General features: G+C 38.8%; 6 protein-coding genes and 2 long non-coding RNA genes across 9 annotated transcripts; 3 read left to right on the top strand and 5 right to left on the bottom strand.

Moving 5' to 3' along the window:
- The first annotated feature begins 6,295 nt into the window (after positions 1 to 6,295).
- LOC106374988 lies at positions 6,296 to 9,890 on the top strand. The gene has a single exon (XM_013814896.3). It carries the CDS (start codon positions 7,998 to 8,000, stop codon positions 9,402 to 9,404), a length of 1,407 nt encoding a protein of 468 aa, XP_013670350.1. The 5' UTR covers positions 6,296 to 7,997; the 3' UTR covers positions 9,405 to 9,890.
- Positions 9,891 to 14,629: 4,739 nt separating this feature from the next.
- Positions 14,630 to 16,648, top strand: LOC111215873. Its single transcript, XM_022720078.1, has 3 exons — positions 14,630 to 14,906; positions 15,026 to 15,931; positions 16,011 to 16,648. Exons 1-3 carry the CDS (start codon positions 14,630 to 14,632, stop codon positions 16,646 to 16,648), a joined length of 1,821 nt encoding a protein of 606 aa, XP_022575799.1.
- Positions 16,649 to 34,493: 17,845 nt separating this feature from the next.
- LOC125607127 lies at positions 34,494 to 43,548 on the bottom strand. The gene is made up of 3 exons (XM_048776891.1): positions 36,940 to 43,548; positions 36,497 to 36,859; positions 34,494 to 36,344 (listed from the first exon to the last, which is right to left on the bottom strand). Exon 1 carries the CDS (start codon positions 43,097 to 43,099, stop codon positions 41,774 to 41,776), a length of 1,326 nt encoding a protein of 441 aa, XP_048632848.1. The 5' UTR covers positions 43,100 to 43,548; the 3' UTR covers positions 34,494 to 36,344; positions 36,497 to 36,859; positions 36,940 to 41,773.
- LOC106429528 (B3 domain-containing protein REM10-like) lies at positions 36,087 to 37,002 on the bottom strand. The gene is made up of 3 exons (XM_013870281.3): positions 36,940 to 37,002; positions 36,497 to 36,859; positions 36,087 to 36,344 (listed from the first exon to the last, which is right to left on the bottom strand). Exons 1-3 carry the CDS (start codon positions 37,000 to 37,002, stop codon positions 36,087 to 36,089), a joined length of 684 nt encoding a protein of 227 aa, XP_013725735.1.
- Positions 40,124 to 41,486, bottom strand: LOC106436125. Its single transcript, XM_048777171.1, has 2 exons — positions 40,614 to 41,486; positions 40,124 to 40,489 (listed from the first exon to the last, which is right to left on the bottom strand). The coding sequence occupies exons 1-2, from the start codon at positions 41,484 to 41,486 to the stop codon at positions 40,124 to 40,126; spliced, it is 1,239 nt and encodes a 412-aa protein (XP_048633128.1).
- Positions 43,549 to 44,480: 932 nt separating the features above from the next.
- On the top strand, positions 44,481 to 47,042 carry LOC106429522 (ankyrin repeat domain-containing protein 13C). 2 transcript variants are annotated; one of them, XM_013870278.3, is made up of 2 exons: positions 44,481 to 46,230; positions 46,354 to 46,621. In XM_013870278.3, exons 1-2 carry the CDS (start codon positions 44,809 to 44,811, stop codon positions 46,393 to 46,395), a joined length of 1,464 nt encoding a protein of 487 aa, XP_013725732.1. In that variant the 5' UTR covers positions 44,481 to 44,808; the 3' UTR covers positions 46,396 to 46,621. The 2 variants fall into 2 exon arrangements, with proteins under 2 accessions (XP_013725732.1, XP_013725731.1); XM_013870277.3 differs by having other exon boundaries at positions 44,501 to 46,230; positions 46,539 to 47,042.
- A 6,832-nt stretch (positions 47,043 to 53,874) lies between these two features.
- On the bottom strand, positions 53,875 to 59,586 carry LOC106429551. Its single transcript, XR_001285816.3, has 3 exons — positions 59,213 to 59,586; positions 54,822 to 54,878; positions 53,875 to 54,587 (listed from the first exon to the last, which is right to left on the bottom strand). It is a non-coding gene; the product is annotated as an uncharacterized LOC106429551 (long non-coding RNA).
- Positions 59,587 to 68,751: 9,165 nt separating this feature from the next.
- LOC106429543 lies at positions 68,752 to 70,858 on the bottom strand. The gene is made up of 6 exons (XR_001285811.3): positions 70,493 to 70,858; positions 70,057 to 70,271; positions 69,841 to 69,973; positions 69,462 to 69,756; positions 69,163 to 69,388; positions 68,752 to 69,089 (listed from the first exon to the last, which is right to left on the bottom strand). It is a non-coding gene; the product is annotated as an uncharacterized LOC106429543 (long non-coding RNA).
- Between the last annotated feature and the right edge of the window lie 528 nt (positions 70,859 to 71,386).

Genomic DNA, 71,386 nt, shown 5'->3' with positions numbered 1-71,386 from the left:
GAAGTTACACGATATATATGTGTACATTCTAACTTCCTCTTTCCTTTATAATAAAGTAACTAGATTTTGATCTGCACTTGGAAAGCGCGGGTTTTTTGGATTGTATTATAATATAAAGTTTTAGAATATCAAAAAATATAATTTTTAACAGTTATATAATTTACGAATTAGTTTAGTTGAGATTTTATATGTATACTTTTACGTAAGTTTCTTTTAGGCATGAAAATTATATCCGGAACAAAAAAACAAACCGAACCAACCTGAAAATATAGGTTTAGTTCATGTCCAGAGAAGATAACCTATTCGGTTTTTCTTGAACCGCATGCCTTTGTTTGAGTCCGGGTCCTACCCTAGACTCGATCAAATATATGTTGTGTTTATTAGGTATATTTGGATATTTCGACATGAATATTTTTTTAAGTTTTTGGTTTACTATTATTGTTTTTGATTTCATGTAAATTTTCAAATTAAAAAAATTGGGTATTTTTCAGTTCATCGTGTCAAATTTTGAATATGATTTTGAATTTTTAGGTATTTGAAATTTTTGGGTATTTGTTTGGAGTTTCGAGTATTTTTCAGATTTTTTAGATATTTTGAATATGTTTCCGGTATTATGGATATTTTTTTAAGTTTTTGGTTTATGATTATCGTTTTTGATTTCATGTAAATTTTCAAATTAAAAAAAAATTGGGTATTTTTCAGTTCATCGTATCAGATTTTGAATTTTTAGGTATTTGAATTTTTTGAGTATTTGTTTGGAGTTTCGAATATTTTTTAGATTTTTTAGACATTTTGATTTTTTTAGGATCCTAAATACCCAAACATATGTGGACCCATTACGTCCATATCAGGTCCAACAACCTTTTGATATTGATTTTTAACGTTATTGTACAAAAACATGGTTGATGAAATATTTTTCTCAGTAAAGGTATCATAAGTAATAATATTAGGATCTGTTAAAAATATTTAAAATATTGTATGGTTAGAATGATTAATGGTATTACCAAAAAAAAAAATAGTTGTACATGATTCCAACAACTTTTTTATATTAGATTTTTAAGATTATTTCTCTTTTAATAGTATTAGATATAAAAGTATAATATCTAAACCAATAATTTTCAAAATCGTGAATAATCAATACTGATATCGTGAAGTCGGGTTAACTTTAACAGAACCAATGAATTTCTACATTTTTCTGAAGGTAACATGAATATTCAGAAAATTCATTTTTAAATATAAAATATCTTTCAAACTATAGACGGTTGAAAGTTTAGTATATGATATGAGATTTAGTGGAAAAGTTTATATATGATATGATTACTTTATTATAAAGGAAAGAGGAAGTTAGAATGTACACATATATATCGGTTGAACCCGATGTGTTTATTAGGTGTATTTAGATATTTCGAATATGTTTCCAGCATTATGGATATTTTTTTTAGGTTTTTAGTTTACGATTATAGTTTTTGATTTCAGGTAAATTTTCAAATTAAAAAAAAATTGAGTATTTAGATAAAATTTTGGGTAGTTTCAGTTGAGTGATAGATTTTGAATAAGATTTTAAAGGTATTTGAATTTTTTTGGATATTTGTGTTGGAGTTTCAAGTACTTTTCGTGTTTCAGATATTTTTCAGATTTTTTAGATATTTCGAATTTTCTTAGGATCTTAAATACCCAAACAGATGTGGACCCATTATGTCCATATCGGGTGTAACAACCTTTTGATATAGATTTTTAATGTTATTGTAAAAAAACATGGTTGATGAAATATTTTTAGAAAACACATTTTTAAATATGAAAATATCTATCAAACTATATACAGTTGAAAATTTAGTATATAATATGAGATTTTAGTAGAAAAGTTTATAGATGATATGATTACGTTATTATAAAGGAAAGAAGAAGTTAGAATGTACACATATATGTCGTGTAACTTCTCTTGCTTTAAATCATATACTATGATAAAAGTGATAATATAAAACATTAGTTTCAATGCTTTTATGATTAAAAGTAAAAATGGTAAATATAGTAATGATTAAGATTTAGGAGTGATATTTGAATAAATAAAGAAATTGAATAAATTATTGTTAGAGAAACATATGGTAATATATTGTTAATTTAAGTTTAAGGTAAGACCAAAACATAATGAATTAAATGAAAGGGTTTAAACAATTTTCATAGGTAGATTTTTTGAAGACTTCTTCACTTGTTCGAAATTACGCTAGGCGTTAGTCGGGCGGTGATCTCGGGCCTAGCGAGTTATAAAAAAATCGGGATTAATCGAGGTATACGCGGGGCCTAGTTTTCATATATTTTTAATATTACATATACAGATAAGTAGTTATACATGTGAAAGTATGACGTGAAAACAACTTAGTGTAGTGGTCTATGATATGTTTGTTGTTTCTACTGGTGATGGGATCGATCCTTTGGGGTTGCAGCCTTTTTGTCTCTTTTTTTTTCATTAATCAAGCATAATTACGTATATACCCTCGTCTTCTTCCTTTAAAATTAGAATTCCTGCAAACCCTAAACCGCCGCTCTTCAGTTTTCTTCACTCTTTCAATCAAATTTCTTGTTTTAACTGGCGTTTATATCAAAATATGATGGATAGTTAACATAACAATTGATTTTAATCACTAAAAGAAAGAAATTTTGATTTTTTTTTCGTCAGCTCCGAGTTTTCGAGCGCACAGGGTTTAATCGCGACGGAGAGTAACCGCCAAGCGCCTCCACGCCGAGAACTCGGCCGTCTAGTCCGCGTTTTCGAACAGGGCTTTTAATAGTATTGATTCGTACTTCTCTCTTTCTTTTGCATTTACCTTTTATTTATTATCTTTAATTTTAATTATGAGAGACTCACACAATTTAACTAGTGTGCATGCTCTTGGGCTATCGGGATAAACTTAGAATTTCATTTGCTATGAGCTAAACATCACATATTTGGTGTACTTCGGTCATCACTGCTGTTTGATCGGAAAACGGTGATAAAAGATGTGGGTTTAACAAAGACGTTTTATTATGGTCGGAAGAGACGTTCAGTCGGTTACAAGAGAAGTAAAGAGAAAGCAACAGAAGAGAAGCCGGCAACTCGATGAGCTACCGGAAAAGTTTAAATAACGGCAAGATGAAGCAAAGGTGAAAACCCTAATCTAGCCGCCAAGTGTTAGTCAGATTATTTCGGATCCCTTTCTCGTTCCTCTTCCTTCTCCTTATATAGTCCCCTTATGTGTCGTTCTTGACCTAGCTTAAGTCGTCTTCGTGGGCCTTCCTTATTGGGCTGAGAGGCCCACATTCATTCGAGCGGTCGCCGAGCTGGGCACCTCTTAGTCGACGTCGCTCGACTCGAGATACTGTAGAAGCGAGCCGAGAGATCAACCTTTTAAGCCGACTATCCAAGCCATCACTCTCTTTGGTCCGGGCCAGGCCTTTTATTCCTTGGGCCTTGTGGGATGATTAAATCCATCCCCTACAGTAAGTCCCCCCGGTCCATCAGTGAGCGAAGAGTCGCCTAGCTCATGATGGATTCTGGAACTCGAAGGTTCAAAGGAATAGAAGTCTTGTCGGGAGATTGAAGTGATGGGTCGATGGATCGCGGGAAAGGCTGCGGTAATGCCTTCTCTCGGAGTTGTTGAGTCGCAGGCTCCCAGATTTTGATCGGCGAATCTTGGTTAATTTATCGGTTTAGCCGATCTTAGGATAACCGTCGGTTAATTAAAATGAGAAGCCGGAAAGTCGCGGGAGTCGTTGGGGTCTTTGGGGGAAATTCGAGGCCCATTTAGGCCCATTTAGGCTTAATCATGATACCTCGAATCTTTCCCCCTTTTACCCCTCATGAGTGCATCGAGAAGTCGAAACGCCGCGAGGGTCCGCTGGGTTTTTAGGGGGAATTTCGAGGCCCATTTAGGCCCGAATAGACCTAATGATGATGCCTCGAGTTCCTCCCTCTCTTCCCCTTATAAATACGCGGATTCCCTTTCATTTCTTTAAGTTTCCTCCGCGATCAAAGGTACTTTCTCTCTCCTTCCTTTATCTCTCTAAGTGTTATAACCTTCGTTCGACGTGATCTTCGCCGTCTTTCTTCACCATGTCGTCGGTTCAGAGATTATCGAGGCAACAGAAAGGAAAGTCAGTTGCGGCGACGTCGACGCCGGCAAGGAATCCCGACGGAGGTCGTATCGGGGATCTCGAGTCTACCCACCATGCGGCGATGATGGACACCGTCAATTTATCTCGTTCCCAGAGGCTTCTGGTCGCAGATGCTACGAGGCTTGCGAGGGAAGGGAATGAGAACGTCGCTGTGAGAGACGCGACGGAGTGTGCGAGAGACGGGCAGAGCGGGGCGATGCCTGTCGACTCGGTTACTTTGAGAGCTCGCCCTATGGAGGGCGATCCCCCTGAAAATGATGACCCTGAAGCTGAGTTAGTCCCGACGACCTTCTATCCCGACGGGATTTTCGAGGAGCTTCCGCGGCTTCTGCCCGACCTACTTCGCCCTGCCTTCGTAGCTGGTCAAGATTGGGAGGGTGTAGAAGAGACTAAATCGACCTTGAGGAGCGTGAAGAAGGTTCTTCGGGCCAAGGGCGCTACAGGCGTAACCTTCCTTATCCCTACGAAGGAGCAGAGACCTTGGTCTCCTCCGATCGGATATCAGACAGTATACGAATCCTACTTCCAGGAGGACACTCGCTGTTGGTTCCCGATCCCGCGACTAATCACCGCGTACGCTAGGCGGCGAGACATCGCGATTAGCCAATTATTGAATGGCTCGCTGCGACTGGCCGTCACCTTATCGGTTTTAGCGGAGCAGATCGACACGCCGATGAGCGTCAGGTCTTTCGAGGAGATGACCTCGATAACCGACATGAAGGATGGAACCTACTCGGTGAAGATGCGAGCAAACTGTAACGTATGCGCCGGCCATCCGAACAAGACGCAGAATTGGCAGCGTTCTTACTTCTTTCTTAAATCCGACGACTCGGCTTTCGAGGAGCCTCCTCAGGAGGACTATCGGGTTCTTTGGAACCGTTCTTGTGGTAGAGTATCTTGTCGCGAACTACGTCTGACTTTGTTGTTCTTAATGAGACTCTCCTTTCCTTTTGTTCGCAGTTGGCCATCCTACGTCTCCTGTCTATCCCGAGGATTTCCTGAAGAGCGTTCAAGCCGTCGCTTTGCTTAGAATCTACCGTTGGTCCGAGATCACCGTCGAGAAGACCTACGAGCTTAAAGACCGGATTGCTCGAAGTGCGTTCTCTCGCCATTTCTGGTATTCTTTTGGCCGTACGGTTTATTTATCGCGTGCTGACCTTTCTGCCTTGTGTTTTCAGGAGGGTGGAGATCTGATCTTCCAACAGCTCTTCCTATTCGCAAGAAGAGATTAAACATTTTTCCGAGTGATATCCAGAAGTAGGTCACCGAGGCAAAGAGAATGGGAACTCTTCCTGACTTAAGCGCGATGCTAGCTGCTCAACTGGGGCTGACTAGCGGGGGCGGGCCCTCGACGGCTGTCCCTCGCGCTGGCGAGGTTCCCCCTTCCGGCGCTGCAAATACGGGGAAGGGTAGGAAGAGGAAGAGGGGTAACTCGGGAGTCGAGGGGAGTACCGAGGAGGCGAGCGACGTTCCCCCTTCCGGCGAACCTCAGAAGAAGAAGAAGAAGAGGAAGAGGACCAAGAGGTCTGTTGAGGCTCAGTCGGAGGATCCCGAGGAGCCAACTGGAGCTGAGGGGGAAGAAGAAGAAAACCAACATGAAGAGGAGGTTTCTAAGGCTGAAGTCTCGAGAGAGCAGGACGATGCGGGGGAAGCTGATGGATCGGAGACTTCCCTTAATGCCGCCCTCCCGGACGGTTCCAAGGAAGATAGCGGAGAGTCGCCGCCTTTGATGAGGAGGCACAACGATGAGATCGACGATGAAGTACGATCTCCTATTCCGGCGTTTCCTCGCGAGGGAAACCCGGTTCTTACTGGGGAAGGGGCCGTTCAGATTGGCACGTCTTCTCGCGGCTCCGCTGTCTTAAGGAGGGTTCCCGGGACTAACTTTCCGGATAAGGTCTCCTTTCACTACGAGGGGCCGGCCCCTCTGGCGTACGTTCCCGAGAAGTGCGGAGAGCTTCTTCGCCAACTCAGGGGGAGGGCGAAACCTTTGCCCGCCGTGAAGGACCTCGTCTTCGGGAGTGAATACGAGGAGGCTGCGAGGGCAAAGTTGCTGGTAAACGTTTCGATCTCTTCCCTTTTTTTTTGGTTTCATTACTTAATTCTTTCTTACGATTTTCATCTCCTCGTTCGTTTAGGGAGATAGCGCGATGAATGTCGTGATCGACAAATACGACACTGCCCTGAAAGGAGTCTCGACTGAACTTGAGCTGGCCAAGAAGGAGCACGCGGAGAAAGAGGAAGCTTCTGCTCGTCAGCTAAGTACATCAAAGGCTAACGTCGAGAGGCTCAATGGGATGGTTACTCGCGCGATTGCTCGACGGGATGAACTCAAGGCCGATTTGGTGGCATCTCGCGGGGTTATCCATGAACTCGAGCAGAAGAACGCCGAGCTCGAGAGTGAGAAGGCTTCGCTCGCTGCATCTCATGAAAGAGAGATGAAGCGCCTTAGGGATTCCAGGATCTTGGAAGTGACGAAGGAAAGAGGAAGAGTTGAAGCTGAGATGTCTGCAAAGGCTAACCGTCGCTTCGCCAGGATTCGCTCCCGAGAGGAACGCCGAAGTCTTTACGACAAGGCTCGGTTGCTTCATAGCCAAGCCTTCGGGACCAGGAAGTGCCTTGAGGCCTTGAAGAGGGCCGGGAGCGACATCTTGCAAGCCACGATCGATCTTTTCGCGGAGCAAGAGAAGAAGTACGAGCAGGAGGCCGAGGAACTCAAGGTTGGCGAGATACCCGAGGGAGATCTCGCGCTTTCTCCTCTTGTATTGGATTCTCAGTTTGTAGATGCTCGTATTTTGGCGAGTCTTGATCCTTACGGGTCCAACGCCAGTCTAATTGACCCAGAGACCGCAGCGAGTCTTCTTATTCCGCCTTCTGATCCAATCGAAGGACGTCGTGGCGAGCCGACGGTGGGCGCCAACTGTTTGATCGGAAAACGGTGATAAAAGATGTGGGTTTAACAAAGACGTTTTATTATGGTCGGAAGAGACGTTCAGTCGGTTACAAGAGAAGTAAAGAGAAAGCAACAGAAGAGAAGCCGGCAACTCGATGAGCTACCGGAAAAGTACAAATAACGGCAAGATGAAGCAAAGGTGAAAACCCTAATCTAGCCGCCAAGTGTTAGTCAGATTATTTCGGATCCCTTTCTCGTTCCTCTTCCTTCTCCTTATATAGTCCTCTGATGTGTCGTTCTTGACCTAGCTTAAGTCGTCTTCGTGGGCCTTCCTTATTGGGCTAAGAGGCCCACATTCATTCGAGCGGTCGCCGAGCTGGGCACCTCTTAGTCGACGTCGCTCGACTCGAGATACTGTAGAAGCGAGCCGAGAGATCAACCTTTTAAGCCGACTATCCAAGCCATCACTCTCTTTGGTCCGGGCCAGGCCTTTTATTCCTTGGGCCTTATGGGATGATTAAATCCATCCCCACTGCTTGTAAAAGATTTCAATAAATACATATACATCAAACAGTTATTTATTGAGAGAAAAAAATGTTTTGGAATTTCCTTATATCACCATAAAACGAATATTATGATGCGGCAATTAAAAGAAAAAAGTGTTTCAGAAAGAAAAAAAATGATGCGGCAATTAAAAGAAAATATCCCCTTTCTCGATCGAGATCAAAGTTCAAACAATTAACCAAGTAGTTAATCGAAAATGTTCAAAAGAAAAGTAGTTAACCGAAGTAAACCGACGTAGAACTAGATTGGGCATTTAAATATCTCTAGAAGTTAACCGAAGAAATAAAGAATCGAAAAAGCAGCAGAGGAAATAAAGGGGTTTTGCGCCTGAACCCTAAACCCTGGCTTCAATCTTTTTGCTTGCACTGGTAAGTTCGCATTGCCTTTTGACATGTATTCACTGATAGTCCATGGAAGAAGGTCCGTAGATCTACACAAGTGGCGTAACTTGAGCGTTTCAGTGCAAAATGTATTTTCTTTTTCCAGTTCCTTCTCTTCTTATGCTGCCAGTGCTAGAAATTGTCGAAAAGAGCAGGTTTTCACTTTTTGTTACCTCGTTGATTCCTTGGGCTTAACTACAACAGTCGCGGAATCAGTCTCAAAAAAAGCCAGCTTCAAGGACAAGGGCAACCCTAATGCGGTCCTGAGGCTTTTGAGAAGTTACGGGTTCACAGACTCTCAGATCTCCAGCATCGTAACGAACTATCCACGGCTGCTTCTGCTGGATGCTGAGAAATGTCTTGGTCCCAAGCTTCAGGTGATCAAGTCAATGGAAGGAGCTTCAAGCTCCTCTGATCGGCTCATCGAGACTATCTCAAAAGTTCCTAAACTCTTGGGAATGAAAGGGGACAAAACTATAAGCAGATACTATGATGTTGTCAAAGAGACCATGGAATCTGGTAAGAGTTTCAAGTTCGAAAAGTTATGCCATTCACTGCCTCATGGCATGCAGCAGAACAAAATCAGGAACGCATCTGTTCTGAGAGAACTTGGAGTGCCTCAGAGGTTGTTAAACCCTTTGCTCGTCTCGGACCACAAACTTGTCTGCGGAGATGGAAAATTTAAAGAAACCCTCAAGAAGGTTATTGACATGGGTTTTGATCCGACAAGCTCACAGTTTGTTCAAGCTCTGGGGGCTGTTAGGAAGTTAGGCGACAAAGAGATACAAGAGAAAGTCAATGTCTATGGGAAGTTAGGCTTTTCCGTAAGAGATGTATGGGAAATGTTCCTCAAGTATCCTATCTCTCTTAGATTCTCGGAGGACAATGTAACTCAGACGTTTAAAATCCTGAAGACTTGTGGACTAATAGAAGAAGAGATCCTCTCAGTGTTCAAGAAGTTTCCACAATGCATTGGTTATTCAAGGCAGAAGATATACAACTCCCTTAAAACTTTTTTTGGCCTTGGATTTAACATTAATCAGTTTTCGATGATGGTCAAGCGCTTCCCTCCATGTCTTAACATGTCTGCAGAGAGGCTGAAGAAAAGGACCAAGTTTCTGGTGAAGAAGAAGAATAAGCTTATGCTGAGGAAGATGAAATGGTCACTAAACGCTGTGGCTTCGTTTCCTCAGGTACTTGGAGTTAGCATGGAGAAGAGGATTGTACCAAGGTGTAACGTTATGAAAGCACTCATGTTGAAAGGTTTGCTTGGAGACAGAGAAAGCATACTACCTGATAAGGAATCTGTCTTGTTATGTACTGATGAGGAGTTTTTAGACAGGTATGTGAGGAATCATGATGACAAGGAGCTTGTGGCTGAGTTAATGTCTATCTTCACCAGAGATTCTGCTTCATAGATATTTAAGGCTTGTGTTAAGGGTTGAAGCGTGTTTCTGTGAACTGGATTTTCGCTTTATAAATTCGAGGATATGATCCTAGAAACTTTTTAGGCTATCATATTATATATTTAACTGAATAATGTATTGATTTCGGTTGTTGTTTCATTACCATCTACCAAAGTAACCAAGCACATGTTTGTTCCATATCTTTTAGGGGCATATCTAGCAAGTAGCAACAGTCTCTCTTACTTTTTTTGTTTGACAGTGTTTTTGGAGATATGAGATCCTAAGTTACGTGGTACCCTTAGAGGTATGCCTAAGGCGTGTATCATAGTGTAGTGTGGTATTTTAGAGTTTGTAGAGAGGTATGTGATGAAGCATGATGATAATAAGAAGCGTGTGGCTAAGTTGATGGCTTGTGTTTCGCGACTGTCAAGTGTTTTGCTTTTATTTATGAATCACGTGGAAATTTCGATTTAAGACTTTTGCGATCTCAATTTGTAATCTGACTTAGACAAAAAAATGTACACAGAACGAAGCTACTGAGTTCTTGGATTGGTCATGTAAAGCCTTTTTGTTTCTTTATCAGTGTTTGACCTTTGGTTTTTTAGAGGATTTAGTTTAACTAAACTCTTTTTAGCCAGAATATTTCTTAAGACACTTGCTTTTCTAATGATGGCTTCGTCTTTTCAATGACTTCTTGGATACTATGTTTCATCTGATATATATAATGATTTTATTCTCGTATTGGAGACTGGGGATGTTGTGACGTTATACACCTTGTGAGCTTACAGTATCATCCAACTCTGGAATGAAGCTAAAACAGTTGAAACAAATGAACGATTTCACTGTAGGAGATGGATTACATCCCTCCACAAGGCCCATCGAATAACAGGCCCTAATCCAACAAGCTGGACTAATTTAGTCGGTTCGGCGGCTAAAAACGTCAGCTCGATCCTAGAATACTTTTAACCGATCGACCAAGCCGACTCGAGATACCCGGCTTGGAGAGATCTCTGCTCGGGCCCGTATACTCGGCCCTTCACAGCAGGACCCAAAAGATTACAACATTAGGGCGCCGAAGACAGAAGACCTATAAAAGGAAATGAGAAAGCAACAAGAGGAAGACTTTTGGACATTGTACACATTGAGCAGTTAGGTCTAGGGTTTTAGTCATCTCTTCGACCTTGTTGCTTTGAGCTCTCTGAGCTTGTTTTCTCACTTCCCGGTCACTCTTGTAACCCCTTTTGTTCGAATCTAATAAAACGTCTTTAGTCATCCCATTTCCGAGTTCTTTCAACCTAGTCGACTGAATCCCGTACAAACAATTGGCGCCCACCGTGGGGCTTACTAAAGTAACGTTCTAGATCTACATGGCTCAAGACGACGCCGCCTTCGGCGCTCCGGGCGTAGAACCGACACCTACGCCTGAGGCCGCGCCCCCCATCACCGCAGATTTCATGAGCTCCATCATGGCTCGACTCGCTCGCCAAGACGAAGTCCAAAAGACGACCAACGACCAACTAGCTTCTTTGCTCGCGGCACTCACAGCTCCCGATGGCCAGATGAGCCGTCCCCAGCAAATACGCTGTCGCCTCTTCAACACAAACCCTACGGCGACCGGAGGCGACCACGTCTCAGACGACTCGAAGCCTAATGAAACCCTTCTCGCCGACGTTCCCCCAGCAGGCTCAGATCTCACGACAATACGCGAGATAGCAGAGCTCAAACTCAGCTTCCAACAAATGAGCGAGAAGATCCACCAGGCAACCAGCGCGGCTTCACAAATCAAGAGCGTACTCGCCGCAACCTCGCGCACCCCTTTTACTAGCGCACTGACTAGTGTGCAACTCGGAAAGATAGAGAAGTTGCACTTACCCGAGTACAAACCCGGCGGAGACCCGGTGGAACACATGACAGCCTTTAACATCGCGATGGCGCGAGCGCAACTCTCCGACGAAGAAAGGGACGCAGGTTACTGCCAGCTGTTCGTCGAGACTTTCCACGAGCAAGCTCTAACCTGGTTCTCCCAGTTACAGGAGAACTCAATCGGAAGCTTCCGTGACTTATCAGCAGCTTTTCTCAAGACGTACATCATGTTCACAAAGCGCAGCGCCACTGCCTCTGGCTTGTGGAACCTCAACCAAACCAAAGACCAGAGCCTCCGCGACTACATGGAGAAGTTCAAAGCCGTGGTGTCCAGGATTGAAATCCCGGACAGCATCGCCATCGACGCTCTGCGCAACACGTTGTGGGTTCGCTCTAAGTTCCGAGAAGACCTATACCAGAACCCAACTACGTCGCTCCAAGACGCTATCGCACGCTCTGATAACTTCATCCGAATGGAAGAAGATACTAATGCAATCCTTAGCAAGATGAACGCGCCCAAAGCTCCAGCGGCTAAAAACGCCAACGCGCGACAAGAACCGCGCCAGCATGCTCCAAGCGACAAAAGCGGTCGCAAAGACGGATACATGTATGTCATCAACAAAAACAACGTGCCGATCTCTACTCTCGTAGTCCGCGGAGAAGGTTGGAACAAGTGGGTAAGAGAGCTCGAGTTGTCCGACAAACCAGTCGATGCTGTTTGCACCACCCAACCTACAACAGGAACGGGGTCAGCAGCGGGCCCTTCCAGGACCGTCGATCTCACCAAGCATTGCAAATATCACGACGTCAAAGGGCACGATACGACAGAATACAAATCACTCTACGCGCAGTACCTCTCATCTCTTGCAAGCGGTGAATTTAAGTTTGAACCCCCGAAAGCTAAGTCGAAGAACGGCAAGAGCTGGAGCAAGAACAAGGAAAGGAGAGCCCAACGCAAAGCCACTGGCAAAGGCCGACAAAAACGAAACTCAACAACGAGATGACGAGGAGGAAGCCCGGAAGGGTAACGGCGAGGAAGACTCCTCAGCCGACGAAGAGCAACCAGCTAATCGCAGACGCATTGAGGTTATACTCTCTCAGCAATCCTTATCGTCTGATGACGATAACGACGACACACTTGTACTCGGAGATCTGAGAGACGTCCTGAAACGAAAGCTCGAGTCTGAAAATGATAACAGTCCCAAGCACAATGATCTCCGAACGGCGCTGGATGCACAGAAGTCTTGGCGTATCTCAACAAGCAACAGCAACCCCAACGAACGGCCAAACGGCGACCTCCGAGACAAACTCAACGCCGGCGCATGCGATCTTCGCATTTGTCTCAATCGTTCGAAGTCAACGGATCTCCGAAGACAGTTAGAGCAAGCTAAGACGTCAAGCAACAACACTCAGTCGTTAAAAAACGACAATAGTGTATCCACAGACCTCCGCGCCTTTTTAGACTCCAAGCGAGTAAAAGCGAGACAGTCGCTAAACGTCATTATGGGCGGCTCCCCTCCTTGCGGAGACTCTGTTCGCTCCGTCAAAGACTACCGTCGACAGGTTGCGACTTCCCAGAGGTGGCTGACTAGACCGCCAAGTCACTCTCCGATAACCTTCTCGCCGGACGACGCCGAAGGAGTTCACAGACCCCATAATGATCCTCTTCTTGTCGTCCTCGGAATTGGAGAGTACGACGTCACCAAGATCCTTATTGACACAGGAAGTTCCGTCGACCTCATCTTCCGAGGAACTCTGCAGAAGATGGGAGTCGATCTTGACATCATAAAAGCGTCCTCCAGAACATTAACCGGCTTTAATGGATCTTCCGAAACTATACTGGGCACAATCCGCCTTCCGGTACGCGCGTGTGGAGTTACTCGAACAGTCAAGTTTGCTGTTGTAAGCACAAAGGCCCCATACCACGCTATACTTGGCACCCCTTGGATACACTCGATGCAAGCCATTCCGTCTACTTACCACCAGTGTGTCAAGTTCCCCGGTACAGACGGAAAGATTAAAACGTTGCGAGGAGATCAATAGGCCGCTAGGGAGCTCCTAGTCGCCACAGTCAAACTCCAACGGTCATCTCTACCCGTTAACTATGTTTCTCCTCCAACCTCTAAAGTCTGCTCCCAGGAAAGCGAAGTTCTTGAGTTACCTATTGACGACACTGATCCAAGTCGGACCACACGGGTTGGTGCATACCTGTCCGAAGACATGCAGCACGCAGTTCTTGATTTCCTCAAGAAGAATGTGTCCACATTCGCATGGTCCATGGCGGACATGAAAGGCATTGATCCGGCTATGACGACTTACAAACTAAACGTCGACCCAACATTCAAGCCTATCCGACATAAGCGACGCAAACTTGGCCCCGACAGGTCAAAATCCGTAAACGAAGAAGTTGACAAGTTACTCGGCGCAGGCTCGATCGCTGAGGTTCGCTACCCCGAGTGGTTAGCAAATCCAGTAGTCGTCAAGAAGAAGAATGGGAAGTGGCGCGTCTGCGTCGACTTCACTGATTTGAATAAAGCTTGTCCAAAGGATAGTTATCCTCTCGCCAACATCGATCGTTTAGTCGAGTCTACAGCTGGAAACGAGATGCTAACCTTTATGGACGCCTTCTCTGGATACAACCAAATAATGATGCACCCGGATGATCGCGATAAGACGGCCTTCATCACAGATAGGGGAACCTACTGCTACAGGGTCATGCCATTCGGTCTGAAGAACGCATGAGCAACCTACCAACGGCTTGTGAACAAGATGTTCACAGATAAGTTGGGCGTCACCATGGAAGTATACATCGACGACATGCTTGTCAAGTCGCTCCATGCTACTGATCACCTCCATCATCTACAAGAGTGCTTCGAAACTCTCAACAAATATGGCATGAAACTGAACCCAGCGAAGTGCACGTTCGGTGTTTCTTCAGGCGAGTTCCTCGGCTACATAGTCACACAACGAGGAATCGAGGCCAACCCAAAGCAAATTTCCGCGGTCCTGAACCTCCCGAGTCCGAAAAATAGTAGAGAAGTGCAACGGCTCACGGGTAGGATAGCTGCGCTCAATCGGTTCATCTCCAGATCCACCGACAAGTGCTTGCCCTTTTACGATCTCCTACGAGGAAACAAGAGGTTTATTTGGGATGAGAAATGCGAGGAGGCATTTACTCAACTCAAACAATACCTGACAACACCCCCGTATTCGCCAAGCCGGATGTCGGTGATGTTCTATCTCTCTACGTCGCGGTGTCACAAGCGGCAGTCCGGAGCGTTCTGATAAAAGAAGATCGCGGTGAACAAAAGCCAATCTTCTACACGAGCAGGCGCATGACCGGACCAGAAACGCAATACCCAACTCTGGAAAAGATGGCATTGGCAGCCGTCGAAGCAGCAAGAAAGCTTCGACCATACTTTCAGTCACATTCAGTGGAAGTATTAACTGATCAGCCCCTCCGAATGATACTCCAAAATACCAACCGGTCCGGCAGACTAACGAAGTGGGCCATCGAACTCGGTGAGCTTGATATCACCTACAAGAACCGCACCGCGGAAAAATCTCAAGTTCTTGCGGACTTCCTAGTCGAATTGGCCCCTAAAATTGGAGCAAGACCTCGCACTCCCAAACCCAAACTGGACGCTACACGTCGACGGATCTTCGACTAACAAATGAGCAGGTGCCGGAGTCCAACTGCAGTCCCCGACCGGAGAACTGATCAGACAATCTTTCAGCTTCGGCTTCCCTGCATCGAACAACGAAAGCAGAGTACGAATCTTTGATCGCTGGACTCCGCTTAGCGAAAGCTGTAAAGGCTAAACGCCTAAGTGCCTACTGCGACTCAGATTTAATCGCCAGTCAGTTTAGCGGCGACTACGATTCCCGTAACGACCGGATGGACGCCTACCTCAAGATAGTGCAAAGCTTAGCCACAGAGTTCGAATTCTTCGAACTCGTCAAAGTTCCTAGAGGTGAAAATGTCTGCGCCGAAACCCTCGCAGCCCTCGGCAGCAAGCTTCGGGATCAAGTTAAACGAACCATCCCAATACACCGCATCGCGAAACTGAGCATCGATATCTCAACCGACCAAACCGTCATCATAGCCCCAGTCACTGAATTCGACACACCAGATACCGATGGATTCGGTCCTGACTGGAGAACTGAGTTCATCGACTACCTCTCAAAGGGAGAACTTCCAACTGAGAAATGGGCAGCCCGCCGACTAAAAACACGCAGTGCCCATTATGTCGTCCTCGACGACGAACTACATCGATGGACTGTGAGTAAAGTACTCCTCAAATGCATTCATGGCGACGAGACAGCAAGGGTTATGGTAGAGACGCACGAAGGCGCTGGAGGAAACCATTCGGGCGGACGAGCACTAGCAATCAAAGTAAGAAGGTTAGGCTTCTTCTGGCCGACGATGAACGCAGATTGCGAGTCCTACGCAAGAAGCTGTGACAAGTGCCAACGGCACGCACCAAGCATCCATTGTCCGACTGAAATCTTACAAACAACGACCGCGCCATACCCGTTTATGCGATGGGCAATGGACATCATAGGACCCCTTCCCTGCTCCCGCCAGCGACGTTTTATTCTCGTCCTCACCGACTACTTCACCAAATGGATCGAAGCTGAAGCCTACGCCCAAGTCACAGACAAAGAAGTCCGCGGTTTTGTCTGGAAGAACATTATCTGCCGCCACGGCACCTTATGAGATCGTTTCTGATAATGGATCACAGTTCATGTCAGGCAACTTCAAGGAGTTCTGTAGCAAATGGAACATTCGACTAAGCCCTTCCACCCCTCGCTACCCGCAAGGAAATGGCCAAGCAGAGTCCTCCAACAAACTCAACATCGACGACATTAAGAAACGTTTAGACCTGAAAAATGGTCATTGGGCCGACGAACTCGACGGAGTCCTATGGAGCCATCGCACAACACCAAGGGGATCGACTAAATCGACACCTTTCTCTCTTGCCTACGGTGTAGAGGCCATCGCTCCCGCTGAAGTTAACGTTTCAAGCCTCCGATGTTCAAAGATTCCTCAGTACGTCGAACTCAACAGGGAGATGCTACTCGATGCCCTCGATGAGATTGAAGATCGACGGGATCAAGCTTTGCTACGAATCCAAAACTATCAACATCAGATAGAGAGTTACTACAACAAAAAGGTCCGCGCCCGCCCCCTCGAACTCGGTGACCTTGTCATGCGCAAAGTGTTTGAAAACACTAAGGAGCTGAACGCCGGTAAACTCGGCGCTAGGTGGGAAGGACCTTATAAAATCATCAAAGTTGTTAAACCAGGCGTCTACCGACTTCAAACGTCACGCAGCGAAGAAGTGCCTCGAGCATGGAACTCGATGCATCTACAACGTTTCTACTGGTAGAGACATCAGCACTCCTCAAAAAAAAAAAAACCGAGTAGATGCATCCCCGCGGTCACTTATACTCGACCAAGTAAATTCGCTTCTAACGGCCACTTTTACTCGGGAAAAACGAAATAAGAATGGCTTGATCCTCTACCGAGGTACGTAGGCATCCTTAATCGGTCCAACTATAACAAAACCAAAGTCAAAATCTTGTTCTTTGCTTCGAACAACTCCCGTACCTCCAGCAGGAGATACGCGGACACTCACGTTCCATTGTCTAGCTATGTCCTGATCAAACACTTGGCTTAAGGACCCAACGGCCACGAGTCACCTATGCTAAAAAAGTATTGACCTACCAAACAGAGTGAATCTTTGCCTCTTCTCGACTAACGCGTAACGGATTAGCTACCCAGTTACTCGACTGTCATTGAGAAAACGGACGAAGGAACCTTCCACTCCTAGATTCAGTTTTTTGTTTTCGAAATCAAATAACACACTTAGGCGTAACTTCAATCGAAATACGACAAGAACTGAGCAAAGCCCCTCAGCGGGTTGTTTCGTTATCTATTTGCAAAAGCTAAGGGTCAGGAATCTAACGTTTCTAAACGACTACATCGTGAAACTCTAAAGATAACTGAACTTTACTTAGAAAAGTTGCAAGTACAGATAAGAAACACAACAAAAAAAAAAATTTTGAAAGTCTGCTTAAAACAGCGACTTGCCGACAAAAGAAAAACGAGTCTAAAATTACAACAACAGGGTCTATCAAGACCACGAACACCAGAGTTCAAAAATAATACAACAAGAAAGATCAAGAAACATGATCTTGGCCGTCCTTGTCCAACACGACCGGAGCAGGCGATTCCACAGGTTCTTCGGCAACTTGAGCAGTAGGGTCTCCCATCTGTGCAGAAGGGTCCGAAGCTGGCGGGCTCGAGGCTATTTCGTCGTTAGGTTTCGGGGACAACACATCCTCCTCTTGGTCACCCCCTACTCCTCATCTTCTCATTCTTCGGACGAAGAAACCAGAACTGGATCTTCAACAGCTAAATCTCTCGTCTCTTCTTCTCGAACCAAGTTGTCGTCTATTCCAGGGTTGTTCTTGTCGGAACACTCCTCGAAGGCAATTCCTTCAGTGACGTCAACACGTTCTGACAGAGCTGAAGTGATATCAACCATGGGCTCTTCAGTTGGTTCTTCGGTGGCTTCGCAAGAAGTAATCACTTGGGAAGGCGATTCGTGGCCAATCAAGCCGACGTTTGACCCATACGAGTCGAGCGTCGCCATGAACTCCTCGTTTACGAACCTGGAAGGGAGATTAAGTGGCGACAGAGTAAAGTCAGCCTCGGAGAGCGGGTCAAGGTGAAGTCTAGCAACTTCTGCCTCGTGAACCTTCTCCCACTCCGAGAAGATGTCTATCATATCCTGCGGGATCTCCGTTCCGTTGTCCCTTATTACCTCAAGGCATTTTCTCGTCCCTGAAGCCTGTCCGTATAGACTCTTGGCCTTCTCCAACGCGTTAAGACGAGCCAAATAGTCCTTTACCCGGCCAAAGCAGCGAGTAGACTTGTCCGCCATGGCTGTTTGGACCTTGACCCTTTCGCGAGTGACCTCATGGATCCTAGAGTCTCTCAAATGCTGCCTCTCTTTGACCAGTGTCCCAACGATGGCGTCCCTCTCTTCCTCAAGCTCAGCTTTCTCCTTCTCAAGAGAAGCGACCAACCGTTCTAGACAAGTCTTCTCGCACAAAGCTTCCTTCTTCGCGAGTCGATCAGATTTTAGCTTGTTTTCTAGTTCTTCGAACTTGACTCGGAGAACTTCCTTCTCTTTGGCTGCCTTGTCGCTAGCCTTTTTGTTCTCAGCGCGTAACCTCTCGATCACACCCAGCCTAGTTTGCGCAAGTTTCTCTGAAGCGCCCAGTTGAATCTTCGTGTGCTTCAGAGTGCTGTCATACTTCTCGACGAGATAATTCATACTTCCGTCACTCTGCATAAAGCCAAAAACGGTGAAGACACCTCTTAGCTCGCGGATGAATACTTAGAAATTTCATAAAGAAAAACAAGGGGAAGTGAAATTACCCTTTTGCTCGCGGAAGCAGCATCAATGTACTCGTTCTTGAAGTACAAATCATCTATTGGTGGAAAATCTCTCGTCCCGCCACGGATTTGACGAGTTAATTCCGCGCACTAGACTGGATTAAGCACCAGCGGAGTCTTCTCGTCGTATAAGAACTTCACGCGATCCGGAAATCCAGTTCCCGCCTTCTTCGGAACAGAACCTCCACTTTCAACACCTTTTCCTCTCGCAGAAGAAGGGAGGGCTCTCTTGCTCAACGGATACTCATCCCGAGAACCATCTCCGGTTTCAGAAGCCCTTCCTCCGCTTCTGGAGGGACCTTCAGGTACAAGGATTCCATCGGGTCGATCACCATCAACAGAACGTTGTCCCCCTTCCTCTACAACTTTCTTCTTTGCCTTCTTCTTGGGACGTTCTTCAGGTGACTCCCGAGTAGAATCGGTCGGATCATGTGTCCCCGCGTCGTCCTCCCCAACAGCCATCGAGGTCTCCAGACGTTCAACAGAAGCTTCCTCACGAGACCTCTTCTTGCTGTCCTTTTTCTTCTTCTTTTTCTTCGTGACCTCAGAAGCATCGACGGAAGACGGAGTCTCCTCTAAAGGGATATTCCCCTCAAGAGAGGAAGATTGCCCCTTTTTGGCCTGTTTCTTCGCTCTACCGGTCTTTTTCCTCAGAGGATTCTGCGCTGGCGGCTCCGAGTTCACATCTCCCTCGACAAGATCAGGTCTGGCGTCTGAAGCACCGGCAGAAGACGATTTCTATGATAGCATTTGAAGTTTCCCTTTGAGCAACGCACTCAAGTCTGGAATTCCCTCCACCTCTCTAGCCTTGTTGAGAAGCCTTTGCTGTTTCCGAGTAAATAAAGAGAGACGCGACTTGCAAAGACCGAGAACACAAGGAAGTCTCGATTCCCAGTCAACTGCAGAAGTAAAAATTCAGCATGAGAGTCACGAAAGCCTTAAAATATCTCCTAAAAGTAAACGGCGACCTTACCTCTAGAAATCCTAGCTTGTTGGCAACGTATCCACTCTCGACTAAGATCCGGCCAACGGAGATGACTGTGCGTCGCGATCAGTTGAGCGTTCTCAAAGAACTTCTCAGGGTAGGCGATCGTGTTAGGATGACGAACTGCAAAAAAAAAACAAGGAGATAAAGCGTTAGAACTACCAACTGGAACACGAGTAAACAGACAAATCTCTACCGAGTAGTTGGTTCCATAAAACGCGATAATCATCTCCCGGCGGTTCTTCGAAGGCGTGCTCATCAGATTTGACATAGAAGTATGCTCGCTGCCAGTCCTGCGTCTTGTTTGGATGGCCGGTCAAGACGTTGTAGTTCGCTCGCATCTTTATCGAGAAGATCCCATTTGGCTCCGCCTTCGTGAAAGTCAGCTCCTGAAACACCCTCACGCTCATCGAAATATCCATCTCCGCGGCCATGACCATCAACATGACGGCTATGCGTAACGACCCATTCAGCAGCTGAGAGATAGCGATATCCCGACGAAACGTGTACGACGTGATCAACCGAGGGATTGGGAACCAGAGTTTGGTCTGATCCTTGAAGTAGGACTCGTATACACATTGGTACCCAGCTGGAGGCGACCAGGGACGCTACTCGGTAGACGGAATAAGGTAAGTGACGCCGGCACCACCATTCTCTCTTAGTAGATTCTTCACAGTCTCGTCGGAAGCACAAGAACTGAACACGTTCCCCCACGATTGAGCCCGCGGATCACGCAGTACATCAGAAGGAAGCGGAGGACGCTCCTCAAAGATTCCGCCAGGATGATAAATTACAGGACGACAGTCTATCTGGTCGAAACGGACACTCTGAATTGCGGGACGACGATCTGACGGGTCGAAACGAACCCTCCGCCGAGCCCGCCTTGGAGGCCTTACGACTTGGCTAGGCGCTTCAGAACCACTAGCATCTCCACCCTTGTCCCTGACGCGTTCTTCGGCTTCTTCACGAAATTGCCTATGGGCATCAGCGACCAGAAGACGCTGAGAAAGACTCATGTTCTCCGTATCCCTTAGAGTGTCGCGATGAATTAGGTCGAAATCATCCAACGGACTACCGTTCACGTCTCTAGCCGGGCTTGACGGAGCAGCGATATCCTTCCCTTTCTCCTCACGCGATAATCGACCTTTCGAAGTCATATCTTCCTACTCGGGGGGACTACTAAACCGGCAAAACCAAAGCAGAAAGCCCTATTCTACGGAAGGCGTATCTAGAGAGAGAAAATAAAAGTAGAGAGAAGGGAGAGAAAGCAAAAACCTGAATCTGCAGAGAAGAATGACGAAAGCGAAGGAGAGAAGCCTATTTGTAGCAAAAATGAAGGCACATTTTTCCAAGCGCAATCATTAGGTCTACAAAGGCCTAAATGGGCCTCAAAGGCCGCCTAAATGTCCAGGTCGCCTAACCGGTTTTCGATCAAATAGTCAGACCGGAATCAACCCTGATCTCAGTTTGAACCGGTTCCCAGTTAACCGAACCGATCCCCATCATCTTACCAGAAGTAATCTATCACCCGAGTAGATTATGCTCCATCTTAAACGCACAGAAGCGAGTAGGTGAGCTGCTGAAGACGCTATCCGGAGCGACTAGAAACGTCAATGAACAACATGCGACTAAACAAGACGAACTGCCGCTTGCATTAGGACCTGTCATCCGAATAAACCTGACCCACAAATTCACTGAGACCACTACGTCGCTCACAAGTGAACTGGGGGGGGGGACTTATTGTAGGAGATGGATTACATCCCTCCACAAGGCCCATCGAATAACAAGCCGTAATCCAACAAGCTCGACTAATTTAGTCGGCTCGACGGCTAAAGACGTCAGCTCGACGCCATAGTACTTTTAGCCGATCGACCAAGCCGACTCGAGATACCCGGCTTAGAGAGATCTCTGCTCGGACCCGTATACTCGGTCCTTAACAGCAGGGCCCAAAAGATTACAATATTAGGGCGTCGAGGACAGAAGACCTATAAAAGGGAATGAGGAAGCAACAAGAGGAGGACTTTTGGACATTGTACACACTGAGCGGCTAGGTCTAGGGTTTTAGTCATCTCTTCGACCTTGTTGCTTTGAGCTCTCTGAGCTTGTTTTCTCACTTCCCGGTCACTCTTGTAACCCCTTTTGTTTGAATCTAATAAAACGTCTTTAGTCATCCCATTTCCGAGTTCTTTCAACCTAGTCGACTGAATCCCGTACAAACATTCACTGAAGCGGTATTTGTTTCTCTGTTCGACTAATAATTTAAAATATTAGATTTGTGTACATTGTTTATTTTAAAACTAGGTGTTTAGCCCGCATCGCCGGCTTAAACATTTTCATAATTTTTAAAAAGTTCTTTGTACACTATATTTATTATACTAAAATAAATATTAAAATAAATTAATATTATATTTTTAATTATATAATTAAAAAATTATTTGATTAATATTTAATTATGTAATTTATGTTTTTAACTTTTTACTAAAATACTGTTTCAGATAACAATACAATATATATATATATATATATATATAAATTATCATTTTTTAATTATATTTTTAAATTTGGATAATTCAATATTATATTTTTAATTTTTATAATTAAGAATTTTATTTGATTAATATTTAGTTATATAATTCATGTTTTTAACTTTTTATTAAAAGACTTTTTAGATAACAATACAATATATACATAAATTTTTTTTTTAAATTATATTTTCAAATTTTTGATAATTTTTAATATTATTAATTTTAATTAAGTGTCTAATCAAATAAATTAAATTTCATTTTTTTTTTTTGAATTTACATTTTATTCATTAAGGGTATAAACGTTATTAACCGCTCTAACTTTCAACGTGAAAGCTTGATTCCAAAAATTTAATTTTTGTAATTATATAATTTATGTTTTTATCTTTTATAACTAAGATACTTTTTCAGATAGCCATACAACGAAAAACAAAGACAAGATTCTGAATATTTTCACTCGATCATATCTTCCATCAAAGATCCTCATGAATCTAGTTCGGAAGAACAAGAAAATGATTGCCTAAATAATCAAGATGAAAATCTCAAAGAACAAATTCAATCTCTAGATATGGCCCCTAATGATTTCTTTTTCGTTCTACGAGAAATAACTTCTCGAAAATATAAAATTAGAGTCACCATTGTTTTTTTCTGAAAATTACAAAATTGATACAATTGCTTTGTTCGACACTGGTGCAGATCTTAATTGCATCAAGTCTGGGCTTGTTCCAAAATGTTTTCATCTAGAAACTAAAGAAAAACTATCTGCTGCAAATAACTCTAAACTTCGTATAACATCTAAAGCAGAAGCTTCAATATTAAAAGAAAATATTCTTATTAAAACTGCATTCGTTCTCACGGATGATATATATCAAAATGTTATTTTAGGAACACCATTTATTAATTTGATCACACCATATAAAGTTATGGATGATAAAATTTCCTTCAAAAATCAAAATATAAAATTATCTTTTAAATTTCTCGAAACACCAAAAAAGCGAAGTCTAAACTTAATAAAAGCTTGTTCTATACAAGAAAACTTTCTAAACTCTTTAATCAATAGTAAAACCTTCCACCTGGAACATTTAAAATCAGAAGTTTTACTTGAAAAAACCTTAGAAACCTTAAATTCAAAAGAGATAAAAGAAAAAATTTCAAACTTACATAAGTTATTTGAGAAAGAAATTTGTTCTGATTTACCAACTGCTTTTTGGAATCGAAAACAACATATTGTTGATTTACCTTATGATGAAAATTTTCTTGAAAAAGAGATTCCCACAAAAGCTCGTCCAATTCAAATGAACTCAGAATTAGAAAAACATTGTAGAAAAGAAATTTCGGATCTTCTAGAAAAAGGACTGATTTCGAAATCAAGATCTCCTTGGTCTTGTGCTGCTTTTTATGTAAATAAAAATTCTGAAATTGAAAGAGGAACCCCAAGATTAGTAATTAATTACAAACCTTTAAACACTGCTTTAAAATGGATTAGATATCCAATACCAAATAAAAAAGATTTACTTCAAAGACTTTACTCTGCCCACATATTCTCAAAGTTTGATCTAAAATCAGGATATTGGCAAATTCAGATATCTGAGAATGATCGTTATAAAACAGCATTTACAGTTCCTTTTGGTCAGTACCAATGGAATGTAATGCCATTTGGTTTAAAAAATGCACCTTCTGAATTTCAAAGAATCATGAATGATATATTTTCTGATTATTCAAAATTTTGCATTGTCTACATTGATGATATACTAATATTTTCACATTCTATTGATGAACATTTCAAAAATCTCAAAACATTCTATTACGTTGCTAGAAAGAATGGTCTTGTTGTTTCCAAAACAAAAATGTCCCTATTTCAAACAAAGATCAGATTTTTAGGTCATTACATATCACAAGGTATGATAACCCCTATTGAAAGATCTTTAGAATTTGCAAGTAAATTCCCAGATAAAATTATTGATAAAACTCAATTACAAAGGTTCCTTGGAAGTCTCAATTATGTTTTAGATTTCTGTCCTAATATAAATAGAATAGCTAAACCGTTGCACAATCGTCTAAAGAAAAATCCAGTTCTTTGGACAAAAGAACATACTGAAATAGTTCAAAGGATTAAAAAAACAGGTCTTAGAAATCTCATGTGTGCACATAGCAGATCCGGATTTAGAGAAAATCGTAGAAACAGATGCTTCTGATATAGGATATGGGGGTATTCTTAAACAAAAGAAGCTAGATGGTCGCGAAAGTATTGTGCAATTTACGTCATCACACTGGAACGACACCCAAAAGAACTATTCTACTATTAAAAAGGAAATCTTGAGTATAGTTTTATGTATTCAAAAATTTCAAAGCTATCTTTTAAATAAAAAATTTCTTTTAAGAATTGATTGCAAAAGTGCTAAAGATGTTTTACAAAAGGATGTGAAAAACCTTGCATCAAAACAAATTTTTGCGCGATGGCAGGCGATTTTGAGTATTTTTGATTTTGAAATTGAATTTATAAAAGGAGATTCAAACTTTGTCCCAGATTTCTTGACAAGAGAATTTCTCCAAAACAAGTACAATGCCTCCGAAGAAGATAATTGACAAAGGCAAGGGAATTTCCCTGGAACCAATCTCAGAAAAACCCGAACCTACAAACACTAGCCCAAAACAGAACCCTGGATCTCAGTAACAAAAAAGAGTGCTAAAAAGGAAGAAATACCAACCACCCCAAAATCTCTTCAATCTCCAGAAGCTATCATGAATCAAATGTTACAATTGCAAAAAGCTTTCGAGCTTAGTTTTTCAAAGCAAGAGTCGGGAGAATCTTCCAAAAACCTTCCTTCTCAAGCTATTTCAAAAAATAACGAGGTCCCTTCAAAAATGATTTCAAGAGAAAACCAGACCTCAAAAATTGTTTCAAAACCTTCAAATAATTCACAAATTATTTTGAAGCAGATTTCCCAAACCACTCCATCGGAGTATTTTGAAAAACACAAATACCAAAATATTTTAAATATCGAAAAGGGATTTTTTGTGAACAATGATCCGTTTTTAACAATCGAAAAATATTTTGGCAAAAACAATTTCTTTAAACCACATAATACAGATAAAACTGTGTTATTCTTTCAAACCATTTTGGAAATTACAAATTCAGTGTCCTTCAAACAATTTTATCTAAACGAAAACCACACTGATGCTGCTTATTCCATATTCAAAATCCATAAAATCATTGCGCCATGTGATTGGGAATATGATCTTAACGACAATCTAAATTTTCCAGAAGATCTTAAAAATCTCCCTTGTTACAATGTCCCCTTTAACTATTGGGATTATTGCCAAGCATGGTACAATTCTTTTTTGATCCAATCTCCTAAACACAAACACACGTGGTTGATCTTCTTTGACACCACCTGTAACTTATCCAAATCTCCCTATTGGTTCATACCATGGTGGAACTACTTTGGTTCTATCACAGAAATATTTAAACCCAATATCCAAAAATCATTCCAAATCTTCAAGACAAATTTCATTCCGTCTGAAGAAGAAAAGAAATTTCCCCCACTAGCCCTCTTCCACTCAAAATTTCATTTTCCTTGGGTTTTTTCATGGACCCTAGAATTTACTTCTGATCCAATTCCTGTTATCCGAAGAAAATTCAGAGTCAAATGGTGGGATAAATACAAAATTCCCTCAAACCTTTACCCGTCAAATATTCTTACCTGGATAAAAGAACAAAACTCAAAAATCCAAACACTTAACCAAACACAGAACCAAACACCAGAGACAACCTTTTTCTTGGCTCAAAAATCCAAAATGTTAGCAATGTTGGCAGGAGCAAAATCTGAAGAAGAAATTAAGGCTATCTCCTTACAATTTCTACCGTCAATGTCAGATCAAATCTCTTGTACTTCAGGAAGTGATTCAGGGTCCCAAGTGCCAGATATCGATGAAGAAATTTTCGGCAACAGTGGAGTTTAAATCTCTCTCCCCAAGAAATGCAAATCTCCTCAAAATCCAAAACGTATCTTTGTTGCAACTCTGTCAGATACGGTTACATTGTTACGAATATTTTCCACGATCTCTTGTCGCAATACCCGATAAAAATCCAAAACATCAAATAAGTGCTTTCTCCTGTAGCCATGAAGACCAAGGTCCACTTCCAGCAGACAGCAAACAATTATGGAGCTTAATGGAGCAAGCTTTTGCTAGTGGAGTTATCCATATATGCCACTTTTATTTTTATTTTTATTTTAATTTTTTTAATTTCACCCTTGTAAACTCCTATATAAAGGAGTCTTTACTTCAGTTGTAAACCAAGTTCTCATTCTCCCATTCTCCTACTCTTTCATTCATATCTCCTCTTACATTCTCTCCAGTCCTTGTAATCGAGAACATTGCTACAATCTCTTTTTAAGTAAGTTTTTAATAAATAAACTTTTAATTATATTTTTCTTGTTTCATTTTCTCGTTTTAGTATTATGCTTTAGTTTAAGTGGCTGCTCTAACCGCCCATATTTCTGTTTTATTTTTAAGTTATATTTCAATCTGTTTCATATATGTTTTAATTTACTTTTTATTATAAATGTTTAATTATGCTTTCTCCACGATCGTTGTCTGATGGTATCAGAGCCATCAGACAACGATCGCAATAAATTTTATTTTTTAATTGGTTTGAAGATTATGCTTCTAAGAACAATATAAATTTTCCTTTTTCTAAAACAGTGAATCCAATTACCAATCGCAATAAAACTCCTGAATGGGAAACACTTGCTAATGGTAAAATTATTCGCTCAAATCATCCTCCTCCCCAAGGGATAAAGCTAGATTGGTTAGGAACCCCAATTGAAGCAATTCCTTTTAAACGACCCCAAGAAGATGATAAAGCTAATATAAAAAATATCATTGTTCAAAACAATTTTTCAAACACTAATCTTGGTACAATAAGCAAACAACTTGATAGGATTGAAAAATCAATCCAAAATCAAAACCCCATTCCAATGGAGTCTCCTTCTGAAAAGAAAAACAAAAGTCCCATGTTTAAACCTTTCCAAATTTCCAATTCAAGTGTCAAAACTTACCAAGACACAAACCTTGAATTCATTCGTGCCCTCCAAAGTCAATTAAGTAAAGCTGAAATAGGAGATAGTAGCATGCCACATATTTCTGATATCCCCGATACTCCTACATCAAAAATCCAAATAAACACTCTAGCCAATGATTCAGACATTAGTGAATGTTCTGATCAAAATTCTGTCCCAAAAATAAACCGTCTTGATTGGCAAAACCATCAAGATCGTCAATTAATCTCAGCCCCTGATCTAGGACAAATCCAACCAATAGAGCAATCTCGATTTAACTCATCATCAGTCTATGACTGGAATATTGATGGTATATCTGAATATAACATTTTAAGTTTTCTCCAAAAAATGACAATGGCCGCAAACGCTTATAGAACCCAAATAGGAAATGAGGATAAAACCGTAGCTGAACTCCTAATAGAGCTGGCTTTTTGGGACAGCTAAAAGGATGGTGGGATAATTACCTAACCAATCAGCAACGAACATAAATCCTAGATTCAATTAAAACGGATGAAGATAATGTACCAATCCTAGATAATCTCGGAAATCCTCAACAAGATGCTGTTGCTACTTTAGTCATAGCCATAACCTTGCATTTTATAGGAGACCCCTCGGTCCTTAGAGATAAAAATGCTGAACTCCTTTCAAACCTTAAATGCAAAAAACTAAGTGATTTCTAATGGTACAAAAACACATTTCTTACTAGAGTCTTACTCCGTCAGGATTCTAACCAACCTTTTTGGAAAGAAAAATTCCTAGCTGGCCTTCCTACTCTCTTAGGAGACAAAGTTAGAAACAAAATTAGAGATTCCATGGGAACCCAAATAATAGACTATGATGATTTCACTTATGGAGAGTTGGTCAGTATTGTTCAACAAGAAGGTCTTAGGATATGCCAAGACCTGAAACTCCAGAAACATCTTAAATGGGAACTCAAAAGAACGAAAGTAGAATTAGGATCATTCTGTAAACAATTTGAAATAGACCCCAATCAAGGTAGTAAATCTTGTGTAGGAGATTGTAACAAAAACTACTACTCTAAAAATAAGTCTAGAAAACATTCTAGAAACTATAAAAGTTTTAGAAGTCGTGAAAATTCATGGAAAAAACCCCAAAACAAATTCCCTTCAAAGGAAACCCCAGCCAAAAAACCTTTCTATAAAGATCTTACATGCATCAAATGCAATAAGAAAGGTCACACTTCAAAGTTTTGCCGTTTTAATCGCAAAATCCAGGAACTAAACCTCGGAGAAGAAATTTCAAATAAAATAGCTAATCTTTTACTAAATGATTCTTCTTCGTCATATGACTCTGACTCATCTGTGGCTTCTGAAAAAGCCCTTCAGGTTGATGAACTAAATAGCTCATCATCTAGTTCAGAATCAAATGAAAAGAATATCTATGTCCTCACTAAAGATCAAGAATTACAACTTGAAATATTAAATTACATTTCTGATCCAAGCCTAAAACAGAAATTTCTTGAGAAAATTATTTCCTCTTTAAACGAAAAAGATGATAAAAACATAGATAATTCCCCAAAATCTCATGGTCCAAGTTCCTCCAAATCCTCTTATGATCTCACCACTATTCTCAACAAAAGAAAGAAAGACACCTCGAAAACAACAATACAAGATCTTAGGATTGAAATCAAAGAAGTAAAAAATGATCTAAAAATCCTCAAAGAAAAACAAAGACAAGATTCTGAATATTTTCACTCGATCATATCTTCCATCAAAGATCCTCATGAATCTAGTTCGGAAGAACAAGAAAATGATTGCCTAAATAATCAAGATGAAAATCTCAAAGAACAAATTCAATCTCTAGATATGGCCCCTAATGATTTCCTTTTCGTTCTACGAGAAATAACTTCTCGAAAATATAAAATTAGAGTCACCATTGTTTTTTCTGAAAATTACAAAATTGATACAATTGTTTTGTTCGACACTGGTGCAGATCTTAATTGCATCAAGTCTGGGCTTGTTCCAAAATGTTTTCATCTAGAAACTAAAGAAAAACTATATGCTGCAAATAACTCTAAACTTCGTATAACATCTAAAGCAGAAGCTTCAATATTAAAAGAAAATATTCTTATTAAAACTGCATTCGTTCTCACGGATGATATATATCAAAATGTTATTTTAGGAACACCATTTATTAATTTGATCACACCATATAAAGTTATGGATGATAAAATTTCCTTCAAAAATCAAAATATAAAATTATCTTTTAAATTTCTCGAAACACCAAAAAAGCGAAGTCTAAACTTAATAAAAGCTTGTTCTATACAATAAAAGCATAATAATGGCTCTGATACCATCAGACAACGATCGTGGAGAAAGCATAATTAAACATTTATAATAAAAAGTAAATTAAAACATATATGAAACAGATTGAAATATAACTTAAAAATAAAACAGAAATATGGGCGGTTAGACCAGCCACTTAAACATAAAGCATAATACTAAAACGAGAAAATGAAACAAGAAAAATATAACTAAAAGTTTATTTATTAAAAACTTACTTAAAAAGAGATTGTAGCAATGTTCTCGATTACAAGGACTGGAGAGAATGTAAGAGGAGATATGAATGAAAGAGTAGGAGAATGGGAGAATGAGAACTTGGTTTACAACTGAAGTAAAGACTCCTTTATATAGGAGTTTACAAGGGTGAAATTAAGAAAATAAAAATAAAAATAAAAATAAAAGTGGCATATATGGATAACTCCACTAGCAAAAGCTTGCTCCATTAAGCTCCATAATTGTTTGCTGTCTGCTGGAAGTGGACCTTGGTCTTCATGGCTACAGGAGAAAGCACTTATTTGATGTTTTGGATTTTTATCGGGTATTGCGACAAGAGATCGTGGAAAATATTCGTAACAATGTAACCGTATCTGACAGAGTTGCAACAAAGATACGTTTTGGATTTTGAGGAGATTTGTATTTCTTGGGGAGAGAGATTTAAACTCCACTGTTGCCGAAAATTTCTTCATCGATATCTGGCACTTGGGACCCTGAATCACTCCCTGAAGTACGAGAGATTTGATCTGACATTGACGGTAGAAATTGTAAGGAGATAGCCTTAATTTCTTCTTCAGATTTGCACCTGCCAACATTGCTAACATTTTGGATTTTTGAGCCAAGAAAAAAGTTGTCTCTGGTGTTTGGTTCTGTGTTTGGTTAAGTGTTTGGATTTTTGAGTTTTGTTCTTTTATCCAGGTAAGAATATTTGACGGGTAAAGGTTTGAGGGAATTTTGTATTTATCCCACCATTTGACTCTGAATTTTCTTCGGATAACAGGAATTGGATCAGAAGTAAATTCTAGGGTCCATGAAAAAACCCAAGGAAAATGAAATTTTGAGTGGAAGAGGGCTAGTGGGGGAACTTTCTTTTCTTCTTCAGACGGAATGAAATTTGTCTTGAAGATTTGGAATGATTTTTGGATATTGGGTTTAAATATTTCTGTGACAGAACCAAAGTAGTTCCACCATGGTATGAACCAATAGGGAGATTTGGATAAGTTACAGGTGGTGTCAAAGAAGATCAACCACGTGTGTTTGTGTTTAGGAGATTGGATCAAAAAAGAATTGTACCATGCTTGGCAATAATCCCAATAGTTAAAGGGGACATTGTAACAAGGGAGATTTTTAAGATCTTCTGGAAAATTTAGATTGTCGTTAAGATCATATTCCCAATCACATGGCGCAATGATTTTATGGATTTTGAATGTGGAATAAGCAGCATCAGTGTGGTTTTCGTTTAGATAAAAATGTTTGAAGGACACTGAATCTGTAATTTCCAAAATGGTTTGAAAGAATAACACAGTTTTATCTGTATTATGTGGTTTAAAGAAATTGTTTTTGCCAAAATATTTTTCGATTGTTAAAAACGGATCATTGTTCACAAAAAATCCCTTTTCGATATTTATAATATTTTGGTATGTGTGTTTTTCAAAATACTCCGATGGAGTGGTTTGGGAAAATCTGCTTCAAAATAATTTGTGAATTATTTGAAGGTTTTGAAACAATTTTTGAGGTCTGGTTTTCTCTTGAAATCATTTTTGAAGGGACCTCGTTATTTTTTGAAATAGCTTGAGAAGGAAGGTTTTTGGAAGATTCTCCCAACTCTTGCTTTGAAAAACTAAGCTCGAAAGCTTTTTGCAATTGTAACATTTGATTCATGATAGCTTCTGGAGATTGAAGAGATTTTGGGGTGGTTGGTATTTCTTCCTTTTTAGCACTCTTTTTTTGTTACTGAGATCCAGGGTTCTGTTTTTGGGCTAGTGTTTGTAGGTTCGGGTTTTTCTGAGATTGGTTCCAGGGAAATTCCCTTGCCTTTGTCAATTATCTTCTTCGGAGGCATTGTACCTGTTTTGGAGAAATTCTCTTGTCAAGAAATCTGGGACAAAGTTTGAATCTCCTTTTATAAATTCAATTTCAAAATCAAAAATACTCAAAATCGCCTGCCATCGCGCAAAAATTTGTTTTGATGCAAGGTTTTTCACATCCCTTTGTAAAACATCTTTAGCACTTTTGCAATCAATTCTTAAAAGAAATTTTTTATTTAAAAGATCGCTTTGAAATTTTTGAATACATAAAACTATACTCAAGATTTCCTTTTTAATAGTAGAATAGTTCTTTTGGGTGTCGTTCCAGTGTGATGACGTAAATTGCACAATACTTTCGCGACCATCTAGCTTCTTTTGTTTAAGAATACCCCCATATCCTATATCAGAAGCATCTGTTTCTACGATTTTCTCTAAATCCGGATCTGCTATGTGCAGACATGGGATTTCTAAGACCTGTTTTTTAATCCTTTGAACTATTTCAGTATGTTCTTTTGTCCAAGGAACTGGATTTTTCTTTAGACGATTGTGCAGCGGTTTAGCTATTCTATTTATATTACGACAGAAATCTAAAACATAATTGAGACTTCCAAGGAACCTTTGTAATTGAGTTTTATCAATAATTTTATCTGGGAATTTACTTGCAAATTCTAAAGATCTTTCAATAGGGGTTATCATACCTTGTGATATGTAATGACCTAAAAATCTGATCTTTGTTTGAAATAGGGACATTTTTGTTTTGGAAACAACAAGACCATTCTTTCTAGCAACGTAAGAGAATGTTTTGAGATTTTTGAAATGTTCATCAATAGAATGTGAAAATATTAGTATATCATCAATGTAGACAATGCAAAATTTTGAATAATCAGAAAATATATCATTCATGATTCTTTGAAATTCAGAAGGTGCATTTTTTAAACCAAATGGCATTACATTCCATTGGTACTGACCAAAAGGGACTGTAAATGCTGTTTTATAACGATCATTCTCAGATATCTGAATTTGCCAAAATCCTGATTTTAGATCAAACTTTGAGAATATGTGGGCAGAGTAAAGTCTTTGAAGTAAATCTTTTTTATTTGGTATTGGATATCTAATCCATTTTAAAGCAGTGTTTAAAGGTTTGTAATTAATTACTAATCTTGGGGTTCCTCTTTCAATTTAAGAATTTTTATTTACATAAAAAGCAGCACAAGACCAAGGAGATCTTGATTTCGAAATCAGTCCTTTTTCTAGAAGATCCGAAATTTCTTTTCTACAATGTTTTTCTAATTCTGAGTTCATTTGAATTGGACGAGCTTTTGTGGGAATCTCTTTTTCAAGAAAATTTTCATCATAAGGTAAATCAACAATATGTTGTTTTCGATTCCAAAAAGCAGTTGGTAAATCTGAACAAATTTCTTTCTCAAATAACTTATTTAAGTTTGAAATTTTTTCTTTTATCTCTTTTGAATTTAAGGTTTCTAAGGTTTTTTGAAGTAAAACTTCTGATTTTAAATGTTCAAGGTGGAAGGTTTTACTATGGATTACAGAGTTTAGAAAGTTTTCTTGTATAGAACAAGCTTTTATTAAGTTTAGACTTCGCTTTTTTGGTGTTTCAAGAAATTTAAAAGATAATTTTATATTTTGATTTTTGAAGGAAATTTTATCATCCATAACTTTATATGGTGTGATCAAATTAATAAATGGTGTTCCTAAAATAACATTTTGATATATATCATCCGTGAGAACGAATGCGGTTTTAATAAGAATATTTTCTTTTAATATTGAAGCTTCTGCTTTAGATGTTATACGAAGTTTAGAGTTATTTGCAGCAGATAGTTTTTCTTTAGTTTCTAGATGAAAACATTTTGGAACAAGCCCAGACTTGATGCAATTAAGATCTGCACCAGTGTCGAACAAAGCAATTGTATCAATTTTGTAATTTTCAGAAAAAACAATGGTGACTCTAATTTTATATTTTCTAGAAGTTATTTCTCGTAGAACGAAAAGGAAATCATTAGGGGCCATATCTAGAGATTGAATTTGTTCTTTGAGATTTTCATCTTGATTATTTAGGCAATCATTTTCTTGTTCTTCCGAACTAGATTCATGAGGATCTTTGATGGAAGATATGATCGAGTGAAAATATTCAGAATCTTGTCTTTGTTTTTCTTTGAGGATTTTTAGATCATTTTTTACTTCTTTGATTTCAATCCTAAGATCTTGTATTGTTGTTTTCGAGGTGTCTTTCTTTCTTTTGTTGAGAATAGTGGTGAGATCATAAGAGGATTTGGAGGAACTTGGACCATGAGATTTTGGGGAATTATCTATGTTTTTATCATCTTTTTCGTTTAAAGAGGAAATAATTTTCTCAAGAAATTTCTGTTTTAGGCTTGGATCAGAAATGTAATTTAAAATTTCAAGTTGTAATTCTTGATCTTTAGTGAGGACATAGATATTCTTTTCATTTGATTCTGAACTAGATGATGAGCTATTTAGTTCATCAACCTGAAGGGCTTTTTCAGAAGCCACAGATGAGTCAGAGTCATATGACGAAGAAGAATCATTTAGTAAAAGATTAGCTATTTTATTTGAAATTTCTTCTCCGAGGTTTAGTTCCTGGATTTTGCGATTAAAACGGCAAAACTTTGAAGTGTGACCTTTCTTATTGCATTTGAAGCATGTAAGATCTTTATAGAAAGGTTTTTTGGCTGGGGTTTCCTTTGAAGGGAATTTGTTTTGGGGTTTTTTCCATGAATTTTCACGACTTCTAAAACTTTTATAGTTCTAGAATGTTTTCTAGACTTATTTTTAGAGTAGTAGTTTTTGTTACAATCTCCTACACAAGATTTACTACCTTGATTGGGGTCTATTTCAAATTGTTTACAGAATGATCCTAATTCTACTTTCGTTCTTTTGAGTTTCCATTTAAGATGTTTCTGGAGTTTCAGGTCTTGGCATATCCTAAGACCTTCTTGTTGAACAATACTGACCAACTCTCCATAAGTGAAATCATCATAGTCTATTATTTGGGTTCCCATGGAATCTCTAATTTTGTTTCTAACTTTGTCTCCTAAGAGAGTAGGAAGGCCAGCTAGGAATTTTTCTTTCCGAAAAGGTTGGTTAGAATCCTGACGGAGTAAGACTCTAGTAAGAAATGTGTTTTTGTACCATTGGAAATCACTTAGTTTTTTGCATTTAAGGTTTGAAAAGAGTTCAGCATTTTTATCTCTAAGGACCGAGGGGTCTCCTATAAAATGCAAGGTTATGGCTATGACTAAAGTAGCAACAGCATCTTGTTGAGGATTTCCGAGATTATCTAGGATTGGTACATTATCTTCATCCGCTTTAATTGAATCTAGTATTTCTGTTCGTTGCTGATTGGTTAGGTAATTATCCCACCATCCTTTTAGCTGTCCCGAAAAGCCAGCTATTAGGAGTTCAGCTACGGTTTTATCCTCATTTCCTATTTGGGTTCTATAAGCGTTTGCGGCCATTGTCATTTTTTGGAGAAAACTTAAAATGTTATATTCAGATATACCATCAATATTCCAGTCATAGACTGATGATGAGTTAAATCGAGATTTCTCTATTGGTTGGATTTGTCCTAAATCAGGGGCTGAGATTAATTGACGATCTTGATGGTTTTGCCAATCAATACGGTTTATTTTTGGGACAGAATTTTGATCAGAACATTCACTAATGTCTGAATCATTGGCTAGAGTGTTTATTTGGATTTTTGATGTAGGAGTATCGGGGATATCAGAAATATGTGGCATGCTACTATCTCCTATTTCAGCTTTACTTAATTGACTTTGGAGGGCACGAATGAACTCAAGGTTTGTGTCTTGGTAAGTTTTGACACTTGAATTGGAAATTTGGAAAGGTTTAAACATGGGACTTTTGTTTTTCTTTTCAGAAGGAGACTCCATTGGAATGCGGTTTTGATTTTGGATTGATTTTTCAATCCTATCAAGTTGTTTGCTTATTGTACCAAGATTAGTAACTCAGCTATTACGTTCAATGCAACTCAGCCAGTACGTTAATTAATTCATAATCAAACAATAACCCAGCCATAATACGAGTATTCGTCAGTCATAACGTTTTAATAACTCAGTTATAACGTTCACTGCAATTCAGCCGTTACGTTAATTAAGTCACTATCAAACAATAACCCAGCCATAATATGAGTATTCGTCAGTCATAATGTTTTAATAACTCAGTTATAACGTTCACTGCAACTCAGCCGTTACGTTAATTAAGTCATAATCAAACAATAACCCAGCCATTATATGAGTATTCGTCAGTCATAATAAGATAGTAACTCAGCTATAACGTTCAGTGGAAGTCAGTCATAATCAAACAATAACATAAACAATAACTCAACCATAATATGAATATTAGTCAGCCATAAAAAGAGACATACATAAATTTCTGGTTCGACATACATAAGTTTAGGTTCAAAATTACTCTTCCCTTTCCGGACATACACACATTAATGGAGTAGTTTTCCCATCTCCAACCACATTGAACACAAATAAGTCTCCTATGGCGCATCTGTTAGCACGACAGAACTTTCTCCAGCCTCTTCTGATGTAATACATGCTGTCTGCTTCGCTAAATCGCAAACTCACAGTCCATGAATTTCCCTCTTTGTTGACAAGTATTATCTCTTGGCATTGTTTGTTCAAAGCAGTACAAGTCGTAGCTCCCTCAGGAAGATACTGCAAACACAGAACGTAAAGACACAGAACAGATCAAACCATATGTTAATAACTAACTAAATACTGCAAACACAGAACGTAAAGACACTGAACAGATCAAACCATATGTTAATAACTAACTAAATATGGTCTATAACTGAAAATCGACTCACAAGTTTGTCTTCTTTTAGATTCGAAGCAGTGACCTCAGCCTGAAAACAATAGTCAAATGAGAAAGAAGGAGCATCATCCGCATCGGCTTCTTCCTTGATGATGTGAGGATGTGTATACTGAATCTCACAACAGCTAGGACCAAATGGTGTGACATGAAACACCATATCTCCTTCGTGTTTGAAGATGACAATGTCACCGATTTGAAGGTCATGTGCTGTGGTGAAATCTTTCCAACCTCCGGTGAGTCTCCTGCCTTCTTGTATCACTTCCCAAGTTTGATCTGTAGCGTCCGATCTTAGTTTCCATGTTTTCCGGTTTGTCTTCCCTTCTATGTGCTGTGAGAAGAAGCCAAGTGGTATTGTCTGCAGATCAGAAAAGCCAAAGTTAAGCAAACTCTAAAATAAGAACATATACACATGAGAAATAGAGAGTGTGTGTCTACCACGCCACTGTGGAAATCGGGAAGCAGAGGCTTCAAGAAATGAGGTTTGTGCGAATTAGGCATCTGCAAACAAGAAAAGAATGGGAAGAAAACATCATCGAACCTAAGCTGAATCCACAAATCTGCAAAAGAGAGGCTTCGGTTTTACCTTCGTATCGAGACGCTTCGAAATCGCCTTTCGTCGAGAGCTTTTCTTTTTTTTTCGCGTTGGGACGAAAATGATTTCTTTTTTTTTTCCTTGTGTAAAGTAAATAATGCCGGAAAATAGAACTCAGCCGTAACATTGTTAATAATTAATAATGCCGAAAAATAAAACTCAGTCGTAACATTGTTAATAATTAATAATGCCGAAGAATAAAACTCAGCCGTAACATTGTTAATAATTAATAATGCCGAAGAATAAAACTCAGCCGTAACATTGTTAATAATTAATAATACCGAAAACTAAACCTCAGCCGTAAAATTGTTAATATTTAATGATGTCGAAAAATAAAAGTTGGCCAAAAGAGTCATACATAATTTAACTCAGTGTCGAGTTATGTCATGACACGCATGTCCGAGTAATTTACGATATCGAGGTCATTATATGTTTATTTTATTTGGACACGCGTGATCTTTATATTTAATATGATTTCCCTATTATATTTCCAATATTTACAAGTAAAAGATAAAGGAAAAACCAGAGTCGACTTCTAAAACCTAAAGTAAGTCTCTTTCGTCCAAAATCGATTTTGAATTATTTTTTGTATTTTGGCCTTGTTCGATTTTGCATTATTTTTGTGTGCTATGATGTATAAATTAGATGGATCTACAGCGTGGAATTCCAAGGACGTGCGACTGTGGAGCTGCTACCATTGTGTTAACGTCAGGTACAATAAAGAATCCGGGTAGAAGATTTTATCGATGTGGAGCAAATTCGGGTCAAAACCATGTTTTCAAATGGCTTGATGAAGCATATGATGAAGAGTTTGTAGTTGTGGCAAACAAACTCGCGACGATAGAGCAGGATTTGGCCGCTATAAAAGCAGAATTAGATGATATGAAGAAAGACATAATTGAGATCATAAGAATTATTGAATGTCTTAGGATGAAGTCTTAAATGTATTAGTTGCTACTACTACTTCTTTGTTTACTCAGATTCTGTACTCATAAGTCAGTCTATGTTTATGTAACTCGGATTTAACTCAGCCGTTGTTAATTTCTTCCGAAACAACAACTCAGCCGTAACATGTAATAATATCAGTCTTAACGTTTAGGTGAACAATCAAAAAACAGTCATATTTCTAACAATCAAAAAACAATCAAAACTTAGGCATTAAATAAAGCCATAAGATGAATAAATGAGAATAACTCAGCCATAAGATGAAAATAAGTCAGCCATAAGATGAAAATAACTCAGCCATAAGATGAAAATAAGTCAGCCATAAGATGAAAATAACTCAGCCATAAGATGAAAATAAGTCAGCCATAAGATGAAAATAACTCAGCCATAAGAAAATAAGTCAGCCATAAAAACATAATATATAATTTTTTTGTTCGACATACATAATGGCATAGCAAAAAACATAAAAAAGATAAGATTCTGATGTAGAGACATCTTCACCAGTTACTTGTGTCCCTAAACAGGCTTATCGGTTCAAAATCACGAAAGAACAATGAAATCTCTTTGATCCAGAAACAACGCTCACACATGTTGTCGTCCTTAGTCACATCAATGTGCCATAGGCAGAGACATTGTCGGTCCACAACATTTGCACATTGGCAAAGGTAGAAGGACGGAACATAAGTAGAAGTGAACATGGCCTTAATTTGACGGAACTCGTCAGTATGCCACAAACTCCATCCCCATTTCGCATCTCGAACAAGTTTCCCGACCCTGTCAACAGTTGCTCTTGGAATTCTCCGAAAATACTGCGCATCACCGTAAAAGATTGCTTGAGTCATAGCGTGTGTATACACTGCACGCTCATATCCTGCATCTGCTGCACGCTTGATGAGAGAAAGGCCATAATCTTGCTCATCGTATGAGTAGAAAAACTGTACACCCTTTACATAAATTGTGCTTGGATTGTTCTCAGCGTAGCAAGTTTTCAACAACTGAGATGGCATAATGAGACCCCAGGGAAAGGATAACACATCGAAATAATGGTATACCCTACGCATCTCTGCTAACGCCTTCATCGACCTGGACGATGCTCTGAGGCGGTAGAGATCTTGGAAGGAGTTACGGGCCACACGTTCAACCACCATTGCCTGAAGATCTTCAGGCAATTCAAGCAGAGGGAAATATTCCATTTTCTCTGAGAGGACAGTTGTGTAAAAGATAGAGAGTTGAAGATGTGTAATTGTTTGAGAAGTACCTTATTTATCTGCAGTTAACGGTTGTAGTTTCGTATCGCGGCGTTTCTTATTTCTTATTTTGAGCGGGAATTTAATCCATAACTCAGCCGTGTATTACAATAACTCAGCCTTAGTTGACTTCGCGACGTTTCGTGTTTCTAGCGGGGAAGTTTTTTTCAACTGCGTTTGAATAAAAGAGCTGACATTAGAAATCACGACAATTATTAGGCGTGTGAGTAACATTATCTCAGCCAATAAAGATTAATTTCTCTTAATTTAATTCGCTACTTTCGTATTCCACTTTAAAATCAATAATTACGTAGGGGCTATTACGTAACGTAGGGCAATTAAGTACGGACATTTCGTTTTTCGATGTCTGTGTCTCTCTTGAGTAATGGGAAGCGGGCTAGTCCCCGAAAATGCCAATACAAGACTTGCTTATATTGGTCAAGTAATAATCCAGCCGTAGTGCAAATCAATGAAAATAAAAACCCAACCACAATACAAAATTTGAAAAACATTAACGCAGCCGTCATAGAACATTAAAACAAAAAAACCCAGCCGTATTACAACACAAAACCCAGCCGTATTACAACACAAAACCCAGCCGTATTACAATTAATAATCCAGCCGTTGTGCAAATCAATGAAAATAAAACCCAGCCGTATTACAACACAAAACCCAGCCGTATTACAACACAAAACCCAGCCGTATTACAAAACAACATGAAAAGCAATTGCTTATATCGGACAAGTTCTCGCATTATGTCCACTTTGACTGCAACGAGAACATATGTGCTCTTTCCTAGGACGTTTGTTTGCAAGTGCAACTTCTAAAGCAGATTTCATCCTATTTTTTTAGGTCTTCCCGGTTGTTGACGAATAAACGGTGGAAAGCACTGTACGTTAGCCACGTTATCTGGAACAGGTAGCGCTGAGTCAACCGGCATGACCGATTCAGCGTATGCGCTAGCTAAATAAGTGCTTTTATAGTAAGGACTGCACAGTGATATACGAGAAACATTTCTTTCCTCTGCAGCTGCGATTGCGTGTACACATGGTATTTTCTCGACATCGAAACGCCGACATGTGCACTTTCGCTCAACCAAATTAACAACATTCAAAGACTCGCCAGCAGCGCCATATTTAACTTCAGTGTGATGGTCATCAATCCTTTGAACCGTCCAATCCCGGGAGGCACTTACACGTCCCTATTAACAAAACCCAATATTCGTGAAACGGCTTACTTATTATTTATAAAGCTGGCTTATGCAATATAACGACTGACTTATTAGATTTAAAGACTGACTTATTTTACTGTTACGACTGACTTACTTGTAATAGTTTCTCCACACCGCGCGTGAGTGTGGTTGACTGCGATCTGGCATCCACTCTTCGTTCAGCAAACCATCTGGTCATCATAACCCGTATCGATTCCAATATTCGAACAATGTTAAGACCTCTAGCATGCGATAATGCTCTGTTCATTGATTCCGCTATGTTCGTAGTCATCAAATTGTACCTCTCGCCCGGGAAATAAACACGTGTCCACAGTCTGACATCAGCTCTTTCGAGGTAGCCGTGGAGATCAGGATTAAGTGCTTCAATCTCCTCGAAAATCATATCAAAGTCAGACATTCTAAAACATCTCGCCGCTTTCTTCACCAGCCGAAATACATCTTTTCCTTTGTACCGTCCCAATATGTTTTTATACAAATGATAGGTGCATATTCCACGAGCAGCTAACGGATACACATTTGTAATTGCTTTCCCTATCGAGTTATGCCTATCTGATATTATCGCAAGACCCTCCTGGTCAGGAATCAACACTTTTAGTTGCGTAAAAAACCAATTCCACGAATCATCATTTTCAGTGTCAACCACTGCGAAGGCTATTGGAAAAATCTGAAAGTTACCATCCTGAGCTAGTGCTGTGAGTAGCGTCCCTTTATATTTACCATTAAGAAACGTACCGTCGACGACAACAACTTTGCGCATGAAAGGAAACCCATTAACGCTCGCACCAAACGCAAGAAACACATACATGAATCTTCCAAGCTCATCGATTTGAAGACGCGTAACTGTATTCGGATTTGCCCTTCTTATCATGTATAAGTAAGAAGGCAAGAGTTCAAAACCACACTCAGGTGTGCCCTCATCGATTTTCCTTGCACATTTAAGCGTCCGGTGTGATTTCCAATAATCCATCTACTCACATGAAAAAACAATTTACATAACTCAGCCACATCATATCATTAAGACGGTCACAACGTAAACATAACTCAACCATAGTTTTGTAACTCAGTCATTTCTAACATAAAATAACCCAGCCTATACTCTACCATAACTCAGCCACATCATATCAAATAATCCTGCTCTTATGAAAAAACAATTTACATAACTCAGCCACATCATATCATTAAGACGGTCACAACGTAAACATAACTCAACCATAGTTTTGTAACTCAGCCATTTCTAACATAAAATAACCCAGCCTATACTCTACCATAACTCAGCCGTTGTAACATAATTACCTTTACACCAAACTGCTTAGTGATAGCTATTCCGACACTCTCAGGGCGAACAGCCGGACCAACGTCGCCGAGAAAGTTCTTGTACAACTCTCCTAAAATATCCGGTGTTGCATTTCGAGATCGATTAGAACGCTCAGTTACAGAACATGCATGATCCGAGTCGTAAATACGAATATAAAACTGCGGGGACAATCCTTCGGTAGATGCACGAACTCTCCATGTACATCCATCAACCCAACACTTAACAACGTATGTTGTCAGGTTTGATATTTCTACATCAAAATCAAATTGATGCCTCACTGTAAAAAGTTTCAGTCGTCTCTTCAAATGCTTTTTAGTCAAGTATCGTTGTCCTACCGCAAGGTCTAACGACGACATCTCCAACTTCAAAACCTCCAGATTCCCTTTAGATTCGCTCATCAAGAAGTTCTGATATCTCTTCTTGGAAGGTAGCGTTGGTGAATCTTCGTCTTCTTCGATAGGAGACTCACCGTATGTGCTGAAGTTATCATCTTCAGATGACGCACCGTCCGAGTCATCGAACATATCAAATCGACTTTCAAATTCATCATCTTCTTCGTTTTCTTTGCCTATTTCATCTTCTCCGGCTACGTCGTGTATTTCAACGTTACTAAAGCAGTCATTCTCAATTTCATCTTGTTCATCCTCCAAACTGCAACCATCGTAACTCCCATTCTCTATAGACTCAACTTCTAAAGCTTCTTCTTCTAAAGCTTCTTCTTCTGAAGCGTCTTCTTCTGAAGCTTCTTCTTCTGAAGCTTCTTCTTCTGAAGCTTCTACGTCTGAGCTGTCATCCTTTTTCTCTGTAATCTCCACACAGAGACGTAGTTGTTCGCTTTTCTTTAAGCTTAGAAAACATTGCAATTGGCGAGTGTTGGACACGTAAACTGGTGGAGTGTTGTGCGCCATTGTTTTCAATGTTTTATTCGAAAACATGTAGCTAAGCAGAATATGAACCTTCAAATCATTCAAACCGTAATCGTCGATGACAGACTTTGTGAAATCTTCAAGTTTAGTTTTTTCATCTAAATGAAGAACTCTACACCCTCTACTGTCGACGTTGAATACATATCGTTTTTTCATAATCCATTTACCGGAAACAATAATAACGGGATCCATTACCATATGAGAAAGATGAAGAGGATAGATAACTGAGATGATGAAGAAGAAAAGAAAGGCTGTGTAATCATTCAAAAATAAGATGAAGAAGACAACTGAAAGGTCTCGTAACTCAGTTGTAAATTGGGCGACCGTTAGTGATGACATGTCAAATCCGAGTTGATGACATGGCAGATGACATGGAACATCGGTTAATCAGCCGACAAACAAATCAGTAACTCAGCCAAAATAAGTCAGCCATCATGTTTACACTTTGTCAGCCAATACATGGAAACATTCTAGTAATTAATCTTTTGACAGTAAGTCAGCCGCAATAAGGATGAACAACCATATGTCAGCCGTATCGTTACGTAAATCAGCCATCAAACGAGAACATTCTAGTAATTAATCTTTCGTTCATACGTCAGCCGCAAAGCAGCTGAGTTTACTGTTTATCCATGCTTTAACGGCTGACTAATACAAACCCAGTCGTAACAGCATCCCATAACTCAGCCGTGGCTTCAATAACCCAGCCCATCCATGTTCCTTTACTCAGCTGAAAAAAAGTTTCTCAGCCGTTTCTTAACCACGACTCAGCCAAATTTTCTAGAAATCAAACCGCCGATGTATAAGTCAGCCGTCATTTGTATCATTAAGTCAGCCGTGGTCACATAACTCAGCCGGATTTCTGTAAATCAGTTGTATCGGCAAGCTGACTTATAGTTTTAAGTCAGCCATTTTCTCTTAAGTCAGTCGTATGTATTAAGTCAGCCGTAACGTAAAGATAAATCGGCCGTAATTACGTATCTATCGCTTAACAGCTGACTTAATGAAAATACGGACGCGAATTCCTCCGTGGCGCCGGTTTTTTGCCTACGTGGCAGCGAAAAGTAATGGCATTCTCGTAAATACGTGTTTTCTCATAACGTAAAAAAAGGGTACGCTTGGTATCGAAAATATTTTAGTAATAAAAAAAGATCTGTATCATTCTAGTCAATACACCTAAAATATGTAACATTCTAGTAAACTTCCCATAAAATAAACAAGCGGATTGGTTGATCGGTTAGAGGGAACAAAGTCTTTTCTATCGTTTATATGTAATTCTCTGTTGCTAATTTGCACTTGGTCACGACAAAGTGATTATTTCCTCACTTTTCTTTCTTTATCTTTGCTCCGTACCTTGCTGTTCTTGTTGTGTCATTTCAAATTGAAAAAGTATATGATTAGAGAGACAGTAGTCATTTTATCAACTCAGACAAATTACATAAGAAAACAAAAAAAATCAAATTAACATCACTATCTCGAAACAAATCAATTATTGTGTAATGTACAAGATCATTATTATCTACGAACAAAGTATGGGCTCTCATATAATTTTGTTAAGCGAGTAAGAACCTTTTTACTAATTATCAATCATATATATTCCAAAAATATCATGAAATACTATTTATATTGTACCTTGCTTTATACCATGTCATAATAAGATGTACTTTTGTGTATAGGGACTAAAGTGCAAAATTTGCAACAAATAAATCTGAAAATTCAAAAAGAAATTGTGCAAAAGACAAAAAGCCCAAATAAGAAAACAAAGAAAAAGAAAAAGAGAACTGACAAAAAGCCCAGAAATATCCTGATTACGACTCTCTCCCCTCACGCCTCCCCAAATAAAGAGAGAGCAACCAAAAACCCTATTTTTAAAAAACTAAAATAAAACAAAATAATAAATGAATAACGTAAACTAATTAAATTACTCTCCACCAACATCCGTTTCAGCTTCCATCGAAGAAGACGAAGTAGAAGCTTTCACTTTCTGAGGAGTTAGTTTTTATTTTCTTCAATTCTCCTAGCGCTTTTCACTGTAACGCTCGCCGGAGACCATGGCTCGTCCTTCTTCGGCGTCTGCAACGGCCAAGCTTCCTTCTATCAAACCAGAGGATTACGGTCACAGTCCCGTACACTACGCCGTCGTTTTGGGAGATCACGCTGCACTATCTCGTCTTCTCTCATCCGTCCCAAAGCTCGGAGATCCAGAGCAGATCCGCACCGAGTCCGACTCACTGAGCCAAGAACGAATCGCGGATCAGATCTCCGCCGTCCTTGACCGCCGCGACGTTCCCTCACGCGAAACGCCGCTCCATCTAGCGGTTAGACTCAACGACCTGTTCGCAGCAAAGGCGATTTCATCCGCCGGCGCCGACATTTCCCTCCACAACTCCGCGGGATGGAATCCGTTACAGGAGGCGTTCTGTCGCCGGAACTCTGAGATTATGAAAGTGCTTCTTAGACATCACCACCGTTTAGCGTGGTGCAAATGGCGGAGGCGGTTACCGCGATTGATCGGTGTTCTCCGTCGTATGAGAGATTTCTACATGGAGATCTCTTTCCACTTCGAGAGCTCTGTGATTCCTTTCGTCGGCAAAATCGCTCCCTCTGACACCTACAAGATCTGGAAACGCGACGGAAACCTCCGCGCTGATACTACCTTAGCTGGATTCGACGGTTTGAAAATCCAGCGTGCCGATCAAAGCTTTCTTTTCCTCGGTGACGGTGACGAATCTCTCGACATCTCTCCCGGATCGTTGCTTGTGCTGAATCGAGACGACCGTAAGATCCTTGACGCGTTTGAGAGTGCTGGAGCTCCGATTAGCGATTCGGATATCGCCGGATTCTGTTCACAGTCTAGCTTGTACCGTCCGGGGATGGATGTTACTAAAGCTGAGCTCGTCGGGAGGATGAATTGGCGGCGGCAAGAGAAGATGGAGAGCGTCGGAGATTGGAAAGCTAGGGTTTACGAAATTCAGAAAGTGACTTTCAGTTTCAGGTCTCGGAAAATCGTCAACGAAGGAGATTCAAGCGAACAAGTTCAACCTCTGGAGCTTGACGAAGACGACGATGGATTCCTAGTAGCGGAGAATCCGAGTTTCTTAGCTCCTCAAAGGTCACAGAGACGGCACAGTAGCTTCGTCAACGAAGACAGAGATTGGATTTCCGTTGGGAGAAAAAGCGTCGACGTCTATCCCTCCGCCGCCCCACCACCGAGAAGATCAGTAACTCAATTCCAGCCTCCGAGAAGGTCAGTGGCCGTCCCTTCAACGGTGAATCCTCCACCGTCTCCTCAGATCAAAGAGAAGGAATTCGTCAAGAGCTTGCATCCGTCTGTTTGGTTAACGGAACAGTTTCCGTTAAAGACCGAAGAGCTTCTTCCGTTACTCGACATTTTAGCGAACAAGGTCAAAGCCGTCGCGAGAATGCGTGAGCTCCTCACCACAAAGTTCCCGCCGGGAACTTTCCCAGTCAAGGTAAGGGTAATCTCGTAAATAGCTTTTCAGTTTGTTACTCTTCCTAAGGTAGGCGTAGGAAACATTACGACCGTTAAACCCAATGTAGTCAACTATCTGACGTGTCATTCTTTCATTGTGTAGCATGTTAAGCGTTATGACTTTGCCACGTCAATAGTACCGTGACGTTACATGTCACGGATTGGTCAGGGGGAACCAAAGCTAGGCTGTTTTCTTTTTTGCTATTTTAGATCTTTAATTTTGGGAAATTGTGCTTTTAAACCTTTTTATGTTTTGGTGATAAACAAAATCTTTTTGGTGGGACACAGTTGTCGATTCCGGTGGTCCCGACGGTCAAAGTTGTGATCACTTTCACCAAGTTCGTCGATCTTCCACCAGCGGAGCGATTCTACACACCACTCTCAAGTCCCAGATTCCTCTCCTGTGCTGACCAATGGGATGATGATGAGGAAAAATCAGACGCTCGGAATTCAACCTCACGGCCATCGTCGTGGTTGAGACGCGCCGGATTAGGCTCACAGAGGCGGACAGATGAGGAGGATCAACAATCACCGGACCCATTTGCTATACCTATTGGGTATAAGTGGACAAGCATGAAGAATAACAATAAGTCAGATAGTAAAATGAAGAGATCAAAGTCTACTAAGAGATCTAAGTGAAAGAAGATATAATCTCTAGTATTTCTTTTTGTTCTTGTTCTTGTTGATATTCTGAAATTAGTAATTAGTCAATATAGTGGAATTATTTCTGGATGTAGTTTTTTTGTTTACTATACATTTTTTCAAATCTGAAATGGTTATAAGATTCAAATACTGTCATCTTTTCTCTTTTTTTCCCATAGGTCATGGTCTAAAAGAGTTAACAATAAACGCTTTATATGGATGCAAGACTAAAGTAAAAAAAAAAAAAAACGTAGAAAAACAGCTATGTGTTCATGCTTTTATTTATGGGCCAACATAGGTTTACCAGACGTTGAATTAACTTTTCTATATACCAAAACAATATATATATATATATATATATATATATATATATATATTCCTTGGTATTCTGTACTAAAGTTCGAATTAATGACTTTTGATAAAGCAATAATGAATGTTCTGCTTTAGGTTACATAAGACGCAAAATCTTATTCTTGGTATGATAAACTGAAATCCTTAGTACATTAATAGAGGGTCTTGGAAACTTGGAGGTGAAGGTAAATAACGTGGGACATGCTTTAGTAGATTTGTGACGCTTAAATTTTCGTAGGATTTATGTCGAAATAACGTTTTTTTCTTATTTTCTTAGAATAAAAAAAACTGCAAAGCAAGATGAGTACTCCTTCTATATCAAAATAAGTGGACTTTAAAAATTTTGCACACCGATTAAGAAATTATAAAATTTTATTTGATTTTTCTCGTTTGTATAAGAACAACAATAAATACAGATAATTCAACAAAAAAATCATGTTGTAAAATACAAATTGTCAAAAAAAAAATTTGCATTTACTTTTTACATGGAAACTTAAAAACATCACTTAGAGTGAAACAATTTTTTTTTTTTAAAACACCACTTAAAATGATACGGAAGGAGTATATCACATGGAATGGGACATGTTTAGATGTCTTAAATCAAGACCTACATCTTATCTTTATACCAAGATATTCCAAAATAATGTTTGCTTTGCAAGTTGGAAACGAACAAACATTGAGGAAGTTAAGTGCATCCAAAGACAAATCCCAAAAATACAATTATTTAACAAATTAAATAAATCAAAAGATTTGAAGTTTGAACCCTGGCAACAAGAAAAGGACAACCGAAATTGTGGTAAAAAAGGGGCAACCTAAATAATAATAATTTACAGTATTTTTGTAAAAAACAAAACTAAAGAACAAATTTAGTGTAAACTTTATTGATTTTATATTTCAATCTATTTTTATATTGGTTGAAATGTAATTAGATGGCTCAGCATATCAACTTATAACTCACCTCAATTCTAGGGTTTTATCGAAAACTTTTAGAAACCTGACTTCTTGGGTTGATGAACTTAATCAAAATCAATACAAGACTCTCGAATTGATGACATAACCAAATCAATGCAAGTCTTTACAGAAAACTTTAGTTTTATTATCTTTCAAAACTGTGTCATAAAAGCCAAAGCACATTGACTATATAAGTCTTATGGGTTGGTTATAAAACTCCTAACCCTTATTAAAACAGAAAACCTAATAACCCAAAAGGAAACATATGACTTAAACATGAAAAATAAAATTATAAAGAAAGCTGACATAGGTAGATAACGTGGTGGTGAAGGTATTATGATGATGGATCAGGTCCCTCGGGGTTAAGAAGATTTGACCCCAAATCTTGACCTGAATCAGATGAACATAACGAGACAAATGGCAAACGTTGACGACATTAGAAGTGGTGATATGAGCTGGGAGCTGAAGACGATAGGGATTGTCATTGATACGTTATAGTACTTCAAGGGGGCCAATTGTCTTGGCTTTCAACTTACTATAGGCATGAGATGGCATCCTATCTTTAGTCAAGAATGCCCAAACACGATCGCCAACTTCAAACACAACACACCTGCGATGACTGTCAACTTTAAACTCATAATGCTCGGCCGAAGTCTGTAGATTAGAAAGGACTTGTGCGTGAACCGAGTTAATGGTGTTAATGAAATCAGCTGCAAAACCATGATCACTTGTATGATCCGGCAGAGTAGTAAGGTCAAGGGTCCGCAAGGAACCATGCCATAAATAACTTGGAACAAACTGAAACCAGAACTTCTGTTCAACGCATGGTTATGTGCAAATTCGGCTTGAGGGAGCTTAGAGTCCCACGACTTGATTAAGTCTCCAAAAGGGAACAAAGTAATATGCCCAAAGATCGATTGGTAACTTCTGTCTGACCATCCGTTTAAGGATGATAAGCTGAACTCATACAAGACTAGTGCCTAATAATTTCCAAAGAGAGCGCCAAAAATTTCCTAAGAAACGGGAATACCGATCAGACACAGTGAACGTAGGTAAACCATGTAGGCGATAGATTTCCCAAAAGAACAAAGTGGCAACTTGAATGGCTTCGGTTTTCTTCTTACATGGGATAAAGTGGACCATTTTGGACAAACGATCCACTAGCACACATATATAATCAAAGCCCTTTTGAATACCCGGAAGACCCATGATGAAATCCATTCTAATGTCGGTCCATGGCTGAGTAGGTATAGGAAGTGGTAGATATAGACCGGCAATAGCCGCATGACCTTTGAATTGTTGACAACGACACATCTCTCAACAAAGCGTTCAACATTTCGGCGCAAGATTGGCCAAAAGTAAGAACATGAGACAAGATGGAGTGTGGAATCCCAACCAATGCGGCCTTCATTATGTGTCTTGAGGATGAACTGGAGGCGTAGACTACAAGCCGGTGCACAAACACGACCACCCCGAAAGAAAAAATCATCATGGAGCATATAGTCGTGTGATAAATCATATTTGAGATCTTCCAAAACGCTTCCAAAGAATGCATCGGACTCGTATAACTCGGTAAATGATGCCAAACCAGGAACATTAACTTGAAGCACATCAAGAAGTGTACGACGACGACTTAATGCGTCAGCGACACAATTGGAGACACCGGACATATGCTTAATTACAAACGTGAGTTGTTGTAAGTAGACGACCCACACGGCATGTCTTGATGAAACTTTATCTTACTACTAAGATGTTTAAGGGAATCATGATCAGTAAATAGTATGAACTCCTTGTGAAAAAGGTAATGACGACAGTGCTTAATAGCTTGAACGACTGCATATAGAACTCAACGTCATATCTACTGTAACGAGATTGAGAACCAATTAACCTCTCACTAAAGAAAGCAATGGGACAACTTCGTTGACTCAAGACAACACTGATGCATGTGTTTGAGGCATCACAATGTAATTCAAGCACCTGAGAAAAACCGGGCAACACCAAGATAGGAGCAGAGCTCAATCTGTGTTTGATAATGGAAAAGTCTCACGAAGCATCGTCGGTCCAAACAAACGACCCATCTCGACGAATACAATTGGTTAGAGGCGTCATTAGACTATTGAATTGTGGTATGAAACACATATTGAATGCTGCAAGACCATGAAAGCTCCTTGTTTCAGATAGTGTTGTTGGTGTCGGCCATGACTGAATGGCCTCTACTTTATCCGGGTCTATAGATAAGCCCTCAGAAGAAAAAATGTAGCCAGGGAAGTGGACTTTTGCTGAACCAAACTCACACTTTTTGAGTGTTTCAAAAAGTTGGTCATGTCGTAGAATCAAGAGGACTTCGCGGAGTGAAGAAGAAGTTCAGCTAGCACCATGCTAAATATAAGGATGTCGTCAAAATAGACCACTACGAATTTTCTGATATAAGGTCGTAGAGCTTGATTCATGACTCTCATGAAAGTACTTGGTGCGTTCGACAATCCGAACGACATTACAAGCCACTCGAAAAGTCTTTACGACTCTTTAATGATGTCTTCTATTCATCCCCATGCCGTATACGAATCTGATGTTAACCGCTTTTTAAATCCAGTTTAGAGAACACGGTTGCAGTACTAATTTGATCAAGTAGATTTTTCACTCGGGGAATAGGAAACCGATAGCGTACATTGATTTTGTTGATTACACGACTATCAAAACACATTTTCCACGAACCATCTTTCTTCGGTATAAGAAAAGCCTTAACTCTCAAGCAAAAATCCTTTAGCGAACAAATCTTCGACTTGACTTTTGAGTTTTCTCATGTTTTGTAGGACTCATGCGATAGTGAGCTCGGTTTGGAAGAATTGCATCTGGCACCAGGTCTATGCGATGTTGTGTATCACATTGAGGTGGGAGGCCGGGTAGTAAATCAGCGGGGAAGACATCGCTGAGTTCCTGAAGAATAGCATAAAATTAAGGCGGAACAGATTGTAATATTGATGGTGAATTCGTATTGATGAGAGAAAAGACGATCCCTTCTTCTCAAAATGTTGATTCGAATTGTTTGTGTTGAAGGAATATAACTAGCAAAGTTGGGACAGTTGATTGTCTGGTACAGAAGGCTAGAGAGTAAAATTGTGGTTTTGGAACCAAAAGCTATAAGTGTTACGGAAACCGTCGTGCTGAATTCTGCGATTAAATATTGATGGACGGCCTTCTAGAAGATGGCACACATCCATATGAGCAACATCAGACTGAATTTTATCCTTGTACGAATCACCCACAGAAAAAGAAATTAAGGCATGGCGAGTGATTAACAAATCCGTTTTCTGATCGAGCCATGCTAATTTATAAGGACAAGGATGGAGCTTTGTTGGCATGTGAAGCTTATTGACTACTTCCTTTGCAACAAAATTCTCACTACTCCCGTAATCGATGATGAACTTACAAAATTTACCACCAATTGTACATTTTGAATGAAAAAGGTTGTGATGTTGTGGATTTTGATCAATTACATGAGGTGCAAGACAAACACGGCGGAGCATTAAAGCTTTACTCGTATCTTTCGTAAGAACCTCTGTTTCCTCATGTGTGGCTCTGTTTTCTTCGTAGACAACTTCCACATCGTTTCCATAAGTATCAAGAAGAAATCCTCGTCGATTAGGCATTGGACAGTTTTATTGCCGATGCCCAATTTCACCACAAGAGAAACAAAGAAGGGAATTTAGGCGAGCTGGTCGATTGTCGAAGATATGAATGATAGATGTTTCTGTTTTGACATGACCTGCGTCTTCTGTTGCTGGTTTAGGTGTCTGTGTTTGAGTAGGTCATGACGGATGAGCAGTAGTCCAAGAGGAGAAGGACGTTTTGGTTTGAGCTTCGATAGTAAGAGCTTGCTGATGTGCTTCTGACAATGTTGACGTATGAAAAAGATTGATGGTGTGCTGGATTTGTTGTCGAAGTCCTGCTGTAAAACGCACCACAATTTTTCGTTCTGAGTCTTGGATATTAACACGAGTGATGATAAATTATGTTGAATAGTCCGCCACAGATCGTGTTCCTTGGCATATGGAACATGAGCTGGTCATTATTATAAGGTAGTAATGTTTTCTTGATTTTGGATTTTAATTTGTCCCATGCCATTACTTTTGGCTTGCCCAAGCGAGTCCGAGTTGCTTTTAGTTGTGTTCACAATGCTACGGATCTATTGCGGAACTTCATTGCAATAACATGAACACAATGAATGATCCATGGGAACTCTCTTGAACTCGAGAATCTCTTCAACAGTGACAATCCAATCAAGTAACTCTTTTGTTTTTGGGGTACCATGAAATTCTGGAATTTCAGACTTGAATCCACTTTCCCATTGATAATCATCAGCGGCTCCGTGGTCTACATTCCGTAAGAGTGGACAATTGTTGCGGAGTGGAGTAAAAGGGTTGTCTTCTTCTTCGGCGACATTACCAGGATTTGCTTGTAGAGGTCGCTGGACGGCGAGTGTGAAGAGAAGCGTTGATTGTGTGCTATCTGAGCTTGAAAGCTCAGCGATTGCATCACTGGTGATTTCTGCTCTGGGTCGAACAGGTGCTCATCGTGGTCTTGCCATGATGAATGGAAAAATTCGAGGAATGTAGCAAAGCTATTATACCAACATGGTGCTACCTACCAACGATAACTCAGCTCAAATTTAGGGTTTTTATCGAAAACCTCTAGAGACATGACTTCCTGGATTGATGAACCTAATCAAAATCAACACAAGGCTTTCGAATTGATAACATAATCGAATCAATGCAAGGCTTTATAAAAAAACTCTAGTTTTATTATATTTCAAAAACTGTGTCATAAAAGCCAAAGCACACGACTTATATAAGTCTTACTGGTCGGTTATAGAATTCCTAACCCTTATTAAAACAGGAAACTTAATAACTTAAAAGAAACATGACTTAAACAAGAAAAGGTAATTATAAAGAAAGTCGACATAGGTAGATAATGTGGTGGTGAATGTATTATGATGCTGTATTATTAGGTTTATTGACAATGCTGTATTATTATGATGTTTTTAGTAAATATTTTCTTAATCTGTGTATCCAAGTCTAAAATGACAATTAAAACGGAGGGAGTATAATAATCTCAATTTTTGCACTCATTTTGCTAATATCAAGATCGTCTTTCTTCTCCAATAAACTCTCAAGACATTAGAGGTACATACATTCTTCTCTTCTATTTTCTTTAGTTTATAACTTAGAAATATAATTCATTTTTGGTCTATACCCAAAAGCAAGTAACATGTATCTCTAAATGGGTAATATTACTTTTCTTTGATTCATTGAGGATTTTGATATGATGTTGCATTAAGATTTTGGACTATTTAAGTTTGTGAAATTTTTTATCGGGGTGATATAGACAACTGAGGCCCCAAGTTGGGCTGATCAAAATGAAGAACCGGAGGGATCAGAGAGATACCTGGAGGAAGAGAACATCAAAAGTGCGGCAAGAATTCCGGCAAGGCCAAAGCAAAGATAGGTGACTTCATAAGTCTCAAGTCAATGAAGAATCTTCTTGTGCAGTAGAAGAGATTAATTCTTGAAAATGAAAAGAAAAACCCTTTTTGTTCTCAAGATCTTAATCTATCATTGTATTTGTTATGAATAACATATTTTTTTAGTAAAGGTGTAAAAACCATACTTGGAAAAAGAAAAACAACATCAAAAGCAACATTTACATATAATCAGCCCAAAGCAACATTTACATATAATCAGTCGAAAGCAACATAGATAATTTCTCCATATTCAAAGAGCATAGCATATATATATATATATGAAAACACCAAAAGTAGACAGATTTTAAACCAAACCAAAAGTGTTCTCTCCACTATAAGTCATGTAGAGAAACCCATCTTCGTCTTTGTTCTCATCATTGCAGCTGCATAAATACATATACAAGCATTCATTGTTGCTTCGAGTTTGCAGAGAATTGTTTGCGCAAATTAACACCAGTGTTTTATGCGAACAAAACTAACAAAAACCAGTTTCTAATCACCAGTTGGAGGCAATGTGTTCTTGACAAAGACAAAGATTGCCTTTTCTGCACTCAGCTTGATTCTTTTACGGACAACATACACAAATTGCCCCACTGTCAGATCATCCGGTACAAGGTACCTGAATCACACAAACCCAAAAAAGTCACAGATCAATCTCAAGTACACTACTGAATTTTTCTTGTCGATATTGGGAACATCAAACTTCTCTCAGCTTTCTCTACAATCACCTGCAACATACACTTCATCTGTTAAAGAAGAAAGCTACATAGAAGAAGAATATACACATCAAAGCAAAGTATCAAAAAAGGTATTTATAGGAACTCTATCTGGATACTTGTCTCTGGTGCGAGAAGCTTCAATCTGTCTCCTCTCTGACATTACAAAATCCCAAAAGGATTGATTAATGATTATGACACAACACATTATAAAATAATACATTAGCAATTGATCAAATCTTAATCGAGTATATTTCTATCAATGATCTTACAAGCCAAATGGAAATCTAATCCTTTCAAGAAAGTAACAAAGATACATTCTTTCTAGTGATCGATCACTAACAAAAACCCCATGAAGAAAGGTAGATGAACACATTACAAACAACTTACCCAGTGGGTGTTCCGACTTGAAATATATATCAGCCATGGCGATTGATAATCTAATTCCTGATATCAATCAACAAAAATTGAAATCTGATATTCGATTAGTAATCTGTCGAAATCAAATCATCAAAAACCCATAAATAATGAAAATTAGAGAAAGCGAAGAAGACAACTCAATTAGGATGAAACTATGATATTTCTAATTATCGACACGTCGTCATCAGAAACTTTTTTTTTTTGCCATTTGTTCTATTGGATAACCGGAAACGTGTAACAGAAAATACGGTTTATATTAGTTTCGCTTCTTTTTTTTTTCATCTGAAAATATTCATTCATCTTGAAGAGTACAACCATTGTTACAAACTAATGTAAGATCAAGAACCTGGAGCTTGACAGGTTGCTGCTGTGGTGGAGTTTTGGTTCGTGTACATGTGTTACACATGGAGAGTAATGTGTGACACATGCTTCGGAGAATAAAAAGGAAACGTCAAGATGCGATGTTATGTGATATTTTCATATGCTTGGTTGACGAAATAAGCATTAAAGGAATGTTATTAGATCACAAATTGGAATATTTGGTGATGCTAAAATATAGGAAATATTATATTAGATAATAGGAAAATATTATTTAATATATATGGTGGCTTTACCTAAGATTAGGGTTAGAGCTTTCACGTGGTAATTCTGAGAGAGAAACACAAAGGGTTTTGGGGTTTCATAGCTGAGTGAATTGGTAGACTTGATCAACAGGTGTTGAGTCAAGTAAGTTGGGCTTGTTAGAAATCGATCTGTGTCGAGTTGTGTAATTCAGATCAAACAAGTCTGTAAGAGATTGTGTAAAAGATTTCTAATAAAAGATACACGAGTTCTTGGAATCACTTTGTGCCTTGTGTTTTCGCTGTATCTCGATTTTACATTTGGTATCAGAGCCGGACATCTAAACGAAGAAGAGTTCTTCGAACCAAGGTGAGATCCTGAGAAGAGAATATGGCGATTTTGGCAAATAATATGTTGTTGCTGAATGATGTGAATTATGGGTACTGGAAAGTGAGAATGAGAGCAAACTTACGTGGAGCTGATGAAGATATCTGGACAGTTGTTCCTTCTAGATGGGAAGAACCGTGTGTGATGCAAGAAGATGGCTTGAAGACACTTAAACCGAAGACAAAGTGGACTGCAACAGAGAAAAAACTTTCAAGGTTTAATGCGAAAGCACTGGATACAATCTTCAGTTCTGTAGATGGAAAGCAATTTGAGCTTATACAGGGATGTGAATCAGCTAAGGAGGCTTGGGATATACTACAAAATGCTTTTGAGGGTACTGCAAATTTTAGGAGGATAAGATTGGATTTTCTTGCATCACAGTTTGAAGACATAAGAATGACAGATGATGAGAAGATAGGAGATTTCAGTGCAAAGCTTAGCTCCATAGCCAATGAAGCACAAGTTTTAGGTAAAAAATACGAAGATGCAAAATTGGTGAAGAAGTTTCTGCGATGTTTGCCTACTAAGTTTGCAGCACATAAAGCAGCAATAAACTTGACGATGAACACTGATGAACTCAAGTTGCTGAGGTAGTAGGGATATTAAAGGCTGAGGAGATGGAACTGAAATCTAAGTTTTCAAAACCTGCTCAAGACTTTACAGTTACAGTTGAAGAAGACATCCAAAGAGCTCAAAAACTTGAAGAATCTATTCACCTGATGATTCAGAAACTTGAAGAAACCATGAATCTCTTGTATAAGATGTCCAACGACAAACTGCCTAAAGAAGAAGAAAAAAATAAAATGCAGGGAGCGGTGGACATGTCAAAACAGATTGTCCATCATTCAAGAGAAAAGAAATCAAGTGCAATGGATGTAATGGTTATGGACACATAAAATCAGATTGTGTGAACACAAAGAAGATGAAGAAGAGGAGAATTTGCAATGACAAAAAGCCAGAAAGAAAAGAAGATGCTCTAAATTTTGTGGCTCTTCATGGAGCTATAGGGTCTGGAAAAGACATCATTAAAGGTGAATTTCGTGCGTCGTGTGTGTCACACACCAACTCCGATGTGTCACATAGTGATGCAGAAAGTGATATAGATGTGGATCTTCTAGCTGAGTATCAGGTTCTGTTTGGTCAATTTGCTAAACTCAGTGAAGAAAATATTCAGCTGATCAAAGATACAACAATGCTGAAAGCAAAAGTGAACATTTTAGAGTTGGAAACCAACAATAAATCTGAGACTGGAGTGTCAAAAGAAGAGAAGGAGTCTGATCCACATAGTTCACAAAAGAAAATCTCTGAGCAGGCCTACAATCTAAAGAGTATGGAGACTAAATATGATCCGACGAAACAGCTATTGAATGAGGAACGCGAGAAAAGTCAGCTGCTGCAAAGAGAACTCAGTGAAAATTACAAAAAGTTAAGGATGCTGAACAGAGGATCTGAAACTTTAGATCATATATTATCAGTTGGACAACCTCCAAAGGTGAATTGGGGCTTAGGATACAAGGGTGCTGCTCCAAAAGATCAAGCTATTCCAGTTGATGTTATCAAGTTTGTAAAAGGTACTCCATCTAACCCTGAAAGTAGCTCGAAAGCTGAGAAAAGACATACATTACACCTGTGAAAAAAGAACCTAATGATCAGACAAAACTACACTCTCCAAAGTCTGCAATAACTAGGAAGAATGGTTGTTTGTTTTGTGGGAATCATGGTCATAAGGTTGATTTCTGTTATTCTCGAAGACACCAGATTGAGCGAGCTTGGTGGATGAACCTTTGTTATGTGGAACCTAGAAGGTATGGATATGTATGGATAGCTAAGAAGGATCTGTATCCCAAGTTTACGAAAGGTGTGTCACACGAGCATACCAATGTGTCATACACTCGAATGGTTGATCAAAATACTGAACTTGAAGAACCAGTTCGATGGCGAAGAAGGAGTTGAGGGTTTTGATGGTCCAACAAGTATCATGAAGTTTTTCACAGTGTTTTCCACTCAAGCAGGGGGAGATGGTACTTGATTCAGAGGGAGTTTAAGTTAATACTTTGATGGGATGTATGATGCATATTGTGCTTAGAGGTTATTGAGCTTGAGTTGTAAAACTCAGTGAAAAAGGGGGAGAATGTAATATCAAGAACTTGGCGCTTGACAGGTTGCTGCTGTGGTGGAGTTTTGGTTCGTGTACATGTGTTACACATGGAGAGTAATGTGTGACACATGCTTCGGAGAATAAAAAGGAAACGTCAAGCTGCGATGATGTGTGATATTTTCATATGCTTGGTTGACGAAATAAGCATTAAAGGAATGTTATTAGATGACAAATTGGAATATTTGGTGATGTTAAAATATAGGAAATATTATATTAGATAATAGGAAAATATTATTTAATATATATGGTGGCTTTACCAAAGATTAGGGTTAGAGCTTTCACGTGGTAATTCTGAGAGAGAAACACAAAGGGTTTTGGGGTTTCATAGCTGAGTGAATTGGTAGACTTGATCAACATGTGTTGAGTCAAGTAAGTTGGGTTTGTTAGAAATCGATCCGTGTCGAGTTGTGTAATTCGGATCAAACAAGTCTGTAAGAGATTGTGTAAAAGATTTCTAATAAAAGATACACGAGTTCTTGGAATCACTTTGTGCCTTGTGTTTTCGCTGTATCTCGATTTTACAACTAAAGCCCATAGAACAGGCAACTAGAACCCATACAGGGCAGCTTATATAATCAAGGAGCAAGAACACACACATACATTACTACAAAAGAAAATTCCAAACCCCCCATGATAGTAGTACACTAAGCTTGCAATAGCTTCTGAACGAGATTTATCATTGTCGCCCTCGGACGACCGAACAATAACATCAACCTCTACAACACCGAGAGCACACCTCTCCAACTAACGAAACCAGACTTTATAACCCGGCAAGATAGATCCGCTCTAGGACCACATTCTCTTCCGGATACGGCAGCGACACAACTTCATTGCGTCCAAGCTACGCCTCAATAAAAGCCTTACAAAGAACACTCCAATCTCAACAGATCTGGAGATCAACGAGGTCAAACCCGTTAGCGACCACCAACCACACAACAAGAGGCCGGTAGCTACAAACTGGAAAGCGTTCACACCATCATCAAAACCCGAAAACACTACAAGCTTATGACCAAAAATCACCAAAGGGTCCACTAATTTTCTGAGAGAGATAACAGCCAAAAAGATATCTAAACTTCATGAAACGCACATAACTAAAAATAAAACTAGATCTACTTGCTGGATAAGAAGCCGGAACAGAGCCCACAGCCTTTAGAGACAAGATCCACAAGACTCGTTACCACCACCCCCACAACGACCCGTTTCAGACGAAGAACCAAGGACGAGTGTTTCACGCGATTCACGCGCCTACACGAACCTGACCGTGCGGTTAAACGGAGGCGGATAGATCTGAGCCATCAGGATAGGAAGCCACTGGTAGGGTCGAGAGAGTCACTGCTGCATCATCACCTCTTCAGATCTAGGGCTCAAACACCAACATTGAACCGGAGCTCAAACGGTGGACCGTTGCTTCATCATACAACAAGGAGACCGAGGACCTAACAAAGAAACAGAACACAAGGACAGGCTCAACGCCGTGGCTCGAGAGCCAACGGACGCCGGCCGAGCAGAAACCATCGGCTGAGTTTTCTTCTTCGGGGGAGAGAGGAGAGAGCGTTTAGGAAGAGAGAGGGTTTTTTTTTTGTTTTTTTGTTATGTATAATATTTTTATTAGTTTCGCTTCTTATTCGTTATTTTCTTGTGTCACTCTTTAATTTTATTTTCCAACTTGAGTCAACGTCACCATTTATTTGTATATTAGAAGAGAAAATGCCAAACATAAATAAAACATACAAATATAACTAGGGTAAAACCCTCCCTACGTATTTAAATATATTTAAAATGTTTAATTCATTTCTAGCTAAAAGTTAAATTAATTTTTATATTTTTATCACGTCAAATTTGTCTATTTATTTTAAAAACCATAAACTTAGTTAAATATAATCTAATTATTTTACAGATAAAATTACAAATCATAAAATATATTTTTTAAAATTTTGTTGTAATTTAGTTTTTAACGATATGTCACTTCGACTATTTTTAACAAAGAAAAATCTAACTAATAGTTGTAGTGTTAATCATGTTATATTTTCAAAAATTGCCGTTCACTTTTATACACAATCCACACACAAAAAGTAAAAGAGTATTATTGTAAATTAAGCTTGTTATCATCTGCTTTTGTCGTGGAAATTCATCCTCGTCGATTCGAAAGAACCGTTTTTTTTCTCCAAGAAAAGTAGTGAGTTGGAGAAGAGTTTGGAAGTCTTTTCAAGCGCTTTCATCGCATAGTTTTCTCTTCTCCTTCGCCTTTCTTCTCGCTCTCAAGTTTGATCATGTTCTTTCTCAATCATGGTGGTCAGTTTCTTTCTTTCTTTTTCGTAATTTCAGTCTTTACTTCTCTTTGGTATATCCAAAGTTGGGATAATTATCTGCATCAGCTGATGGGTTTTTTTGATATTGAGTTTTGACTTAAGTTTAGTTTGGGTAAGGTACAAACTATAAAAATTGGATCCTTGTATGTTTAGTGGTGTCTAAAGTAGAAGTCTTTATCATCCTTTGGCTCTGTTTTTATTTCTGCAGATTTATATTTACACCTTTATGGCTGTTTCATGCTGTGATTTCTCGTGGTAGATTTTGTTGTCTGCTCCATCTATGACATCTTTTGTGGTTATCACCTTTGCTCTTTGTTAGCATCATGTTGTTTGTATCTTTTAAGGTTCTGGTTTGTGGCAGTGGGCTCCTTTTCATTCTGTTATGGCAACACCACTGCTTGTTGCTTTTGTGATCCTGCTATGTGTACATCTTGAAGATCAATATGGTACCCTTTAAGTTGTAATATTAATCGCGGCTGGTGTGTTTGTTTATGATATATTTGGTTGTGTCCCTGACTCCTTGTGTTGCAGTTGTTTATGACAGATTTGGTTGTGTCCTACCGTTGCTTGCGTTCGGGTAGCAATTTTGGGACTAGACTTGGTTTCTTAGTTATAGTTCAATACAGCTTACCATCATTCGAAAAAGTTGTAACTCGTTATGTTTTCTTTTCTTTTTGTTCTTAGGGAAGAATGATTCTTGCTCATTTGTTTGATGAGCTGAAAGGACTGAAAACAATCACGTGTATGAATTGGTGGTCTGAGATTATTGGAGATAAAAATGATTCTTGGGAGTTAGACTCTTTTACCAACATGTGTACTTGTGACTATTTTACCTTCAATAGCTCGTTCTGCCATATGAGTCATGATGGGTATTGTCCCATTGCAGAGATATTTGTAGCCATGTGCTTGAGAGCGAGATTAGCAGTCCCTTCATATAAAAATATTTAGAAATAATAAAAATGTAAAATTGTACATTTTTTAGATAGATGCCCTGTTCAAAAACGCGGCCGCCTAGCCGTCTGCTACCCGGATATCTCCTGCAGCAATTTTGATACAATCGCCAAACAAAATGGGACGCCAATTAGAAGGCCCATTTAACTGATTAGGCAGCCCATTAACCAATTAGGTGGCCCAATCAATAACTAATCGGTCAAATTATATAAACCTAAGTTATAAGTTGTTAAAGTATATATTGGGCTATAGAAGAATTATGAAGCCCAATTACTTTACCCTTTCTATAGTATCTGAAATATATATTTATAGAGTCAGATTTTGTCTCATTTTTCATCTATAACCGATGTGGGACTTTTGAACATCAATACTAACAATACGAAAATAAATAAATTGAAGTCAAGAAGCATCGAACCCAGGTTATTCGGTGCGGAACATGAGACTCAACCACTAGAAATAAATGAATCTTTGGTAGTAGAATGCAGAGCTTAATATATAGACATATACAAATAATAAACATTCAAAAACTAGTCTAGAATAATTAGTTTTTCAAATGTATGGTATTAACATATGCTAACAAATAATTTTGTTCAACCAATAAATATAAATTTCTTTGATAACATACAAAAAACTATTACGTTCTAATATATTTATATTTTATATTTAAGTTAAACATTATAATAAAATAAAATAATAATAAAACTAATCCCCGCATATACCCCGCTTATTCTCCAATTTTTTGATAACTCACTAGGCCCGGAGTGGCCGCCCGACTAGCGCCTAGCATAGTTCCGAACAGAGGATATATGTTTAACGTAGTATTTTTATTTCTTATATTGTATATTTAATAAAAAATAGAAAAATATATGTTTAATGTAGTATTATCATTTCTCATATTGTATGTTTACGTATTATTATTTTTTCTTATATTGTATATTTAGTTATTCTCTTCTTTTTTTGTTTTATATCAAATGGTAATGTTACGATTGATGTTTAATGTAATATTTCTATTTCTTCTATTGTATATTTACTTATTTTTTGTTTTTCTTATATTGTATATTTACTTCTTCTAATTTTTTGTTTTTATATCAAACGGTAATATTACAATATATGTTTAATGTACTATTTCTGTTTCTTCTATTGTATATTTACTTTTTCCTTATTTTTTCTTATAATGTAAAATACTACATGTTCTATTAGCATGTAAGGCTTACTGCACAAGAAATCAACATCAATCTTCATTTTTCCAAATAATTCGTCTTCACCATATGTCGCATATTTCAGCTTCTTTAGTAATTTATGTGTTGATGATTTGTACACCATTATATAACTCTACTAGGAGGTTGTCCGCGCTTCGAGAAGAATATTGTTTTATTGTTCTTAAATATGATTTTTTGATGACAGTATTTATTTTTGAAGAGCATTATTTGATGTTTTATTATGTTATGTAGTAGTAGGTAATAAGTTAATATATTATGTTTTTGTCTTTTTAATAATGTGTTGTTGTATGCATAATACTACTTGTTAGTGGTGAAGTGAGTTTCTGATGTAAAACATATTGAATTTCAATAACTTTGTCTTAGGCATTTGTTGATTTTAAGATTAACAACATCAAAATTGTATTTTAATTTTCCACATTTTTGAATATTACTCTTTTAAGTGTTTTTTGCACTCTCTCCCATCTTTTGGCCTTGAGCCATCACCATCTATGTATTTCGTTTACCTCTCTTGTGTGCAGTGCTTCTCACCATCACTCAGAAAAGACTCACTTCCATGCTCTTGTTTTTCCTCACCTTCTTTTTCTGTGATATTATCTGGTATTTGTTATAGATCATGCATATTAGTTCCATGTTGTGCGGTTGTTTCTTACGGCGTTGTATGTTATTTCGGTCAGTATTGGTCCTCTTTTTCCTTAGGTTTTGGCTACGATTAGAAACTACATATCGCTGGGTTGGGTCAGAGTTTAGTTGTCATTGATGTTGTTTTACTCGTTGCTGGTTTGGCGTCAATAGTCTCTGTTCGTCTTGGTTTTCAAGACGGGTTTTTGGTGATCTAACTTCTATGTTCTTTTTAATAGCTCGAGGATGGCTCCATGGTTTCTTGATTTCATTTTGTCTCTTTTTATCTCTTTGTTCTCTCATCTTGTTGCACCTTTCATCGGTGATCACGTCTCTTGTGGCTCTCTCCCTTTCGCCATATTTGCTACTCCAGGTTTGGATAGTGTTTTTTTTTTCTGTGTATGCTTTGTACATTTGGAAGGTTGTTTATGGTCTCAAGCTTAAGCTTTGGTTTCTCGGTGGTTGGCTTCCCTTCTCCCTCACTCAGTTTGTTTATCTTCTTCTCATGCATCCGTTAACGTTAGAGTAGGTGTGCAGAGTTATTCTTTTGGAGCTTTGTTTTTTTTCTATTTAGAGTTTTGTGATTCTTCCCAGGCATGAGCGCTTCCTATGTGCTTGTTTAGTTTGTGAGGTGCTCTCTTAGCTGGTGGTTGTGCTTCCGGTGCTTTAGACATGCGTCCTTTTTTCTCGTGGTGACTTTGTTCTTCCGATGATTTTTTTTTTCTGACCCGTTTTCTTTGTTTATTGCGCTGGTGCTTGATCGCGATCCTTTGTGTTCCGGGGATTGCTTTATCTCATATTTTATCTTTTTACTTTTTTCTGAAATCTTTTTGTTCTACCCAAGACATTTGATGGTAAGATGAGATAGGCTAGTCTTCTTTGTTGATTTTTTTTAAGCTTCAAACCTTTATTGAGTTAGTGTTACTATGGTATTTTTTTTTCCTCTGAGTGTGGAAGTTTTATGTTTAGATTATGTATTGCACTCTAATTTCTTCTTAGTAGCTTGGTCATTTTATATTTTTAATAGTTAAATAAATATATAATTTATAAAATTAAATAATAGAAAATGGTAAAAAAGTAGTAAAATAACAAAAATTTATGCTATGTTTAGTTGTGAATAAATTAAATATGTAAAATATATTTCTATTATTTTATTTATTTCTTTAGTCATCTTGAATTTTAGTGAACAATAAAAAAATTATCAAACTTCATACGATAATAGTTAGTGCAAAAATGATTAGATAGTTCACGATTAGAAAGTACTTGGCCAAATTGTAATAATGTAAGATAAGACGGACCTAAAATATAAACAAAATACATGGACGACACGTGTCGCAAAAACTCCCTGCCATTTGTCAGAAGAAGGGAAAAACTAACTTTATATATATATAGACTTGTCCTTTGAAATATCAATAAAATCTGTTTAGACGTTAAAAAGCTTATTAAGTTTGGTTCTTATTATTTTATTGGGGTTAATTTGCTGAGTAGCCAATTTCTAAAGATAAATTTAAAATATAACGGTTATTTTGACATTATTAATTCACTAATATTTAGCTCACGATTGAGTTGGTTATACTCTTCCCATTTGAAAGTACTCGATAACATATAGATTGAATGGATGACGTCTTCGCTTCAAGGTATAAACATGATTGAAACACCACTATTTTCTATCAAATCACGTAATACTGCTGACGTCACTCACTTATTTACTGCATACATTTATATTGTAGGCGTTAAAAAAGGATGGTGCCATCTCAAATGAGGAATGGCATGGATTCACGCTTTATGGGACCACACTGATTGTGCCTGAAACAACCTGGAATATACATCCGCGTGATTTGAAAGTACATGAGTGTTCTATTCAATATCGCTCAAGTGGTATAGGACTCCAACCCCAACCCCTAAATACCAAATCTTGTCCAACCCGAATCCCAATTTCTAAATACTAAAATCTAAACCTTAATCACTAAAGTGTAAACCAAATATAAACTATAAATATGCTTCCAATATTTTCAATAAATAAAAATCTGAAATAGTATATGATATTTTGTAACATTAAACTATACTATATAAAAATGAAAAGTAGAATAAACTTGTGAGTTACAAAGTGTTAATAATGAATTTTTCAAATAACCAAATTTCCAATAAAGAGAATATTATGATATAAAATCTTCATAGTTTGTCATAATATACTTTAAATGTAAAATATAATCAGTATAAACAGAATAACAGAAATTTAAAGTCTACAATTGTGTGTGTATAGTTAACGAAATGATAAAATAGAGTTTTGCAATTTTATAAGTTTTATTGTAACGAAACGATATGATTTTCTATTTCACATGTATGATCTGTCTATATACATACACATGATCTAATCAATTCACTACAAGAAAAAGGTTTTCTTAGCAGATAAAAAACGCTATCTATCGATACGATAGCGGTTTTTGAAACGATGTATCATCGCCCATCATAGTAGGTTAAGCATTTTAAATAGCGCTTTTTTACACTATTATCTTATTGTTATATACGATAGCGCTTTTTTGTATGCAATTAAATATTTTTTAATAGCATTTATTTTTTGTTATTATTTACATTAAAATAATTAAATTTTAAAATTATTTATTTTTATTTAATTATTTAAAAATAAAAAAATAAAATAGAAATCAATTTATAAAAATTAAAATTTTGTTTACATAGTTTACAATTACAAATTACAATCATTAACTAACCCTAATTAAACCAATTTACTATAGCTAAACCTATCTAAACCTAACCAAGTTCTTTCTCAATCTTAGCCGCCACCGAAAGGGTAAGGACGATGGCGAGCTTGGAACCATACTTCTCCGACTCTTCTTCTTCTCCAACATATTTCTTCTATCACTTCTTAGCTTCAGATTCTCATCTTCTTCTTCTCTCACATTGGCTCTTCAATTTCCTCCATATCTTCTATACCATCTTCGACGCCGTTGCAATGTCTTCTCCGACACCTCTTATCATGTGTTCTCCACAACCTTGCTCTGATTCTCCAAGCTTAGACTGTTTGCTAGAATTGGTCGTACTAATGATAGTTTGAACGGATTGAAACTGAAAATTCCACCTTTTGATGGTAAAAATGATCCTGATGCTTTTCTTGAGTGGGGAAGGAAAATTGAGCATATGTTTGATTGTCAAAACTTTTCTGAACTTAGGAAAGTAAGACTTGCTGCTACTGAATTCTCTGGCTATGCTATTAATTGGTATGATCAGTTTTGATCCACAGGAGGAGAATAGGTGAACGGCCGATTGAGACATGGGACGAGCTTACCCTACTAATGAGGAAATGTTTCGTGCCTGCTCACTATCACCGCGACCTCCACCAGAAGCTAAGACGCTTGCTTCAAGGAATTGGTGCTGTCTTGATGCAGGATAGGAAACCCATTGCTTACTTCAGTGAGAAGCTTGGAGGTGCCACACTTAACTACCCCACCTACAACCAGGAGCTATATTTCTATGAAGAAATATGTATTTGAGTTCGACATAGAAATATGTATTTTATTATAATATTATAATTATTTTCTAAGATAATACTATTTTGTATCAAATGGATGAAAAATATTTTGTGTCACAAAAGAATTACAAATTAATTAATTTTTATATAGTATGATTTTTGAAAGATATTTTCTATTTACTTTTCATCAAAAAAAATTATAAAAGAAATATGAGAGATAAAAATGATGGAGTATGGTGTTGAATTTTATTAAATGAAACTATTGTAAGTGAAAATGTTAAATGAAAATTGAATGAATAAGTGAAAAAGAAAAAGATGTAGAATCTTAAAAATTGTAAATTACGGTGTCGAATAATTACAACCATTACAAACCTGATAAGAAACTTTTGAGTTCTTGAATTTTGAAGTTGAGAAGATTTCAAACATTCTTTTTACAAAAAAAAAAAAACAAGATTTAAAATATTCTTTTAAAATAAAATAATCGAGCACATTAAAGATGAAACTGATATCAAGAGCCAAGTAAAACGACAAAAAGCTCAGCAAACTGAAATATCTGGTGAATGTTTACACATTTATACAATTTTACAATATGATATATATACCCAGTTAAGGAAATATCATAAAAAAAAACTTCTTTCAGCCATAATGATAGTTGTTTTAAATTTATGTTAAATTATTCTTATTTTGTTAGTGTTTTGGTTTGTTTTTTTTTATAATCGTTGGGACCTGGCGACCGAGGTCAACCGACTAATTTAACGAGGCCCGTAGCAGCCACATATTCTTATCATTTAAGGCAGCCCGGGTGGCCAATGGGAATCAAACTACTACGGGTTCGCTATATTAGGATTGTCTCTCAAGTGCCACTAGCCCAAACCCATTGGTTAGCATTGAGAATGTTTGTACTTGTACAAAAAATTAAAAGTCGAAAGCAAACCTAAGCAAAAAAAAAAAAACAGAGGAAAGCTTAAATTTAAAACTTCAGGAGCTTAGATGATTCATCATTCATGCGTCAACCAGATTGTCATTAGGTTGTTGAAGATACAGCGTTTCTTTCTTGTCAAAATAGCGTTCCTGACTTGTCTATCAATCTCTTTGAAGCTTACAGCTGGTGGTGTTGGTGCTCCATTGTGTAGGCGGTTGTTTCTCTCACGCCAGAACCTGTATATGACAGCTTGAACTGCAAGCTTACGAAGGGTAGGAGGACAGTGAGAGACCTTCAAGCTAATCCAAGAAAGAAGGGCCTCCCAAGTGTGGAACAGGACGGCCTGTATCCAAGCCTACGAATCACCAGTTTCCAAATCTGCTCAGCATATGCGCATCTCAAAAAACAGGTGATCACGAGTTTCATGATAGTGATTGCAGACACAACAACATGTATCAATCTGAAGCCCCCATGAAGCAAGACGAGATCGCGTTGGAAGCCTATTAAGCTGCGCCACCCACATAATAAAAGCATGGCTAGGGATGTGGCCTTTGAACCAAACCTTGTCTGCCCACTCCTGTTTTTGTCCCCGGGGCCTTAATGATTCCCAAGTGTGTTTTGCAGAGAAATCTGACAGGTCCATATCATTGGCAGTCCAAGAGTAAGTGTCAGGAGATAAAGCAAGAGAAGGTAAAGGTATCGAGCAAAGCATGATCTGGAACTCTTCTGCTGCGGGCGATCTAGCTGGCCGTAGAGTCCACCCATGATCTGAGCATGCATCTGCCACGAAAGAGGTAAAGAGAACACTACAAGAAAACAGGCGGATCCCGAGGGAAAATATCGTCGGGAATCGGTAGGGAATCGACATTCCCTACCGATTCCCGACGAAACGTGTCGTCGGCCCTATTTCGTCGGGAATTGAAAAGCGGTCGGGAATCCGTAGAGTAAAGCCGACTAATCCCGACAGGTTACCTACAGACCCTTTCCCGACGGATTACCAACGCATAGTGCCGTAGGTAAAAGCTCGTCGGTAATCAGGAAGATTTCCCGACCGAAGAAATCCGTCGAGTAATACCGACCGATAAATCCGTCGGGACCCATGAACCTGAACCTGTCAAGAAGATCGAGATTTCCCGACGGAACTAGTCGGTCGGTAACAATTCACATTCCCGACGGGAAATTTCGGTCGGGAATTACCGAGATTACCCGACCGCTTGTTTCCGTCGGGAGTATCCGAAATTTTTTATTTTGATACATTTTGCAATTTTTTCTAATTATTTAAAACAATTCGTATTGAAATTATTATTTTAAAACTAATAGTATTAAACATAATTTTAAAAGTAGTCAATATATACATTACAAGTTTGAAAATAAAATAAAAACTAAAAATCTTCTCCAAAACGATTCTTTAGTTTATCCATAATTGTCTCGGTGAGACTCTTGGTTACTTGTAGCTCAGCCCGGATCTCAGCATTTTCGGTCTTCAATAACGCAATCTCCTCGTCTTTGTTCTTGATCTGTTCCAGGAGGTCTTGAACAGGATAAGGGCAATGAACCGAAGAAGATGATCCATCATTGATTGAACGACCTATCCCAACGTATCGACCTTTTTTCTTTGGAACAGCCTGCATGAAAACTAAATAAGTTATAATAACTTAGATATTATGTGTAACATGAGAAAATACTTAGAAAACATACCTCAAGAACAAGGTTGTTTAGTTGCTCCAAAGTTACGGTGTTGGAGAAAGCAAAAGATCCATCTTCAGATTGAGAATTTTGGGTTGAGATGATGTCATCTGCTCTGGTCTGGACAATACAAGATCGCAGACATCCTTTATAAGCGAATCCTGAATTTCCCCAGTCTGTTTGTTGGTGTGAGCAGACTTCAATAGAGCGAAAGCATCAACGGGGTTACCCTCGTTCGCTACCATCAAACCAAAACATATAAAATTAATACAATTACTTAAACTAATTTAAATTAAACTTTTAAAACTTACTAGTTCACGTTCTCGAGAAAGTAAACTAGTTGAGCCAAGGTTGTGGACATAAGCTCCTTTCCCGCCACGGTCGCTACGCTTGTTCTTCGAGTTGGTTTCCGACTGGGCCTTTGTTTCTGGTTTCCCCCAATGAACTATCAACTCCTCCAAAACGGTCAGGCTGACGTTCTTAGGGGGTCCCAGCCTCCCACACTTTTTTCCACTCACTGATTCTACCGCTGTAGTATCTAGTGGCGTATCGATCAAATGAGATCTTCACTCTCCCAGTCAATCCTGAATCCCAATTGTACTCTTGCTACAAATGCAATTAAAAAGAAGAAATTTAATGTTAGAAATATAAAGATAAAAAATGAAGTATTTACAAATATAAAAACTCTACCGCAAATTGCCGAAACCAGAGGTCCCGGTAACGTGGAGGAATCTCTGCATATGTCGGCCAACCTTTCGGTAGCAAACCAGAGTAAACAATTCTCAGAAGACTTTTGCTGACACCACTCTCTGATAATCCAAACCTGGAAAACGAAAAAAAAAACATAATTAGTTGTAAACTTATTTGATATAAAACAATTAAGTACTTTTAGAACTGAAAAATTACCAAGTGGTGTTTGGAATGGTTTTATAATTAGGATTGAGACGTGGAAGGGTTTCTCGGCCAGGTTGCCGGATCAACTCGTCAATGTCCATGTTAGTCGGCAATGGCTGTCCATCCTAGAAGGTGCGGATGGTGATTCCCGAGATACAAAAGGCGCTGAAGAACTACTACTAGTACCTCGAGATAAAGGACGTCGAGACTGTGTAGGTGTTCCAGACCTTTAGAGAAAAAAATTGGTTACCATCAATCAAAACAAACAATAACAACACAATTCGGAAATTCAAAGCTCCGAGTCAATCCTAAACTAACGAAAACCAAGGAAAACCTTAACAAACAAAACAATAACAACACAGTCCGTAAAATAAAAATTCCAAAATCATCCAATCCAACATCCTAACAACAATCTAACATAATATATAAATAAGGAATCAAATCTTACATGATTTTAGTGGAGATTTGGGATGAGATGAGTGAAAAGGGAGAAGAAAACCCTTTGCTTTCCGTCGAATAGAGAGAGACGCGACATATGGTTTGAGAGAGAGAGAGAATAATGGGCAAGGAAAAGAAATTCCCATTTTAATATAAAAACTTTCCCGACGGCGTTTTTCTCTCGCGAATCCGTAGGTAATTTTCACCGAAAAAATTGGCGGTGATCGTTCCCGGGTTTATTTCGTCGGGTATCCGTGGGTACTTGCACATCAATTCCTCACGGATTACCTACGATCTACCTGCTGCGCACCTTCGGATTTCCTACGGCTTGGGATTTCGGTGTCTTTTAACCGTTATAATTTGGTTCTCAATATTGTTTGTGGGTTATACAAACCATATATATGATTGTAAACCAATTTGTCAATAATCCACTGTCAACCGAATCCGTAAGAATACATTACGTTAAATGCCGTATAACATATATAAGATGTTGTGTTATTAACATTTTTAAGTATTGAGCGTTTAACACTTTCATCATAATTTTTTAACTCTTTATATGATCTGATCTACTTGTAAGTAGGTAATCAATCATTCGGTTTGTGTAAAATTGATGTTAAAATAATTGAAACCACAAACTCTGGGGAATCCGTCGGTAATTCCTGACCGATTGCCTACGGATTTAAAATATCTACGTATTCCCTACGAATTGCCGACAGATTATGTTTTATTGATTTTAAAAGACATACAAATTAAATAAGTGATTATAAAATGGGATATCATAAAAATGGTTTTTAAAGACAACCATATTATATTAGTGATTATAAATGGGATTTCATAAAATTGATTTTAAAATAAAAATAACCATTTTTTAAATAAGTGATTATAAAATGAGATTGCATAAAAA

Source organism: Brassica napus, chromosome A3, assembly GCF_020379485.1.
Source record: "Brassica napus cultivar Da-Ae chromosome A3, Da-Ae, whole genome shotgun sequence".
In the NCBI taxonomy this organism is placed as follows: Eukaryota; Viridiplantae; Streptophyta; class Magnoliopsida; order Brassicales; family Brassicaceae; genus Brassica; species Brassica napus.
Note: the sequence above shows the minus strand (reverse complement) of the source record. Positions and strands in the feature narration are given on the sequence as shown.

Coding starts and splice junctions, on each gene's coding strand:
- LOC106374988 (XM_013814896.3), top strand. CDS start 7,998: ATGTATTCACTGATAGTCCATGGAAGAAGGTCCGTAGATCTACACAAG.
- LOC111215873 (XM_022720078.1), top strand. CDS start 14,630: ATGGCATTGGCAGCCGTCGAAGCAGCAAGAAAGCTTCGACCATACTTT. Junction 14,907..15,025: donor ACCCAAACTGGACGCTACAC/GTCGACGGATCT, acceptor CAACGAAAGCAG/AGTACGAATCTTTGATCGCT. Junction 15,932..16,010: donor CACAGACAAAGAAGTCCGCG/GTTTTGTCTGGA, acceptor AGTTCATGTCAG/GCAACTTCAAGGAGTTCTGT.
- LOC106429528 (XM_013870281.3), bottom strand. CDS start 37,002: ATGCCTAATTCGCACAAACCTCATTTCTTGAAGCCTCTGCTTCCCGAT. Junction 36,860..36,939: donor CCGATTTCCACAGTGGCGTG/GTAGACACACAC, acceptor TCTGATCTGCAG/ACAATACCACTTGGCTTCTT. Junction 36,345..36,496: donor ATCTAAAAGAAGACAAACTT/GTGAGTCGATTT, acceptor CTGTGTTTGCAG/TATCTTCCTGAGGGAGCTAC.
- LOC106436125 (XM_048777171.1), bottom strand. CDS start 41,486: ATGGATTATTGGAAATCACACCGGACGCTTAAATGTGCAAGGAAAATC. Junction 40,490..40,613: donor GTGTGGAGAAACTATTACAA/GTAAGTCAGTCG, acceptor TTTTGTTAATAG/GGACGTGTAAGTGCCTCCCG.
- LOC125607127 (XM_048776891.1), bottom strand. CDS start 43,099: ATGTCATCACTAACGGTCGCCCAATTTACAACTGAGTTACGAGACCTT.
- LOC106429522 (XM_013870277.3), top strand. CDS start 44,809: ATGGCTCGTCCTTCTTCGGCGTCTGCAACGGCCAAGCTTCCTTCTATC. Junction 46,231..46,538: donor CGGGAACTTTCCCAGTCAAG/GTAAGGGTAATC, acceptor GGTGGGACACAG/TTGTCGATTCCGGTGGTCCC.